Raw genomic sequence first — 72,089 nt, 5'->3', positions numbered from 1 at the left:
ACTGCATCCTCCATGATCACTGGAAGAGCTTGTTATACAGGGCAGAGTACATGGGGGCGATGGGGAGGATGGGGCTGATGAGGAGAGGAAGAGAGAGGAAGGGTGTCAGGGATGTGTGGGGGCCGAATATGATGTGTGTGAGTTTCAGAGGAGGTCCATATGAAAGGAGGGGGGGGGTGACTTTATGAGGACTGAGTCCCTGTTAGGAATCAGATGGGTGCACCCAGGAGATACTTTCGTATCTCCATGGCGAGGGTATGGGCATCAAGGCACTTGGGATCCATAGTTGACAGGACAAAGGTGGGGGATGGGTTATCGGTGAGAGGAGGAGGGGTAGTATCCACGGAGACGACTGTGGGAAAAGGAGGTTGCAGGGACTCTTTGTAGGAAGTTGTGGAAGGAGAGTCAGCATTGAAATGTTTCTGAATATTTTTGCAGAGTATGGGCTGGGAGGACGGGAGAGGGCTGGGAAGGAGAGGGAGGTTTTGGGTGGCAGATCCTGTAGGTGCAGTGGAGGTGCTGGGAGGTGCAGCCGGTTCAGTGGTGGTAATTGTGTCCTGGCATCATGTGATGCGGGTGGGGGAGGCACAGGATGAAGTGATGGGTGGTGTGAGAGAGGCTAAGGCGACCATGTGATGGGTGGCAGCAAAGGCGGCTGCGGAGACGTGCATGAGAGCGAGGCCACGAGTGGGTGCAGGAGTGGGAGCTGTTGTGAGTGTGGAGGATGTGGGAAGGGCATAGATGTTGGGTTAAGTAGCAGGGGAGAAGATGGGGGAATGGGTGAGAGGGAAAGGGGCGGCTACATATAAGGGGGAGGCCAGAGGCGGCACTCCTGGAAGTGACGGTGGAGGTGAGCGGGTAGACATGTAGATGACAGTGGAGGTGGGAAAGCTCATGACAAACGGATGGTGATGGACAGATGGGCGGACGGTTGGCGGCAGACGGACGGACGAATGGTAGCGATGGTAGGCAGCGGACGGCGGTAGATTGACTGGCGGATGGCTACGGACGTTCGGCCGGCGTCGGCGGCGGTAGCGGCGGCTGAGGCAAGCACCGGACGGCGGCGGCGATCTCGTGGCGGAGGCCAACAGACAGATTGTTTGGCAGGCAGGCGGACTGACAGACAGACAGCGAACAGCAGCGGCATGCAGCAGCGAGCACCGGGCGGCAGGCGACAGTGGACGGACGAAGATGGCCGACTGGCAGGCAGGCGGCAGAGAGACAGCGACAGCAAGGGGCTCTTCCAAGGCGTAGATTGCACCCTGAGGGTAGACCAGGCAGTGAAATCCTACATCTTATAATTGAGGGAATCCTACCCTCAAGATGTGTAGCTGTTATAACCATGTCTAATCTACACTCTTGGAAATTGAAATAAGAACACCGTGAATTCATTGTCCCAGGAAGGGGAAACTTTATTGACACATTCCTGGGGTCAGATACATCACATGATCACACTGACAGAACCACAGGCACATAGACACAGGCAACAGAGCATGCACAATGTCGGCACTAGTACAGTGTATATCCACCTTTCGCAGCAATGCAGGCTGCTATTCTCCCATGGAGACGATCGTAGAGATGCTGGATGTAGTCCTGTGGAACGGCTTGCCATGCCATTTCCACCTGGCACCTCAGTTGGACCAGCGTTCGTGCTGGACGTGCAGACCGCGTGAGACGACGCTTCATCCAGTCCCAAACATGCTCAATGGGGGACAGATCCGGAGATCTTGCTGGCCAGGGTAGTTGACTTACACCTTCTAGAGCACGTTGGGTGGCACGGGATACATGCGGACGTGCATTGTCCTGTTGGAACAGCAAGTTCCCTTGCCGGTCTAGGAATGGTAGAACGATGGGTTCGATGACGGTTTGGATGTACCGTGCACCATTCAGTGTCCCCTCGACGATCACCAGTGGTGTACGGCCAGTGTAGGAGATCGCTCCCCACACCATAATGCCGGGTGTTGGCCCTATGTGCCTCGGTCGAATGCAGTCCTGATTGTGGCGCTCACCTGCACGGCGCCAAACACGCATACGACCATCATTGGCACCAAGGCAGAAGCGACTCTCATCACTGAAGACGACACGTCTCCATTCGTCCCTCCATTCACGCCTGTCGCGACACCACTGGAGGCGGGCTGCACGATGTTGGGGCGTGAGCGGAAGACGGCCTAACGGTGTGCGGGACCGTAGCCCAGCTTCATGGAGACGGTTGCGAATGGTCCTCGCCGATACCCCAGGAGCAACAGTGTCCCTAATTTGCTGGGAAGTGGCGGTGCGGTCCCCTACGGCACTGCGTACGATCCTACGGTCTTGGCGTGCATCCGTTCGTCGCTGCGGTCCGGTCCCAGGTCGACGGGCACGTGCACCTTCCGCCGACCACTGGCGACAACATCGATGTACTGTGGAGACCTCACGCCCCACGTGTTGAGCAATTCGGCGGTACGTCCACCCGGCCTCCCGCATGCCCACTATACGCCCTCGCTCAAAGTCCGTCAACTGCACATACGGTTCACGTCCACGCTGTCGCGGCATGCTACCAGTGTTAAAGACTGCGATGGAGCTCCGTATGCCACGGCAAAATGGCTGACACTGACGGCGGCGGTGCACAAATGCTGCGCAGCTAGCGCCATTCGACGGCCAACACCGCGGTTCCTGGTGTGTCCGCTGTGCCGTGCGTGTGATCATTGCTTGTACAGCCCTCTCGCAGTGTCCGGAGCAAGTATGGTGGGTCTGACACACCGGTGTCAATGTGTTCTTTTTTCCATTTCCAGGAGTGTATATTTCTGTAAAAAGCTATAGTCAGAAAAGAATGCAAGAGATAGCAATGACAGAATGGCTCGAATTTTTTATCTGAAGCTTTCGACAAGATCAAGAATGATAACTTAAGTGCTTTGCAATACTGCTAGTAAATATGGGACGTTGAAACGCGGTCTACTTCATATTAATGCACAGATCTGTCTGTGTGGCAACATCTGTCATCTGTAGGCTGACCGTGTTATTAGTGATGAATTTGTTAGTCAAGGCAATCTTCCATCATTATGTGATTTCCTGAGAAAAATGTGGCGCATGTATCTACGACTTCGTGGCAAGAAAGGGTAAATGAGCAAAAAAACTGTCTGATGTCATTGACTGAGGTAAGGTTAACAAAGGAGGACTGGTATCCTACATAGCGAATATGCAGTAGGGTAGATGGAAAGTGAAGACCCAAAGCGGAATGGTCGCTGATGGCATTCATTCTGTGTTTTTTATAACTTTTTTTTAATTTATCAGTTGGTTTGATGAGGTCCAGCATTAAATCCTCTCCTCTGTAAGACTATTCATCTCACTGTAACACTTTCTAGCTAACTCCTCAATTATTTGCAAGGAGTATTGCAATGTCTGTCACCCTCAACAATTTTTGTCCTCTGCAGCCCCCTCTAATAACATGGAAGTTGTTTCCTAATGTGTTAAACAGATGTCGTAACATCCTGTTTCTTCTCGTTGTTAGTGTTTTCTACATGTCTCTTTCCTTGAAGCTCTACAGAGAACCTTCACTTTCCTTACCTTACCACTCTAAATAATATTCAACACTCTTCCGTTGCACCACATCTCAAAAGCTTCGATTCCCTTCTATTCCATTTTTCCCAAAGCCCTTGTTTCACTCCCATAATATTCTGTACTCCAAATGAACATCACCATCATCATCATCATCATCATCATCTTCATCATCCCAGCCTTTTCCCACATAATGTGGGGTCGGCGTTGCTTTGCTGTATCCTTCTCTTCCATAAATGCCTATCAACTGCCTCTTCTCTGAGCCATCCTTTCTCCCGTAGGTCCCCTACTACCTTGTCTTTCCACTTCAGTTTCGGTCTTCCTCTTCTCCTTGATCCTTCGATTTCTTGGTCTTCAACTCTTCCCCCACGGAGTAGTCCCCTTTTTTCAGTACATGTCCATACCATCTTACTTTCTATGGGCCCCACTTTCACTTTCCCCCTGATGTACTTATTCCTTAGTCTATCCTTTCGTGTCACCACACTCATCCACTTTAACATCCTCATTTCTGCCGCTTCCATCTTTTTCTCTTGGTGCTTTGTAATTGGCCAAGTGTCTGCATTGTACAGGATTGCAGGTCTCACCATAGACTTGTAAACCTTTCCTTTCATCCTGCTGCTAACCTTCTTATCACACAGTACTCCGCTCAGTTGCCTCCATTTCATCCATCCACTATTTATCCTGTGCTGTATTTCGGCCTCCAGTCCTCCATCACTTTGTGTGTGAGAGCCTAAGCATTTAAATTTCTTGACCAGCGTCAGATGCTCTCCTTGAAGGTTAATATATAGATCGTTGGCATCCTTTGTACACATATACTCTGTTTACACCCTGATAATTCTCATTCCCCTTTCCTCTATGCTCCAGGCAAACAATCTCGAAAATTTCTTCCTCCTGTTAAGGCCTATGTTTGATACTAGCGAACGTCTCTTTTCCAAGAACGCCCTTTTGTGAAAGTGCTAGTCTACTTTTCATGTCGTCCTTCGTCCATAGATCACTGGTTATTTTGCTGCCAAGGAAGCAGAACTCCTTACATTTGTCCATTTTGTGCTTCCAAACTTTGGTAATAAGTGTCTTGCTGTTTTAATTTCTGCTACCTATCATTACGTTTGTCTACCTTCGATTTAGTTACAACCCATATTCAGTACTTATTGGACTGTTCATTTCATCCAACAGATCTTGTAATTATTCTGCGCCTACCTGAGGATAGCAATGTCATCAACGAAACTTATCACTGATGACCCTTAAACTTGAATTTTAATCCAACTTGAAATTTCTTTTTATTTCTTATTCCTTCTCCGACGAATAGATTGACCGGTAAGGGCGAAAACTATATCCTAGTCTGACACCATATTTAATCTGGTCACTTTGTTTTTGGTCTTTAAGTCTCATTGTTCGCCGGCCGATGTGGCCGCGCGGTTCTGGCGCTGCAATCTGCAACCGCGAGACCGCTACGGTCGCAGGTTCGAATCCTGCCTCGGGCATGGATGTTTGTGATGTCCTTAGGTTAGTTAGGTTTAACTAGTTCTAAGTTCTAGGGGACTAATGACCTCAGCAGTTGAGTCCCATAGTGCTCAGAGCCATTTGAACCATTAGCCATCTCATTGTTCCCTCCTGGTCCTTGTACACTCTCGTTGTCGCTGTACACCGAAGGTAATGGAATAGTGTGACTTGAGAAGACGTGCAGGATGCCTCGAAGACGTATGCGCGAACCATACCTGCCAATCGGTGAGTTTGAAAGAGGGCGCATTATTGGCATGGGAGGATGTGATCCAAAAATGTTCAAATGCGTGTGAAATCTTGTGGGAATTAACTGCTAAGGTCATGAGTCCCAAAGCTTACACACTAGTTAGCCTAAATTATCCTAAGGACAAACACACACACCGATGCCCGAGGGAGGACTCGAACTTCCGCCGGGATCAGCCGCACAGTCCATGACTGCAGCGCCAAAGACCGCTCGGCTAATCCCGCGCGGCGATGTGATCCATCCAACGGGGAAATTGCTGCTCGTGCCAGAAGAAGAGTTTCTTCAGTGCAAAGGGTGTGTACAGAGTGGTTAACGAAGGTCGTTGAACACCACGAGCTATGTCTGGTCGCACTACACAAACCATTCCCGAGATCTAGCGCAACAGTGGAACAGTGTAACGTTCATGCACTATCAGGAGTGTCGGTCGATCGTCCTTTATTACGTAATGGGTTACGAGCACGTCGTCGACTTTTCCGCCTACCTTTGACTAATGCACAGACGGAAACGGTGTGAAAGACTCACTGGGGACAAGAATGGCATCGGATAGTGTTTCCGGACGAATGCAGGGCATTTTAGTTAACTGCAGAGAGAGGGAGGGGCATCACAGTGACTTCATTCGCGCAAGACATACAGAGCCAACTGAAGGACTTATGTTGTTGTGTGCTATAGGGTACCACTAAACATCACAGTTGCTGCGTGTCCAGGGCAATGTGACTAGTGTGACCTACGTGAATGACTTCCTGCGACCCGTAGACATAACCTCTCTACACAACACCCAAGACGAAATTGTTCCCAAGACAATGCACGACCACATTTTGCTGCACGAACATCTGCCATGTTGGTGTCGCAGGAACTGAACCATTTGCCCTGGCCGGCCGGATCACAAGACTTGTGCCCAGTCGAAAATGTATGGGATATTGTGAAGTGCCGTGTACAGCACAGTGACCCATTGTCAACTACTACAGATGACCTTTGGAACCAAGTGAACGCATCATGGATGGTTATACCACAGGACGGCATTCGCACCTTACACGCGTCGATGCCATTACGCATGGAAAACTCATCAGGGCTCTTGACGGACCATGTGCCTACTAGGCAACAGGGCACATGCTGATCCGATGTGATAATTACCTGTTCTGAAGAACATATTAATGAACATATCCTCTGAATATCAGCGTCCCATCTCTAGCCGTTCAAGGTGTTTTGCTTTTTCTGAACATGAGTATACATATTGCATGTCCGTGCCTCTTCAACTGAACTACCTGTTGAGATATTCAGTACCGCAATATGTACAGCCACAGAGCACTTAATACGGATGTCTTCTTGTGTACCGCTTTTTTTACGAGTTGATTATTGATGACTAGTCTCCTGAACTGCATTCTACTCGTCATCATTACTAAATTGTGATATAAGTCGATATTTCCTGCTGGGTACGCCTTGCAGTCGAATATCTGATTCCGGAGTCTCTGTCTAACCATGATCTAATCCAACTGGGACCTTCAAGTTTTACCCGGCCTTTTCAAACCATACCTCCACCTCTAATGATTCTAGGATAGAGTATTCGCTATTTCGGGCTAAAATTTATCGTAGAACTCAATTATTCTTTCTTCTCTCTCAGTCCTACTACGAAGCCCATATTCTCCTATACCCCTTCCTCTGCTTCTTTCCCTACGACACTATTCCAGTCCCGACGACTATCTGCTCGCGACGTCGGCATGAACGCATGAACTATTGTTGTCGGTGTTGGTTTGTGTAGATTCTGATAAGAACAACTCTATCACTGAACAGTTCACAGTAACTCACTCTCGGCTCTACGTCACTTTTCATAACGAGTCCGACTCCCGTTCTATCATTTGCTGCTGCTGCACATATTACCATTTGCCCAGAAAACCTTGTCTTTCACTCTACTGTCCTATTTTATTGAGATTCAGCCTTAGCATTCCACCTTTCAGACTATCTCGTTCCCCTATTACGTTCAAACATCTGACATTCCACACACCAACTAGTAGAACATTATCCTTTTGTTGCTTATTGAATCTTCTACATTGTTGTAGTTTTTACTATTAAATGCATCTGGTAGTAACCAGTGGAACTCGTTTTCGCTGGCGCAGTAACAAGAACCTTCACACTCTCTGGAGGAGCTGCCGGTCGCTCAGAAGGCAGGTCCCACGCAAATGGTCTGCACGGACAGTAGGGAGAGCCTTCCAGGGATAATCCTCCTGGCTCAGCCTCCGCGGACGATGAGCGGTGGAAAACAAGACTGATATCCTCTGTAGCAGACAGGAAACCACTGGCGGAAACGGCGAGAACTCTGCTTGTTACTGAACTTTGCGTCGAATGCTCAACTGTCCACTTGGCGTTATTCTGCTGTGTGTGGTCTCTAAAACACGTTTACTCAAGTGAAATATGTAGACACTCACCCTCCCCATGGGAATGCTATGCGAAACACAACAAAATTTCCAGAATTACCGACAAACAAGTCTAAACGTGGAAAAGAGGGAACACTCGTTTCCCATTTCAATATCCTGTATCTCATAGGGGGACACATCCATAACTTTATGGGGGGAGCCAGTGAACGGATTTCCAGCTCCCTTATCATTAGAGCACTTAGGTCCTTCCGCGACTGGCTAAGTAGACTGTGACGCGTGCCTTTCTGAGTTCTACAGGAGAGCTATAAAAACTGGGAGAGCATTTTGGTCCGAACTTCTGATTGGTGATTCTACTCCGGACTCCCCTCTCTTACGTGTCTGCCTTGATTTCTGACTTCTGACAATTTGCTCAAATTTCACTCTGGGATTTTCTTGCATCCGCGACCAGTAATCAGGAGGAACGAGATCCGCGAATAGCAGTCACTGCACATCGGCTTACCCAACAACCGTTACAACAGCTACAGTTCGGCACACCGAGACATGTCTGCAGTGACCTCGGCAGCAGTGATCATAAGACCACATTTGCAATGTGCAGTCATGACTTCAGATATTGCGCTATACTGAGGGGAGAGGAGTTCATACCTGCTTTCTGTTTTCAGTCTTCATAATTTAATCTACGCACCTCACTCACTAGCAGGCATATTTTTCTGCAATCTAATCCTTGCTACAAAGAGGATATTTTTTCGTAATCACTGTTTTTTTTCGTTATCGAGCTAAATTCGTTTGGGCTCACTCGTCTGCTGCTGATTCTTTCTGATATTTCCTTTGTTCGTTGCTCTGTGGTGTTCTCTATCCGAATTCATAAGCTATTCGTGTAATTTTATAGTACTGCAATCGTAGCTGAAAATGTAATTCGTGTCGTTCATACGTCTGTGCCCCATAGCAGCCGTAATTGTCGAGGATCATCGTGGTGGTGACCCTACCAGCTATTCATTTTTTCATCATTGTTCTATGTTAATCATGTAAATTCGTCCTCCACTTGTTGTTTACCTCGAAGGTAATGTGTTCTGAAAAGATGTGCACATTGTTTCGAGAAACGTTATATTGCCAGGTCGAAATCTATGATTCAGCATCCATAAAAGCAAATTATGTTACTGGAAGGGCCAGGTCTCCAGCTATAAACAACAGGAGAGAGCCCCTGACGAGTTCAGGAACTTATCAAAAACCTTTTCCCGATGCCTGTGCGGGTTGATTTTTCAAGTGGGCTTTTAGCTTCGTGGCGGTAATCTACCGTTCTATATGATTCGGGCGACAGATTCTACATCAGTCTCATCTGCATACCCACAGAACACCCAATGTGCAAGAGGTCTTGTTCACAGCACACACGGCTTCTGGTAGAGTGAGTGGTTAGACACCTATTTGAAGTTTTCATTGTTTAATAACCTCACTGATAGAGTGAATTAATAGTTGTTAGTAAATAAACCTATCTGAAGATTGCACTTGTTATATTCACTGATATTTATTTTGCTATTAATTTCTGTGAATATTTTTACACTCAGCAGCCAAAGAAATTGGTATAAGCGTGCGTATCCAAATACAGAGATATGTAAGCAGGCAGAATACGGCTCTGCGATCAGCATCGCCTACATAAGACAACCTCTACGCAGTTTTGAATCGGTTACTGCTGCTACAACGGCAGATTATCAAGATATAAGTGAGTTTGAACGTGGTGTTATAGTCTTTGCACGAGCAATCGGACTCAGCATCTCTGAGGCAGCGATGAAGTGGATATTGTCCAGCAGGATTATATCACGAGTGTAGCTTGAATATCAGGTATCCCGTAAAACATCAAATCTCCGACATCGCTTCTTACGGAAAAAGTTCCTGCAAGAAGAGGACCAGCGACGAATGAAGAGAATCCTTCAAAGCGACGGAAGTCCAACCCTTTCCACAAATTGCTGCAGATTTCAGTGCTGGGCCGTCAACAAGTGTCAGCGTGCGAATCATTCAAAGAACCATCATCGATATGGGCTTTCGGAGCCGAAGGCCCACTCGCGTATCCTTGATGACTGCACGACACAAAGCTTTACACCTCATCCGGGTCCGTCAGCACCGACATTGGACTGTTTATGACTGGAAACATGTTGCCTGGTAGAACAAGTCGCGTTTCGAATTGTATCGAGCTGATGGACGTGTACGGATATGAAGACAACCTCGGCAGGCCATGGACCCTGCATGTCAGCAGTTTACTGTTCAAGCTGTTGGAGGCTCTGTAATGGTGAAGGCCGTGGGCAGCTGATGTGACATGTGATCTCTGATACTTCTAGATGCGACTGTGACAGGTGACACGTACGTAAGCGTCCTGTCTGGTCATCCCCATTCTTTCGTGTCCATAGCGCATTCAAACAGATCGGTCAATTCCAGCAGGATAATCCGATACCTCACAGGTCGAGAATTGCTACAGAGTGGCTCCAGGAACACAATTCCGCTGGCCACCAACCGACCCCCGCCCCACTCCCAGACTTGAACATTATTGAGCATATCTGGGATGCCTTGAAACGTGCTGTTCAGAAGAGATTTCCATCTCCTTGTTCTCTTACGGAATTAAGGACAGTCCTGCAGGAATCATGGTGTCAGTTCCCTCCAGTGTCCCTACTTCAGACATTAGTGGAGTCCATGCCACGTCGTGTTGTGGCACTTCTGCGTGCTCGCAGGGGCCCTACACGTTATTAGGCAGGTATACAAGTTTCTTTTTCTCTTCAGTGTACGATGAAATGAGTAAATATGTTTTATAGTAAAATATATACTTATATTTATACTATAATAATGCCTTCAATTATATCTTGCAAATACTTTTTAATCTGTATTAATCTTTTAAAAACACAGAACGATTTTTATTCTTAAGAATAATAAGAAACTATGTTCAGACCCCTCTCTGTCCTGTTAAATATTAAGTAGTAGAATAAATTTTTCGTCTGTAGAGTTGCCCGGTATGTAACTAGAACTGCACGAAATTTTGTGGTGTAGGATGTAAACTTCGACTGCAGGAAATATCACTGTTAATGAAATGTTCCTGGCTATTATACAGCAGTCGAATCGATTTCACGTTTGAACACGACGTTTCGTTTCCATCTGTGGAAGACATTTTCAAGGGCGATCACAGCTTCTTTGAGTGTCCGATTCACATTCTGGCTCGCTAGCGAGCCATGGTTCGAGTGGAATCTAAAACATGCTACGATCCCCCTTGAAAATGTTCTCCGCGGATGGAGCGAAACATTGGGTTTAAATATGAAATTCTTTAGACCACTGTATAATGGAGAGGAACATTTTATTAATAGTGATGGAAGAGATTGCCTGAAAGCCCCAATATGACAGATGTATTAGGTTTTTGTGATGTATCCATTGCGAGAGCATTGGGCTAGGTGTTTGGCAATTCATCACCGGCCCGGTGCTTGCCTCGTGGCTAAGTTTTCGCAGACCTGAGGCTGGCGAGGCAGGCACAGAGAGAGAGAGAGAGAGAAAGGGGAGGCAGGACAGATGGTCGGGACAGCGCGGGATAAGCCTCGTCACTGCGCACTGCGTCCCTCCCTACCAACGGCTCCTGCCGCCAGCGCCGCCTTTTGAGTCGAGATGAGGCCGAGAAGACGCCTTTGGAGCGCCACCAGATCAAAGAAAGATGCAGCCGCCGCCCTTATGGACCGTACGAGTTAAAGGCTAGCTCGCAATGCTACGCGCGCCATCCCTACTTTCTTAGCCTTTTCACGCGATTGCTTTGACAATTACTGCCACGTTCCCCTCTCTGTCTAAATGTAATTCCTGAAGCTGCCGCACTTAGCTTGAGACTTTTTCCTTCAATTTCTTCCCGAAAGTGCCGTATCAGTCGCGGTGGGTAGCTGTTCTTGGGTTCGGCATTAAAAGCAGATTTTACGCAGACGCAAAGCATGTGGCAACCAATTTGGAAGGAATAACCTAGGGACGAGATAGAGGTGGTAAATATCAGCGTATTCACTCAGCCTACAAACCGTGATCAAAAAATAACAGGAATTTTAGGTGTTCTTAAAGAATCCATATTTATTCATCAACATCAACGCTATCACCTTCAAAGTAATCCTGCTAAGATATAAAACACATGTGACAGTTCTTTTTCCAAACTTGGAAGGAGATCCGGAACTCACTTTTCTTTGTGATCAGCTCCTTCAGCGATACTGTTTTTATCTCATTAACTGTAGCAAAACAACGTCCTTTGTTATTCTCTTCAGGCTCGGGAATAGAAGGAAGACACATGGAGACCATGTCCAGTGCATTCGGTAACTGAGGCAACATAAAAGTTTGTATTTTTCCAAAACATAACGAACAAGAGTTGACATGTGAACCTGGACATAATCCTGATGATATTTACACAAGTGCTTTCGTCGCAATTCTGGTCGTTTTCTTCGAATTGCTTCACGAAGAAAACAATGAAAAGAATCTTGAAGTGTGCTCGAACTTGCACATTTTTTTTTTCGGTCTTCGTTCTTCAGGTAGGCACGATTGGGCTTTGGTTTCGAAGCTGTACCCGTATATACATATTTCCTCACCAATTATAATTACTTTGGAATATTTACAGTGATATTTCCTGCAGTCGAAGATTACATCAGTTTTTGGTCTAAATTTAACAGTTTCCGAACATGCTTCACAGCAACATGTTTCATGCCGAAACATACGAAAAAATTGCTTGGCATGAGGCAGAGGGTATTCCGACATTATCAAATACCACTCTGATGGTGCTTTAGCGAATTTCCAGAGCCACGCTCTTTACGTCCTCCTCATTGTGGTCAGTAATTGTTGTGCTAGGGCGCCCAGGGCGGTCCCCATATTCACTATCTTCTCGACCCACTTTCAAACGTTTATACCACTGATAAACTTCTCTCTTACTCATAGTAGCTTCGCCAAAGACCACAGTCAACATTTCGAATTCGGTGTTGCACTTTATTCCATTTTTGAAGCACAGTTTAATGTAATGCTATGCTCCATCTCTGACCACAATATATAGGTTATGAACTGTGGATTAAAACTGAAGAAACTGCTAAAAGGTGGGAATTTAAGTAGATGGGACCTGTATAAACTGAAAGAACCAGAGGTTGTACAGAGTTTCAGGGAGAGCATAAGGGAACAACTGACAGGAATGGGGGAAAGCAGTGCAATAGAAGAAGAATGGGTAGCTCTGAGAGATGAAGTAGTGAAGGCAGCAGAGGATCAAGTAGGTAAAAAGATGAGCGCTAGTAGAAATCCTTGGGTAACAGAATAAATATAGAACTTAATTGACGAAAGAAGAAAATATAAAAATGAAGTAAATGAAGCAGGCAAAAAGGAATACAGACGACTCAAAAATGAGATCGACAGGAAGTGCAAAATGGCTAAGTAGTGATGGCTAGAGGACAAATGTAAGGATGTAGAGGCTTATCTCACTAGGGGTAAGATAGATACTGCCTACAGGAAAATTAAAGAGACCTTTGGAGAAAAGAGAACCACTTATATGAATATCAAGAGCTCAGATGGAAACCCAGTTCTAAGCGAAGAAGGGAAAGCAGAAAGGTGGCAGAAGTATATAGAGGGTCTATACAAGGGCGATGTACTTAAGGACAATATAATGGAAATGGAAGAGGATGTAGATGAAGATGAAACGGGAGATACGATACTGCGTGAAGAGTTTGACAGAGCACTGAAAGATCTGAATAGAAACAAGGCCCCGGGAGTAGACAACATTCCATTAGAACTACTGACGGCCTTGGGAGAGCCAGTCCTGACAAAAGTCTACCATCTGGTGAGAAAGATGTATCAGACAGGCGAAATACCCTCAGACTTCAAGAAGAATATAATAATTCCAATCCCAAAGAAAGCAGGTGTTGACAGATGTGAAAATTACCGAACTATCAGTTTAATAACTCACACCTGCAAAATACTAACGCAAATTCTTTACAGACGAATGGAAAAATTAGTAGAAGCCGACCTCGGGGAAGATCAATTTGGATTCCGTAGAAATATTGGAACACGTGAGACAATACTGACCTTACGACTTATCTTAGAAGAAAGATTAAGGAAAGGCAAACCTACGTTTCTAGCATTTGTAGACTTAGAGAAAGCTTTTGACAATGTTGACTGGAATTCTCTCTTTCAAATTCTAAAGGTGGCAGGGGTAAAATACAGGGAGCGAAAGGCTATTTACAATTTGTACAGAAACCAAATGGCAGTTATAAATGTCGAAGGGCATGAAAGAGAAGCAGTGGTTGGGAAGGGAGTGAGACAGGGTTGTAGCCTCTCCCAGATGTTATTCTGTCTGTATATTGAGCAAGCAGTAAAGGAAACAAAAGAAAAATTCAGAGTAGGTGTTAAAATCCATGGAGAAGAAATAAAAACTTTGAGGTTCGCCGATGACATTGTAATTCTGTCAGAGACAGCAAAGGACTTGGAAGAGCAGCTGAACGGAATGGACAGTGTCTTGAAAGGAGGATATAACATGAACATCAACAAAAGCAAAACGAGGATAATGGAATGTAGTCGAATTAAGTCGGGTGAGGCTGAGGGAATTAGATTAGGAAATGAGACACTTAAAGTAGTAAAGGAGTTTTGCTATTTGGGGAGAAAAATAACTGATGATGGTCGAATTAAAGAAGATATAAAATGTAGACTGGCAATGCCAAGGAAAGCGTTTCTGAAGAAGAGAAATTTTTTAACATCGAGTATAGATTTGAGTGTCAGGAAGTCGTTTCTGAAAGTATTTGTATGGAGTGTGGCCTTGTATGGAAGTGAAACAAGGACGATAAATAGTTTGGACAACAAGAGAATAGAAGCTTTCGAAATGTGCTACATAAGAAGGCTGAAGATCAGATGGGTAGATCACATAACTAATGATGAAGTATTGAATAGAATTGTTGAGAAGAGGAGTATCTGCCACAACTAGACAAAAAGAAGGGACCGGTTAGTAGGACGTGTTCTGAGGCATGAAGAGATCACAAATTTAGCATTGGAGGGCAGCGTGGAGGGTAAAAATCGCAGAGGGAGACCAAGAACTGAATACACTAAGCAGATTCAGAAGGATGTGGGTTGCAGTAAGTACTCGGAGATGATGAAGCTTGCACAGGATAGGGTAGCATGCAGAGCTGCATCAAACCAGTCTCAGGACTGAAGACCACATCAACAACAACATGCTCCATCTTTCCCGAAAGTAAAAGTGCGCCGAACACTCAAATGTACTTATAATTTTTCCGACTGTCAACAATGAACTACAATAAACTGAATAATCAATACAGCAGAAAATGGAAACATACATCAGGCACATTTTTAAAATCAAATGTGTAAAGCCAGTGAAATTAAAAAATTGTCATTACTTTTTGATTACAGCTCATATATTGTCTTACTGCTTACAAAATATTGCTGATGGATTCAGTGTCAAGTATCGTGATACTCCCAGTTACGCCGTCCCATCTGCAGTAAGTGCACATAATGCCCGCCAAAGATTCGGCGATTGAGAACAAATAGGAATTACTTTCTAACTTGATCTCTAGAGATTACATATCGCTTTTCTGCTATTTAAAACATCATATGCCATAACTGATCATTAGATCATCAGTCAAAATACTTGAATTACCTTAATGAAACTATTGTTATTAGGAGAAATTAAAATACGGCTTACTTATTAGTGCCAGACATGGATTCTGAGAGATTACTCAATATATTTTCTGCAAGTAATTCCTTCGAAAATAATGTGGCACAATTTGTCAGCATCGTCATTTACAAGGAGTTTGTGGCATTCAAAACTTGTTAGATATAGTATTTTATTGCTCCGGCACTTAATGTCATTCGACTTCTTGCTTCCCACTACAATGTTGTTAAGTCAGAGCTACAATCACTTTATTTTGTACACTCTTTAAATGTTGTTTGCTCATGATAGAACCAATCTTGGGACACAGAATACATTCTGAAGACGACAGGATGGATATATTATGAACGGCCAAACAATCACATGCTGTAGTCAAGTGGAATATGGTGCCTGCTTCTCTTCTTGGTCAATCTGGCACTACCGAGTCTTCCATGCCGTCTATGATGTTTTCTTCAGATCTTTCCCTCACATGAAATTTTACTGGATTGTTTTAAGTTTTCTTGCAATGTTTTCCTGACCATGCCTTTCACGGCAAAATAGATATTATTTTTTGTACTTCGATTAAGTTTTGCACTTTTCCCGATTAGAATATTTGCTTTTTGATTGCCATAGGGATAGCAACAGATATCCTTCCGTATTGAGAGATACGAACAACATCCTTGCAAGAAAATTCAATAAAATCCTTTTACTAAGAAACGCCTGCGATAAATCTCCCCTATTATTATGTATTGCTACGTGCCCCTAGAGAGGTGTCTATAGCAGTTGTTATATTAAAATTTCAAACGTTTTGGTGTGAATGAAGAAGAACTTAAGTGTTGTTGTAATCTTCAGTCCAGAGACTGGTTTGATGCAGCTCTCCATGCCACTCTATCCTGTGCTAGATTCTTCATCTCCCAGTACCTACTGCAACCTACATCCTTCTCAATCTGTTTAGTTATTCATCTCTTGGTCTCCCTCTACGATTTTTACACTCCACGCGGCCCTCCAATATTAAATTGGTGATCCCTTGATGCCTCAGAATATGCTCTACCAACGGATCCCTTCTTCTAGTCAAGTTGTGCCAAAAATTTCTCTTCTCTCCAATTCTATTGAATACCTCCTCATTAGATATGTGGTCTACCTATCTAATCTTCAGCATTCTTCTGTACCACCTCATTTCCAAAACTTCTATTCTCTTCTTGTCTAAAATATTTATCGTCCACGTTTCACTTCCATACATGGCTACACTCCACAAAAATACTTTCTGAAACGACTTACTGACATTTAAATCCATACTCGATGTTAACAAATTTCTCTTCTTCAGAAATGCTTTCTTTACCATTGCCAGTCTACATTTTATATCATCTCTACTTCGACCATCATCAGTTATTTTTCTCCCCAAATAGCAAAACTCGTTTACTTCCTTAAGCGTCTCATTTCCTAATCAATTACCCGCAGTGCCACCCGATTTAATTCGACTACATTCCAAAATTCTCGTTTTGCTTTTGTTGATGTTCATACTATACCCTCCTTTCAAGACCCAACTTAAGTGTATCTGTGGTAAATGATATCCCAAAGTTAAGATTGCTCTCTTTCCTGTTTCCAGGACGAATGTTGGCATTCTTTTAATCAAAATCATTACCTGGACACCATATTTGAAAGACCACCAGATTATCCGTAAATTACGTGTAAGTTGTCCCGGAGATTTATCCCATACGATTTGATGGAATAACAAAACTTCCATTTTATCATACGAACAAAACTGTTATTCAGTCGGCTATAGTAAAATATTTTGCAGATCGGAATGAGAAATGGCTCTATTGTCGAATCTTGAGTAACACATTAAAGTAAAACTCCAGTTCCTGCTTGATTAATGCTCAGAAAGAAAACAAAGTTCATATAGGTTCACAAATGAGAACACCACGCTTCCCTGTCTGAACGCCATACATAACTCGCGTTTATTGACTTCGCGGTATCTCTTGTTAGGCCACCTGGTCACTGCGGAACAGTTTCAGTTTGAATACGCAGTATCATATCATTCGGCATACAGGACATTTGGTCAATACATCACTGTTGTCGGGTACTTGCCCGTTTGTTTATGGAAGACAGTGGAACGAGCTTGCGGTCCAGACTGCAGTAAACTACGATGGGATGTCATTCCGAGCACAGAATTCTGCACTAGAAAGGGCAGTGCAACGCATTAGAGCGAGAACTCATTCCGGCAAGTGAACATTTCCACTAACTGCATTTGTTATTCGCTACTGTAACATGTTGCTGATAATTAACAAACTCTGTTAGCGCAATAGTGTCTATGTTCCTAAACCAACGTCTCTCCAAACCAGTGGACATTTTCAGTCATACGTTTACTGGATTACTACTACCTGAACTTCACATGTTATTTACGAAAGTGAAGACATAAATATCGAACAAACTCTCTCGGGGTGAAATCTTCACATAGAGCACCTACTTTTCCTTACTGTTTCGCGATTTCAGCGTCCGGACACGGTTGTCAAATCTTCCTACAACATCAAGGTTTTCTATTGTGAAGATTAGCGCTATTAGCGGTATTAAAAAGAAACGACAACACTAATGGGACGAACGTAGGACAGTAGAATGTTAATACCTGCTTTTAGAAGGTATTATTAAATTATTTCACCGTCGTTGACGAAGCCGATCATTGCGTACTAGCGACAAAAATCTCTGAGAATATTTCCAGAAATAAATGGATCCACAACTTCTCAAAAGTAACTTAATCGTCCTTGTTACGAGAACTACGATAGTTTCGAGATTATACCACATTGCGTTGTTCCAGCAACGTTCACAGACTGTATAAACTACGTGATCAAAAGGATCCGGTCACCCTCAAAAACCTACTTCCAGGTACTCCATATCAGTGACCTCTGCAGTCATTATAGATCGTGAGAGAGCACAATGGGGCGCTCCGCGGCACTCACGGACTTTGAACGTAGTCAGGTGATTGGGTGTCACTTTCGTCACACGTCTGTACGTGAGATTACCACACTCCTAAACATCCGATGTGATAGTTAAGTGGAAACGTGAAGGGACACGTGCAGCACAAAAGCGTTCAGGCCGACGTCGTCTCGTGACTGACAGAGACCGCCGACAGTTGAAGAAGTTCGTAATGTGTAATAGGCAGACATCTATCCAGACCATCTCTCAGGAATTCCAAACTGCATCAGGATCTACTCCAATTACTATGACAGTTAGGCAGGAGGTGAGAAAAATGGATTTCGTGGTCGAGAAGCTGTTCATAAGCCACAAATCACGCCAGTAAATGCCAAATGACGCCTCGCTCGGTGTAAGCCGCGTAAACATTGGACGATTGAACAGTGGAAAAATGTTGTGAGGAGTGACAAATCACGGAACACAAAGTCGCGACCCGATGGCAGGGTGTGGGTATGGCGAATGCCCGGTGAACGTCATCTGCCAGTTTGGGTAGTGCCAACAGTAAAATTCAGAGGCGGTGGTGTTATGGTGTGGTCGTGATTTTCATGGAGGGGGCTTGCACACCTTGTTGTTTTACGTGGCCCTATCACAGCACACGTCTACACTGATGTTTTGAGCACCATCTTTCTTCCCATTACTGAAGAAAAATTCATGGATGGCGATGCCAACTTTCAACACGACCGAGCACCTGTTTATAATGCACCGCTTGTGGCGGAGTGGCTACACGACAATAACGTTCCTGTGCCTGCACCGAGTCCTGACCTGTATCCTATACAACACCTTTAGGATGTGAGTTCTGAAATTTTCCCTGCGGATTTCCTCTTCCAGTAATTTTAGGGTTTGCAGCTGGATCCCATCAACGTTCTGCCCCGATATTTGGGCCCAGAAACGTCCGGCCAGCCATAGGTGAGTAGACGAAGTACTGGGCCGAAATATCGTGGCAAAATGCAGAATGTTAAAGGGATCATGCAGCAAACCGAAAAATTACTGCAAAAAACTTTGGGATGTTTTGGAACGCCGACTTCTTGCCAGGCCTCACCGACCGTCATCGCTACCTCTCCTCTCTGCAGCACTCCTTGAAGAATGGGCTGCAATTCCACAATAAACCTTCCAGCACCTGATTGAACGTATGCCTGCGAGAGTGGAAGCTGTCATCATGGCTAAGGGTGAGCCAACACCATACTGAATTCCAGCATTACCGCATTACCGCAACGAAATTTTAAGTAATTTTCTACCAAGTATTTCTGATACTTTTGATCACAAAGCGTATCTAAGCTTCTAGCTTCCTCCATTGGCTGTGCGGCACAGTAATCAAGATGCCACAGGAAACGTTACTCTTAATCAACCATTAATAACCCAGATTCGCATCAGTTTCGGTTTACCGAACACGACTTTTCTGGCAATGTAACCTCGTAAATGTGTGCGCTGAAACTGAGTAGGACAGGATTTGTTGAAATGTTTGACACCAGTCTAATAAAAGTTTTTATTACTTGTCCAGTGAACAACTTTCCTATGGCACGCCCAAGTAACTGACATTCATCTCACCACAAATGATAAGTTTCTCGTACGAATCTATGTAACAGTTCCACAGGCCAACTAGCTATGCATTTTGAGTAACTAAATCCTTTTGTTTTCCCCTGTGCGGCTGTGAATTAAATAGATACACACGTTCTTGCAGTCACCATGAACACTACTGGAACATGTTAAAGGAACGGTCATAAAGATGTGACGCAGTAACATTTGTATGAGGTGCAAGCAAAGATCACTGTCAGAGCACACTGCAGTGATTCAAACTGCCAATGTGTAGACGACGCAAATATGAAGATCTGAGGAAAACAATATTGATCCAATAGACACTCTATTCTAACTGCTGAAGAAAATCATCTGTTTCCTCGTTCATCACATGAGACGAGGCATGTTGACAGTGGTGGGAATAAGCTCCACAGGTAACGTACTTGTAGGAAAGTAAACGTGTGCGCCTATCTGTACCTGAAAAATGCCCACACACAAAAGGCACAGACTGTCGGAGGAGTTTGCGCTGATGGTACATGAAGGGGGTACATGTTCACCGTCACTATTACTCACAGCAACGGCATACAAACTGCCTTGTGTAGTACTCCATCTTACAAAATCTGTTGTAGACTCCACGGTAACTGTGACAGGAATTTAAACCATTGTCAAATTTTCACAGTATCTGTGGGATATCCAGTTCCGAAATATATATTTTATCAGTTACAGATACAGAATTCACCTTCGAAAATAATGGAGATCATCATGAACAATGTTACATTTCAAATGGCAGCTAGTAGCCTCAGAAACTGCATATCTTTCGGCTGGGTTACGGGCATATTTGCAACTTACGTGACTACCTTTTTTACATCTCCGACGTTTTGGACGATCTTAATGAAGTCGAAAACGAAGAATATGGAGTAAATACTAGTTTCAAGTCGTGTTAATTGAAAGCAAGCGTGCAACGATGACGTTGTTGATGGCGTCTTGCGAGTGCGAAACCGGGAGAGACCAGCCTATGGGATATTCATAGCAGTGATGTAAGCATGTGGATATAATCCGCTTGGAAAGTCCAGCGAGACGGTTCTGTCTGCTCCCGCCCCTATCGTAGTGCTGCGAGAGCTTGTTAGTTCTTTTTCGTGTAGGTCGTTGTGTGCCTCACAGCGTTGTTTGCCTCCGAGTGTCTCGGTTTTATGAATCAGTTTCGACGCGCCGTGATGTTGTCTGTGGCTTCTAGGAACATTCGACCTAAAGGTGCTGTCAATTTCAGTTCTGACAATTGCACGCCGCATATGCAGCCAAGTTCGTTAAAACTTCTCGACTGGCTTGTAAATGCGATCAAGCTAACTTCAGATCAGGTTCACAGGGCTTACTTCGATTCTGAATCCAACGTGTGTTACGTCAAGTTTCTGACCCCGTTTCAGGCTGACAGGCTGTTTTTGTGGCACGGTCTAGTAGTGTGGTTACTTTAGCGAACACAGATTAGGAATATACGAATCTGAAGGTGTTTAACCTTCTCCCTGTAGTTAATGACAGCTTCCTCAAGGCCCTCCTGCTTCGCGTGGGGGACACGCGGAACGTTGGTCCGCTCAACATCGATTACAAGTATATAGCGGAGTTTGAACGGTGGAAATGGTAGTCACACGGAATATTCTCTCTCATTTCCAGGTCTATGGATACCGAGTACATACATTTTAAACAGCACAAGAAGGCACCTGTTTTATACACTCCTGGAAATTGAAATAAGAACACCGTGAATTCATTGTCCCAAGAAGGGGAAACTTTATTGACACATTCCTGGGGTCAGATACATCACATGATCACACTGACAGAACCACAGGCACATAGACACAGGCAACAGAGCATGTACAATGTCGGCACTAGTACAGTGTATATACACCTTTCGCAGCAATGCAGGCTGCTATTCTCCCATGGAGACGATCGTAGAGGTGCTGGATGTAGTCCTGTGGAACGGCTTGCCATGCCATTTCCACCTGACGCCTCAGTTGGACCAGCGTTCGTGCTGGACGTGCAGACCGCGTGAGACGACGCTTCATCCAGTCCCAAACATGCTCAATGGGGGACAGATCCGCAGATCTTGCTGGCCAGGGTAGTTGACTTACACCTTCTAGAGCACGTTGGGTGGCACGGGATACATGCGGACGTGCATTGTCCTGTTGGATCAGCAAGTTCCCTTGCCGGTCTAGGAATGGTAGAACGATGGGTTCGATGACGGTTTGGATGTACCGTGCACTATTCAGTGCCCCTCGACGATCACCAGTGGTGTACGGCCAGTGTAGGAGATCGCTCCCCACACCATGATGCCGGGTGTTGGCCCTGTGTGCCTCGGTCGTATGCAGTCCTGATTGTGGCGCTCACCTGCACGGCGCCAAACACGCATACGACCATCATTGGCACCAAGGCAGAAGCGACTCTCATCGCTGAAGACGACACGTCTCCATTCGTCCCTCCATTCACGCCTGTCGTGACACCACTGGAGGCGGGCTGCACGATGTTGGGGCGTGAGCGGAAGACGGCCTAACGGTGTGCGGGACCGTAGCCCAGCTTCATGGAGACGGTTGCGAATGGTCCTCGCCGATACCCCAGGAGCAACAGTGTCCCTAATTTGCTGGGAAGTGGCGGTGCGGTCCCCTACGGCACTGCGTAGGATCCTACGGTCTTGGCGTGCATCCGTGCGTCGCTGCGGTCCGGTCCCAGGTCGACGGGCACGTGCACCTTCCGCCGACCACTGGCGACAACATCGATGTACTGTGGAGAGCTCACGCCCCACGTGTTGAGCAATTCGGCGGTACGTCCACACGGCCTCCCGCATGCCCACTATACGCCCTCGCTCAAAGTCCGTCAACTGCACTTACGGTTCACGTCCACGCTGTCGCAGCATGCTACCAGTGTTAAATACTGCGATGGAGCTCCGTATGCCACGGCAAACTGGCTGACACTGACGGCGGCGGTGTACAAATGCTGCGCAGCTAGCGCCATTCGACGGCCAACACCGCGGTTCCTGGTGTGTCCGCTGTGCCGTGCGTGTGATCATTGCTTGTACAGCCCTCTCGCAGTGTCCGGAGCAAGTATGGTGGGTCTGACACACCGGTGTCAATGTGTTCTTTTTTCCATTTCCAGGAGTGTATTTAATGAGAGCAGACACCTTAGCACTAATTGCCCGCGTCGTGTCACGGTCTTAAAATCCATTTGCGAACATCGCAAAAGGCTGACTTTAGCTATACTTATTCCCCACATGACAGCCATTGTGCGTAAGCAGTTTTCTGATGACGAACACGAGTCACTGCGTGATGGTCCTAGAGCATTTCCACCGTTAACCTCGCGTAGGAACATTCCCACTGCAGTTTCCACACCGCCGCTACCTCCATCTCAAAAGAAGCCTAGACGGTCGCTAGATGGTGAGGATTCAGACGATTCCTCTTCCATTCTCCGCTCTACTGGAAAAATTCCATTGGAGGGGGCCTCTCCCCTCCTCGAGTTCAGACCGAATAATAACATGTCAGCAGCTGTGCAAGATTCGAAAGCGTCTTCCGAGACTGCCTCTTCGAAATCGCATGAGGATAGACTTGTTCCGGATCTCCGAATATATCGACGGACTTTCCGGGAGTACCTCAGTCTCTAACGTATTCCCACCCTTCTTCGGCGCTCCCAGATGGGGAGAGAATATCACAGGCATGATCAGAATCAGATCGGCATCAGTGTGCCAGTGGAAGACATGGAGACGGTAAAAGACTGACCATCGGTTTTCTTTCCAGTTGATTCCCAGGAGCCGTCCGCGTCCCCACCCACAACGTTGCCACATGCATCACTTTCCTCAAACCCATAACGAACAGCGTTTCCAACCTGAGCGTGCGGCATCACGAAAAAGAAAAACAGAAAGAGGGTAGAAGCGAGTGATCCAGCCGTTCACACTCGGATTCATCCGTTGACGCTCCCACGGACTGTGATACACGGCTGTAAAGATCACTTTCAGATAAACAACTGCATAGTTTTGATAATAAATAGATTCAGGCCTATACCTTTCTTCTACAATTGCATCTTCACAGATACTCTGCAAGACACCGTACGATGCGTGGTGGAGGGTATCCTCTACCCTAATAGTCATTTCCTTTCCTGTTCCGCACGAAGATGGAGTGAGGGAGAAACGACTGCCTTTATTAATTCTTCTTTATACCGCTTCAGAATCTGGCCACTCCACAGATCGAGCACGTTTTTAGTAATGGGTACAGTTTATTTATTTCGTAAAACTCCGCAGAAACTTCTGCTAGGCAGAGATATTGAAGAACTGGACGATTCTGTGCGCCATCGCAAATACCCGATGCGTGGATCTGTCACTGTCCAACTCTCGTCAGGTATACACGACTACTTTCAGCAGCAGATTCGATCGTTTTATCTTTCTGATTCTTTATGTATACAATTGTTAACGATAGACGTGACACTGTTGCGTAGCTGGAACCTTAAATTATGTGTGGCAGCCATTGAAACTTTATCTACTCCTCTGGATGTTGTACAGCGTTATGGCGCTGAGAGGGCCAGGGATCTAAGTCGGACCCAGCAATTTTATTATTCCGTCTTGCATCAACTTTATGATGCGAGGCAAGCTCCATCACGGATTGTGGATGTCAGCCATGTTAAGACTTTTTAAGTTAAAGAGACAGCAAATAGTAGGACTGAGGGTGCGATGAAAATCCCGCTAACTCTTACAGTACTGCGTAGACGAGCAAGTGTCGAGTCCCTCCTCACTCACACCGGTGGCCGTGTACTGACGTCCGAACGCAACATTTCCAGAGGAATCTATGGTTATTTTATCGACCTTCATTATGTCCCTGCTACGGATACGACAGTTCCTGACTGTTTTTTCCTCTCCAGGGTTGTGCGGTTATCCTCGCATAAGAAGATGAATTTCTAAGTACCTCTACTCGCAGTGATACATATCGCCTTACTGTCAGTTCACCATCACAAAAATCGCCGGGACCCAACCGTATTTCTAAGGAATGTTTTGTAGGTTTTTGGTCTCTTGTAAGTGACACCATTACGTCACTGGTAAGTGAGGTGATCAGAGGGGATATGAGTCCCGACCCCTTCAAGGATGGTAAAATTATTCTAATTCCGACGACAACCGGTCCTCCAGACACCGTTAAATTAATCCCGATCACACTACATAATTTCGATTACAAAACTGTCACTAGGGTGGGTAAACACCCTTTGTCAAAATTGTTAGAGAAAATTCTTGGTCTTCACCAAAGCTGTGTGCCTAGTCGTACGATTCAGACTTCTGTAGTCGAGTGCTGACGCGTCGCCCCGGTGGCTGCAGCAACCTCTGTCTCTGGAGCCTTGCTTTTTATTGATTTTTATATGGAATTTTACCAAGGCAGTCATGGTTTCTTGATGCAGGCGCTCGAGGCAACAGGTCTTACTCATACTGCGTGTATTATCCAATATTTTTACTATTACTCAAGCATCTGCCGTAGTGAATGGACAACTTACTCCCCAGATCACCATCCGACGGCGCTTACGGCAAGGGATCTCCCTCTCCATGCTTCGCCGTATTGCTGATCAATTAAGCGTCAGCAGGGTATTAGGAGAAACCTTCTCGGTATGGGCTTACGCAGACGATGTTATGGTATAGATAAGTCACATCGATGAAATATCCTTCCTGAAGGACATACTGGATTCCTTTTGATCTCTCTCTGGGGCTCTCAATACCGTGCGGAAATGTACCCTGTTACCACTGCGGTGTTTTCAACACATTTTGACTTCATGGGCAACGGTGGTTGCTCACCACAAACGGTTGGAGATGAAAATGGCTGAACTCAATTGGCGGAAGGATACGAACAGAATTCAAGTGGCAACTCATGAACACGAAAGCCTTTCTCTTAGTCTTCCTCACAGAGTGATGATCTGAGATTCCTACATTTTCAGCAAAGTGTACTACACTCCTGGAAATGGAAAAAAGAACACATTGACACCGGTGTGTCAGACCCACCATACTTGCTCCGGACACTGCGAGAGGGCTATACAAGCAATGATCACACGCACGGCACAGCGGACACACCAGGAACCGCGGTGTTGGCCGTCGAATGGCGCTAGCTGCGCAGCATTTGTGCACCGCCGCCGTCAGTGTCAGCCAGTTTGCCGTGGCATACGGAGCTCCATCGCAGTCTTTAACACTGGTAGCATGCCGCGACAGCGTGGACGTGAACCGTATGTGCAGTTGACGGACTTCGAGCGAGAGCGTATAGTGGGCATGCGGGAGGCCGGGTGGACGTACCGCCGAATTGCTCAACACGTGGGGCGTGAGGCCTCCACAGTACATCGATGTTGTCGCCAGTGGTCGGCGGAAGGTGCACGTGCCCGTCGACCTGGGACCGGACCGCAGCGACGCACGGATGCACGCCAAGACCGTAGGTTCCTACGCAGTGCCGTAGGGGACCGCACCGCCACTTCCCAGCAAATTAGGGACACTGTTGCTCCTGGGGTATCGGCGAGGACCATTCGCAACCGTCCCCATGAAGCTGGGCTACGGTCCCGCACACCGTTAGGCCGTCTTCCGCTCACGTCCCAACATCGTGCAGCCCGCCTCCAGTGGTGTCGCGACAGGCGTGAATGGAGGGACGAATGGAGACGTGTCGTCTTCAGCGATGAGAGTCGCTTCTGCCTTGGTGCCAATGATGGTCGTATGCGTGTTTGGCGCCGTGCAGGTGAGCGCCACAATCAGGACTGCATACGACCGAGGCACACAGGGCCAACACCCGGCATCATGGTGTGGGGAGCGATCTCCTACACTGGCCGTACACCACTGGTGATCGTCGAGGGGACACTGAATAGTGCACGGTACATCCAAACCGTCATCGAACCCATCGTTCTACCATTCCAAGACCGGCAAGGGAACTTGCTGTTCCAACAGGACAATGCACGTCCGCATGTATCCCGTGCCATCAACGTGCTCTAGAAGGTGTAAGTAAACTACCCTGGCCAGCAAGATCTCCGGATCTGTCCCCCATTGAGCATGTTTGGGACTGGATGAAGCGTCGTCTCACGCGGTCTGCACGTCCAGCACGAATGCTGGTCCAACTGAGGCGCCAGGTGGAAATGGCATGGCAAGCCGTTCCACAGGACTACATCCAGCATCTCTACGATCGTCTCCATGGGAGAATAGCAGCCTGCATTGCTGCGAAAGGTGTATATACACTGTACTAGTGCCGACATTGTGCATGCTCTGTTGCCTGTGTCTATGTGTCTGTGGTTCTGTCAGTGTGATCATGTGATGTATCTGACCTCAGGAATGTGTCAATAAAGTTTCCCCTTCCTGGGACAATGAATTCACGGTGTTCTTATTTCAATTTCCAGGAGTGTATGTTGCACAAATATTCCAGCTCCTCGCGGTGTTGGCGTGCAAATTGATACAATTATCTCACCTTTTTTTGTTGGAAATATCATTTTTTTAGACTTCAGTATGAAGTGGTAGCGAGGCTCCGTTCCCTTGGAAGGTTGGGACCTCCCAGCATCAAATTGAAGGCTTCAGTATTTTTTTACACGGCGTAATGTTTTAACATGTACTCAAGCTGCTCATTCTATTACCTCTCGATTATTTCCATGTCTTCGATTGGCTAGCTGATTTCCCCTGGCGACGGGGACCGGATCAATTCTAAATCTGGAGCTGACATTTTATCATTGGCACGCCTTTCCTCCAGGTCTTTGCTTTCTTATTGGAGCATACAGTCATCCCTGTCCCCAGCCGAAATGGTCGTGACACTGATATACAGGAAACAGTGTCGCTCCCATTAGTCTTCCTGTCCTCCTGATGGAGGTCGCCTCGTAGTGGTACAGGGTCAATCATAATCTGATCCCGCCCAACGAACGCCTCCATCCCATTGGTCTTAGTCCGACCGGCATTTGTCATCAACCATATACATTACCACACAGGCTGCTCTGTGGCTGACGACAACACTGGCACTAGATTAACCGACAACTGGCTTTTCATACACTATTTGCTGAAGTTGTTTTCTCCGTTGAACCCCGGTCACATGAAGACTAACTCGATCATATGGCTCTGTAGTGGCGTGTGACACTGATACCGAACGCTGTGTTTTTCGCCAATACATACTGAACTCTCATTGGAAGCGTCAGAGGCTGCCACGTTATCGTGCTTTATTTGCAAATATGTTGCACCATTGTCTTTGATCGTCAAGGAACTTAATAGCTTTTTTGTTTTTTTCTTTGTTCTGGACCCTCCTCACAGTGTTCTCTTCCTAGAAAAAATTTGTTTTCATCTGAGTACTGGAATTGTGGGATATATGTCTATCACGCTTTATCTTGGCAACGGCCTTGCCGCAGTGGATACACCGGTTCCCGTGAGATCACCGAAGTTAGGCACTGTCGGCCGTGGCCGGCGCTTGGATGGGTGACCATCCGGGCTACCATGCGCTGTTGCCATTTTTTGGGATGCACTCAACCTCGTGATGCTAATTGAGGAGCTATTCGACCGAATAGTAGCGGCTCCGGTCAACGAAAATTATCATAAAGACCGGGAGAGCGGTGTGCTGACCACACGCCCCTACTATCCGCATCCTGAGTGAGGATGACACGGCGGTCGGCCCTGTGGGCCACTTGTGGCCTGACGACGGAGTGCATAATACAATTTTTAAAAAATGTTAAAAAATTATACGAAATAAAAATCAAATAAGAAAAACGAAGGTAGTACCATGTCCATGTGAGGGACCAGCAGAGTGAGGGGCGAGGAGGATGCATCGTGGTCAGACCTCGGGTTTCGACCACTGCCCCACGCGTCACCAAGGCTGAAGCTGGCTGGGTCCTTCCCTTCCTGTAAAGGAAAAATATGGCTGAAGTATTAGTAGCATGTAGCGTATTTGATTAGTAATCGAAATGTCCTTGGTCCCGGGTTCGAACAGAGCCACCGCTTACGTTTGAATACAAATCATCAGGAATGGCTGCCGAAGGCTTCCGGCACAAGAATTCACCATAATTCTGCTAACGGCCATGACAAAGAGCACACAGAAGTGCCGAGATGTTGACGGCTCTCTATAGTTCTTGCGGTGGGAAACTGCCACTAAAGGTGGAAGAATCGTCAATGATGAAGGGCATGAGGACGGAGATGGCAATGGAAACACCTGCGCTTTGTATCGACAGACATGTAATAGAAAAGTGTCTTGACGATCTCTCCATTTGCAAAAGTTTCCGAACTAATCCCGCTTTCAGATCTCCGAGAGGACACTGATAAGGGGGAGATGACCATGAGAGAAAGATTGAATAACCAGCGAAAGGACAACGTTGTGCGAGTCAGAATATGGTATAATGCGAGTAGGATTAGTTATGAATAGGAAGGTAGGGCACAGAGTGAGTCACTATGAACAGATCAATCGTAGGGCTCTTCTTATCTCAATCGACAGCAAACGAACAACTACAACGATAATTATAAATATGCCTACGTGGCAAGCTGAAGATGAAGAGACAGAGAAAGTATATGAGGATACTGAAACGAAAATTCAGTACGTAAAGAGGAAGGAATATCTAATAATTATTGGGGACTGGAATGCTGTTGTAGGGGAAGGAGTACATGAAAAAGGTTATTAGAGAATATGGGCTTGGGACAAGGAATTTCAACTAGTAATATCGAATAGTCTGTTCAAGAATCACAAGAGGAGAAGGTACACTTGGAAAAGGCCGGATGATACGGGGAGATTTCTGATAGAGTACATCATAGTCAGCCACAGATTCCGAAATCAGACACTGGATTATAAAGCGTTTCGAGGAGCAGATATAGATTCAGATATGAACTTTTGAGGTCAAGAGAGGTCAAAAACATTCCATGGAATTTTTGTATGAGTTCTTCAAGGTTTTCGTGACGAATCCTTAGTGGTTTAATTATTTTATTAATAACTCTCGCATCTAAAACTAAACGTATTTCTCCATTTGGTTTAGTTACAGCTAAAAGAGGGCTGCAGTACTCGGAGTCTGAAGTTTCTATAATACCCCAGTCTAACATCTTCTTGATTTCCTTCGTCACTGCCTCTCTTTTTGACCAAGGGACCGAGTGTGTCGTCTTACAAAACGTATTATGAGGATAGGTCTCAATGTGATATTCGAAGTTCTTAATTATGCCTGGCTTCTTATTAAATACAGGCAAATATGATGTTAACATTTCACTTAACTCTATCTGCTGTAGAATTGACAACTATTCCGATTCTCTAATCTTTTCATCGATGCTTAACATCTCAGTGTAAACATCGGTTAATTTGTCACGGTCGTCACCTACGTAACGCACAATATTCCTTGGAACATAATTTACAACCAAATATTGATAATATTTTCCTGAAAATTATTCTCTTCTTTCTTAACATTAGTCTTAATGGCTTGTCGTTAACAGTTAAGGTACAAACACCTTCTTTAATGTCTAGGATTGCGCCATATTCACATAAAAAATCCATTCCCCAGATGCACGGTGTAGTCACTTTAGACACTATCAAGAAATTACATTCCAAATTTGCTTCTTGTAGTTCTACTGCTACCCGCACTTGTTTAATTATCTTTTGCGCTTTAGCGCTAAAAGCCCCCGAAACGGTACGTCCCGACACTGGTAAAGTGAGTAGCTTCTGTTGCCTAATAACCATACTTAAACAATTACTCGCCATTACGCTGACCGTTGCAACTGTGTCAATCAGAATACTTATAGGAAACTATTAATCATAACATCTACTATCGCCTGCAACGTAAAATCCTCTTTGGTGACTTAAGCCCTTGGTTCCTTCATTAATTCGCCTCTGATGTCAGAGCCGTTAATATAATTAAGGACATTGATTAACCCGTGAAGTTTGCCTCCCTCCTCATAACCAGCCATCCGAGGAAGACCTAAAATGACTGGCTTTCGTTTCACCGCCCGTCATATAGGTTCCTCGGTGGTTCGTGTATCTCAACTAAATGCACTTCATTCGCGTTTTGTTGGTACGCGTCATCTCCTCTTACATTCCTATTATCAGGTAAAGGTATAGGTCAATTAGCATTACATGGATTACTGGCAGTATTGGGATTATTCCAATCTAGATTAGTTATTTGAAACGTTCCCCATCTAGATTTATTCGAAGGCTCCATCGGAGCACAGTTGTTTTGTCGGTCATCGCCACAACATTGGTGGTTTGGCGATTGCCGCCCTCCATACTTTCTTTTCCTATTCATGGTTACTATATTTACTCGTTGAAAACTATTTTGTCCTTGCCCTTGGTTATTGTTTGGTGTAAAAGCACCTTTAGGACTATTATAATTTCCATTCCAATTTTGATTTTCTTTTTGCCTACGGTCGTTTGTGCAATACCGTTTTTGAAGTTGTGGTCACAGTTATTAAAACTCTTATTATTATTAAACCTATTTTGGTTCCAGTGGTTGTTATTGCCATTATTCCCACTATTATAATTACTATGGTTGTTGTGCCATTGTCTAGCGTCTTCTATTAACATATCTATCTAGTCAATTACTGCTAAGAACTGCTCTACGTCATAATCCGGTTCATGGATCAGTTTTTCCCTTATATTGAAAGGCAGCCTGCCCCTCAATATACGGATTACCTCTCTACTTGAAATAGGTTCTGTCCAGTATCTAGTTTTATTTATGTAGCGTCCAAAATATTGCCTTAATGTTTCTTTTCTAGGGTTATAAAATTCGGGTTGGTAAACTTCTTTCCGTAAACGTTCTTGACGACTCAAGGACCAATATTTCGCCTAGAAAATCCTCTCAATTTCTGAACACGTATTACACGATTCGCTGATTTCCGAGGCCGATAATTCAGCTTCTCCTGTTATTTTGTTGTTGTTGTTGTGGTCTTCAGTCTTGAGACTGGTTTGATGCAGCTCTCCATGCTACTCTATCCTGTGCAAGCTTCTTCATCTCCCAGTATCTACTGCAACCTACATCCTTCTGAATCTGCTTAGTGTATTCATCTCTTGGTCTCCCTCTACGATTTTTACCCTCCACACTGCCCTCCAATGCTAAATTTGTGATCCCTTGATGCCTCAAAACATGTCCTACCAATCGATCCCTTCTTCTAGTCAAGTTGTGCCACAGACTTCTCTTCTCCCCAATCCTATTCAGTACCTCCTCATTAGTTACGTGATCTACCCACGTTATCTTCAGCATTCTTCTGTAGCACCACATTTCAAAAGCTTCTATTCTCTTCTTGTCCAAACTAGTTATCTTCCATGTTTCACTTCCATACATGGCTACACTCCATACAAATACTTTCAGAAACGACTTCCTGACACTTAAATCTATACCCGATGTTAACAAATTCCTCTTCTTGAGAAACGCTTTCCTTGCCATTGCCAGTCTACATTTTATATCCTCTCTACTTCGACCATCATCGGTTATTTTACTCCCTAAATAGCAAAACTCCTTTACTACTTTAAGTGTCTCATTTCCTAATCTAACTCCCTCAGCATCACCCGACTTAATTTGACTGCATTCCATTATCCTCGTTTTGCTTTTGTTGATGTTCATCTTATATCCTCCTTTCAAGACACTGTCCATTCCGTTCAACTGCTCTTCCAAGTCCTTTGCTGTCTCTGACAGAATTACAATGTCATCGGCGAACCTCAAAGTTTTTACTTCTTCTCCATGAATTTTAATACCTATTCCGAATTTTTCTTTTGTTTCCTTTACTGCTTGCTCAATATACAGATTGAATAACATCGGGGAGAGGCTACAACCCTGTCTTACACCTTTCCCAACCACTGCTTCCATTTCATGCCCCTCGACTCTTTTAACTGCCATCTGGTTTCTGTACAAACTGTAAATAGCCTTTCGCTCCCTGTATTTTACCCCTGCCACCTTCAGAATTTGAAAGAGAGTATTCCAGTCAACATTGTCAAAAGCTTTCTCTAAGTCTACAAATGCTAGAAACGTAGGTTTGCCTTTTCTTAATCTTTCTTCTAAGATAAGTCGTAAGGTCAGTATTGCTCCATGTGTTCCAACATTTCTACGGAATCCAAACTGATCTTCCCCGAGGTCGGCTTCTACCAGTTTTTCCATTCGTCTGTAAAGAATTCGCGTTAGTATTTTGCAGCTGTGACTTATTAAACTGATAGTTCGGTAATTTTCACATCTGTCAACACCTGCTTTCTTTGGGATTGGAATTATTATATTCTTCTTGAAGTCTGAGGGTATTTCGCCTGTCTCATACATCTTTCTCACCAGATGGTAGAGTTTTGTCAGGACTGGCTCTCCCGAGGCCATCAGTAGTTCAAATGGAATGTTGTCTACTCCCGGGGCCTTGTTTCGACTCAGGTCTTTCAGTGCTCTGTCAAACTCTTCACGCAGTATCTTATCTCCCATTTCGTCTTCATCTACATCCTCTTCCATTTCCATAATATTGTCCTCAAGTACATCGCCCTTGTATAAACCCTCTATATACTCCTTCCACCTTTCTGCCTTCCCTTCCTTGCTTAGAACTGGGTTGCCATCTGAGCTCTTGATATTCATACAAGTGGTTCTCTTCTCTCCAAAGGTCTCTTTAATTTTCCTGTAGGCAGTATCTATCTTACCCCTAGTGAGACAAGCCTCTACATCCTTACATTTGTCTTCTAGCCATCCCTGCTTAGCCATTTTGCACTTCCTGTCGATATCATTTTTGAGACGTTTGTATTCCTTTTTGCCTGCTTCATTTACTGCATTTTTATATTTTCTCCTTTCATCAATTAAATTCAATATTTCTTCTGTTACCCAAGGATTTCTATTAGCCCTCGTCTTTTTACCTACTTGATCCTCTGCTGCCTTCACTACTTCATCCCTCAGAGCTACCCATTTTTCTCCTACTGTATTTCTTTCCCCATATCCTGTCAATTGTTCCATTATGCTCTCCCTGAAACTCTCTACAACCTCTGGTTCTTTCAGTTTATCCAGGTCCCATCTCCTTAAATTCCCACCTTTTTGCAGTTTCTTCAGTTTCAATCTGCAGTTCATAACCAATAGATTGTGGTCAGAATCCACATCTGCCCCAGGAAATGTCTTACAATTTAAAACCTGGTTCCTAAATCTCTGTCTTACCATTATATAATCTATCTGATACCTTTTAGTATCTCCAGGAGTCTTCCAGGTATACAACCTTCTTTTATGATTCTTGAACCAAGTGTTGGCTATGATTAAGTTTTGCTCTGTGCAGAACTCTACAAGGCGGCTTCCTCTTTCATTCCTTTCCCCCAATCCATATTCACCTACTATGTTTCCTTCTCTCCCTTTTCCTACTGACGAATTCCAGTCACCCATGACTATTAAATTTTCGTCTCCCTTCACTACCTGAATAATTTCTTTTATCTCGTCATACATTTCATCTATTTCTTCATCATCTGCAGAGGTAGTTGGCATATAAACTTGTACTACTGTAGTAGGCTTGGGCTTTGTGTCTATCTTGGCCACAATAATGCGTTCACTATGCTGTTTGTAGTAGCTAACCCGCACTCCTATTTTTTTATTCATTATTAAACCTACTCCTGCATTACCCCTATTTGATTTTGTATTTATAACCCTGTAATCACCTGACCAAAAGTCTTGTTCCTCCTGCCAACGAACTTCACTAATTCCCACTATATCTAACTTTAACCTATCCATTTCCCTTTTTAAATTTTCTAACCTACCTGCCCGATTAAGGGATCTGACATTCCACGCTCCGATCCGTAGAACGCCAGTTTTCTTTCTCCTGATAACGACGTCCTCCTGAGTAGTCCCCGCCCGGAAATCCGAATGGGGGACTATTTTACCTCCGGAATATTTTACCCAAGAGGACGCCATCATCATTTAATCATACAGTAGAGCTGCATGTCCTCGGGAAAACTTACGGCTGTAGTGTCCCCTTGCTTTCAGCCGTTCGCAGTACCAGCACAACAAGGCCGTTTTGGTTAATGTTACAAGGCCAGATCAGTCAATCATCCAGACTGTTGCCCCTGCAACTACTGAAAAGGCTGCTGCCCCTCTTCAGGAACCACATGTTTGTCTGGCCTCTCAACCGATACCCCTCCGTTGTGGTTGCACCTACGGTACGGCCATCTGTATCGCTGAGGCACGCAAGCCTCCCCACCAACGGCAAGGTCCATGGTTCATCTTAGACACGATAAATTGGATATTATCAAATTCTGACCAGCTGTGCGGAAATATTCTCTTAAATGAATTTATGAACGCTTTGGGATTAATGTTGTTTTTCTCACTAGAGAATGTAGGAAACTGCCTACTCTTAAATATGCTGTGTTCCACCTTTAAAGAAGGAACACAAATTCTTCCCAATGTGAGTTTAACTCCCACGGATCATTAGTAAAGGTGTTAGACTGGATATACGGACGCTTTGTCCCGTAGTTGGATTGCCTTTGACGATCTATTTGTTCATTTTCTGGTTTTGCGTCATTAGTAAATTGTCGGTCTGTTACTCGAGCGAGGTCTACATGACAATCACGAATAACTTGGTCTTAATTTGATTAAATTCATCAATAAACTTAAATGTTAATTCCTCAAATTGTTCACCTTCACTGATTAAATAATTATCGATCCTCTTAACCGTCTTTTGTTCAATTTCATTCAGGTGGTCCGTGATATTACTATAATTATCTGTTAATGATATCACATCGCATTGTTCCGATAAATTACTCAGATTTTCTTGCAATTATGGATACGATCGATAATTTTAACATCCTGTTTATCTTGTTTGGTTAACCTGGATTCAACATCTTCAAATTTGATATCTACTCTAACTTTATGATCCTCAAATCTAGCTTCAACATCCTCTACCCGGCTCTCTACTTCTGAAATTTTACTATTTATGGTTGCCTGTAATATTGCCTGTTGTTCAGCTAATTCGGAAAATTTTGCTATTAAACGATGCTTGCTGTTCTGAGAATTTAATAACTTGCTGTTGGAGTAGTTCAGAAAATTTATTACTGAAAAATGCCTGTTGTATTGCCTGCTGTTCTGAAAATTGCCCACACATCATATTTAATTATCATATTTAATTTTGATAAGATAGTACTAAGTATATCTACACCTCCAAAGATGCTCGGTGCGACATTCATTCTACATTCTCGATCGGTACCTTCTCTAACATCAGAATTATTGTCTGGTAATTCTAGGATTTTATCCCTTGTTCTAATCCCTGATACAGTTGGTATCGCTTCCTTCTCTTGTTCAGCAAACGTGTCACCTCCTACATTGACATTATTCCTATTACTTTCTTCTTGTTCTGGAAAATCACTAATCTCCTCTTCTGAATCAGGAATTCTCTTATCTACATCACTACGCAGTTTTAAATTTCTTTTAGGCATCATGATAACTACTGAACACAACCACAATGAAATCTCAATGAGCACTACAGTACAAAATCTATTCTAACGTACTCAAATGATCACTTATTTTGTGGATTTTCTCTTTCGTGATGGATTGTAGTGGCGTGGGTGTGGTCACTGTTGACTGTTGTCCAACGCGCTGCGTCGTTCTGCTTGTAGCTCACTCGCTGTCGTGGAGCGTTGTCTGCGTTGTGGAGGAGTCAGTCCCCCACATCGTCTCTGCAGTTGTCGTAGAGGAAACGTCGGACGGTGTGATGTCTGTCGTCGTTAAGTCCAGTTAAGTCCTGTAAACAAACAATGTGTAGCTGTTGCTCACAACTAGCACTTCGTCCTTGCAACAATCCGTCTAGCTTCGTCTTCTCGTCGAGGCGTCGTTGCCGCTGCGTTATCTCCCAGATGAGACGACAGCTGGCGTCTTCGAGCCCTGCGTTGTAGGCGCCAAAATGGTGTGTGTGGCGCGTGCCCCTGGACTCCAACCACGTGCTGATGTAGTCGACGCCGTAGAGCTGCTACTGCCACAACTCTCGCGGCAGAGTAGAGACACGATGCGATATAACGTCAGTCACCGTAGATTAACGGGAGAAAAAAAAAACTTGAAAAACATCCGGAAAGGCGTTCCTCGCGTAGTCGTTGTATCTCAATTACAGCGTTTCCACTTATGCGAACTCGTATAATTGATGCTTTTTATTATTAATAATGTATTATTAATTGCCCGGATTTGCAGTAGTTATTAATTCTTCTCTCGTTCGCACAGCACGCACCACTGATGGCGAGGAAATATTTTAGTTAACGGTTTTTTCTTACGCTGTTGTCTCGTTGCTGTGGAATTGTTGTGGTGATATGTAGCGAGATCCAGAGGTACTCTTTGATTCAGTCTTTGTAAGATTGCGTCGCAATACGAAAATATTTTAAAGTACACATCTCAACTAATGACGTGAATATTTGAACTTCAATGAAATAGTCTTTCATGAGTAGTCGTTGATTTAGTCATTTATCAAACTATTTAATGATTTAGTCCACACCGGGTATTTATCTGGTAAGGAACAGTTTATTGCTATTTTGTCACTAAATAGTTATAACTCCCACACTACACGCACACGGAATAGTTTAGTTAAGTCAGTCCGATTGAGTTATAGTTTCTTGGCAATTATCAAAACTCACCACTTTAGCGTAATTGTTTTATGTTCATGATGTCGTGTACTTGGGTCCTACTTAAGACTAATTGCGTGTATTTTCCTTCATAGAATGTTCACTTCTCCTTAAGGTCCAACTAATTTAAAGTCAAGTCCAATGTTCACTAATTCCGTTATTAGATTTCAATTAACCCGTAGTGCACGGTTAAATGAGTGTATCTGTTCCTGTCTCAGTTCATAAAATCAGTTACTTAAGCCGTGAATCCCATCACGCAACAAACAATTCTAAAGTCGAAAACAATCTCGTCAATATTCGCAATCTCAATAATTCAGATCGGAACTGCTCTCGTATGTCTGCACTGGATGAGTTCTAGCAAGCGACTTCTTCTGTGGATGAGCATTGTAGGCGCATTGAATTTCTTCGTTGCGCTTACAACTCTCTTCCACATAAAAGTTATCTCTGATGACATTACTTTGGACTTAACTTTTGAGATATTAATTTCACATTTGTCACATGGGTATTTGTCCATTGCTGAAATACGATGTTTCTTCATTCTCTTTCGCTAACAAATATGCTCAGTGGTGTACAATGTAGTTGTTGACAAAACTCTTTCGTGTTAGCTCATCGGCAAAGATGTCGTAACTGCCAATATAACTTTCCCTACTTCATGTTCTTTCTTAATTGACTTTAAGGTGGTCGCTGGGGCGTTACAACGTGCAAAGGACATTCCTTTGTTAAACAGAGGAGAGAGCGGATAGATGGAAATAGCACGTGGGAGGCACTGATGTGGGCGAACAATTGTCTGATTTCGTGACTGAAGAAGCAGTAGTCGATATACAAGAGATTGGGGATCCAGTGTTAGAATCAGAATTTAGAAAAGCTTTGGAAGACTTAAGATCGAATTAGACAGCAGGGATAGATAATACGAGGGCTGTCCAGAAAGTAAGTTACGATCGGTCGCGAAATGGAAACGACTACGAAAATCCGATAAACCTTTTCAAAGATGTGATGGGCAGTGTCTCTAGTATGACTCTAGCTAGAATTATGTCGCTCTTTTCATTCCTGAGCTCTTAGTGAGCGCTTAAGGATGTTATAGAAAATAGTGTCTCCCGCCAAGTACGAGGGCCTGGTGAGAATTTTCCCCTGAAGCTATGCAACCAACATTACAAAACTGTCGTGCGGTTTCTTCTTCAAGACAATTCTCAGCCTCATTCTGCAGGGGCAATGAAGATGTTCCTGCATCGTTTCAATTGGAAATGGTTGGTTACCCACAATACAGCCCGTAATTGTCTCCCACTGAGTTTCATCTCTGCTCAAACGAACCGCTGGCTATGAAGACAACATTCTGGCACAGACAACGAGCTTTAGGCCAGCGTAGATAATTGGCGGAAAGCACTGGACGCTGCCTTCTATGATGAGAGTATTGGAAAGTTGGTAAAACGCTACGACGAATGTCTGAGTCAGGACGGCGACTACGTAGAGAAGTAGCTGAAAGGTGTAGCTAACTGTTACAAATGAAACATTTCTGATTTTCACTGTGATTTTCATTTCGCGAGCAATCGTAACTTATTTTCAGGACAGCCCTCGTATTCCTTGAGAGTTACTAAAATCATTAGGGGAGGTGTCAACGAAACGACTAAGTTGATATATAGAATGTGTGAATCTGACGATATTCCGTATGACTTTCGGAAAAACGTCATCCACACAATTCCGAAGACAGCAAGAAATATCACTCAATGAGATTATCAGCTCATGAGTCCAAGTTGCTGGCGAGGATAATACACAGAAGAATGGGAAAGAAAACAGGGTGTGTTAGATGACAATCAGTACACCTTTAGTGAAGTTTCGTTGCGGTTGATAATGGGAGCATCACTAAAGAAAAATCAAGACACGTTCAGAGATTTTATCGATACGGAAAGAAGCGTTCGACACTATAAAGCAGTGCCAGATCGAAATTCTGAGAAAAATAGTGGTACTCTATAGGGAAATGTAAACGTAGAAGACCAACACGGATGTTCTCTTAGTAAAAAGAGAGTAAGATAGGGATTAGTCTCTCACCCCTACTGTTCAGTCCATACGTCGAAGAAGAAACGGCTTAAACAAAATAAACGTTTAAGAGTTGAATTAAAATTCAAGGTGAAAGGATGTCAATAATAAGATTCGCTGAAGACATTGCTATCCTCAGTGAAAGTGAAAAGGAATTATAGGATTTGATGAATAGAATGAAGGGTCTGAGGAGTTCAGAAGATGGATTGAGCCTAAATCGAAGAAAGACGAAAGTAATGAGAAGTAGCAGAAATGAGAAGAGTGAGATACTTAACGTCAAGTCTAACGAGCACGAAGTGGATGACGTTAAGGATCTTTGCTATTTCAGCAGCAAAATGACCCATGACGTTCGGAGCAAGGACACCAAAAGCAGACTAACACTGCCAAAAGGGCTTTCCAGGCTGAGAGAAGTCTAGTAGTATGAAGTAAAGGTCTTAATCTGGGGAAGAAATTTGTGAGAATATATGTTTGGAGCACAGCACTGTGTATTAGTGAAACATGGACTGTGGGAAAACCAGAAAAGAAGGGAACCGAAGCATTTCAGATGGGACGTTACAGAAGAATGTTGAAAATTAGGTAGATTGATAAGATAAGGAATCGGCGAGGAAAGGAATATGTGGACAACATTGACGAGAAGAAGAGAGAGTATGTTAGGACAGCTGTTAAGACACCGCAGAAGAACTTCCTTGGTACTTGGTGGACCTGTTCAGGATAAAGATCGGAACACGTCCATCAAGTGACTGAGGACGTAGTTTGCAAGTGCTAGTCTGAGGTGAAGAGTTTGGCACAGGAGGGGAATTCGTGGCGGGCCGCATCAAAAAACACCCCACTCCCACCCCCCAAAAAAGAGGCAGTGACGTACAGGGTCAGCTGTGGTCATCAAGATGTCTGAAAAACGTATCGTAGAACCACGGTAAGCATCTGGTATTTGCTGAGGGTGAACATATTTTTAAGAAAGACGAAAATGGAATTGTTTAAGGGGGGGGGGGGAAACATTTATTTAAAAAGTCATCACAGCCATATTTATTAATGAAAAAATCTATAATTTTGCTTTGCGTAAAGAAAGACAGCTGTTTCGTAACGGAAATATATAGTAAAATATGCAGCATTAAAATTTTGCCAGAAAGTTGGATTTTTAATTTTTTATTGTCCTGCTTATAAAAAGCCACAACTCAAATTCTGATCACGCAATTTATCTGAAAATTTTATTGTAGTATCCTGAGAAATTTCTAAGACCACTGAACCACAGTTACTAATTTATGGTACAAATTGTATCATTAACAGAGTTTTTAATTTTGCACATACAAAATTAACTTTTTTTCTACGTAAAATCTACTAAAATTCAGAATGTAGTAGCAGGATCTCGTATTTTTTAGTCCCAGGGAGACAGCAACACGTCGCGAACAGTTCTTGAAAATTTCATAGAATTAGCGCATATACTTTTTGAGAAAAGGCTTCTAATACCGTAAAAACTGTAAAACAGAGAAAATGAGGTTGAAAGATCTGTTTCTCATACTTCTACACGCAATAAGATTATCTCAATTTTCAGATCCTCCATACTACTCATCCTCCAGCATTCTGGTCTCTCCTCTTCGCATCTGCCTGGCCTGTATTTGCAGGTAAGACACTGATCTGTTAGCTTTCTTGACCCTGTTTTCGTCGATGGTGGAAAATATTTTCTTTGTAAACACACCACGATCTATACCAGCTCTTTTCAGTACTTCAATTGGGCAATTATTCCCGTTATTGCAACGTCAAACTGAGTCATAGACACCTATTTTGAGTACTTAAAGTCCACAGAATGTTCATTTTGATCATTAAACCAAATTAAATTATTGCGGCTTTCATTTGCATTTTGTGTCATTCCTTGAAGACACTTCCTCAATAAATACGGATTTGCAAGAAACCTGGATGTGGGGTCAGTTGTATTCATAAAAGTTTCTTTTAATAATTGGTTATGTGAATAGGTCTCATTTCTGTTGCTGAACATACACCAATCGTCTTTTGGACACAGATTGTGCATTGGTGTTTCGTCAGTGGATAGTTTGTGGAAAAAAATTGCCCACACATCAGGCCTCATTGCCTCTAAATTATGTGTGGTTTTCCTGATTGCTCTCCCATAAAGTAATTGAAGGGAATCAGTTTCTTTCAGAGTAAGTCTGCCTTTTCCTCCTAGTGGTTTTCCATCCTCAAGTACTTCACCTTTCTTCTCTATCAGCAAGGGACGAAGCCTCCCACGAAGCCTCTTTTGGATGTGGGCGATCATGCATTCTGTTTTTTTAGAGCTAACACATGAACACGAAAACTTAATAGCCTAGCAGAGAGGCTCTAAATCAGTAAATCTGAATCAAGTGGAATCCATATCAACATCATTCACGCACCTGTATAATTGTCCTATCCCAAGTTTCGGTGCTGAAGCTGAGAGCTTATGTTCTTCATTTCGAGCTCCTTCCCCCTTTTTGTTGGTAAACCGATTTACATGAAACCTCCGTTTCCTAAACACAGTTTTTCCACCATCCATTATGCATAAATCATGACTACCACGAAAAGGTTTGTGAATTCAATCTTACACCTACTAATATGTGTTAGCATTGTCAAAACGTAAATAAACCACATGCAGGAAAGTTTTCAGGCAACGATATAGATGTCAGCCAGAGATATAGATGTCAGCCAAAGATATCGAAAGAAAATGCTCTTCGCACTGACTAAAATTTCGCTGGAGCAAGTAGTTTCCTAAATATCGGAAAAATTGGGAGTGGACGCCACTGCAAAGCTAATCAGTTTAACAATTTAAAGTCATTTCTAAAGCTGCTATCACGATAAAATTCACACACACATAGATTAAACTTTGTATATCAAGAAAATAATATTTTTGAAATACAAATAGCTGGACCAAAATCCATTACATCCCCCCTTAAGTTTATTATTGTCATGACTAAACCTGTGGGTATCAACCGAAGCATGTACGTAAAGGGAAGCATACCCAGATACAACAACACGTATCTACATGAAGCTGACTTCTACTGGAGACTGGAGAGAGAATGACCTCATTTTTCGTCTACACACATCTATTCTATTCTCATGTCAGTCTCTGTGTCACTGAATTTTCTAAGATAAATTTTCATACTGCCAGAATAGGACATACAAGTTTTTGTTCTTATATTCTATGGGGTTTCTTGTATACACAACTGAAAAGGTTCTGTGGCTAGTAAAAAATATAGCAGACAACATCTCGTTTTATATCTGATTCAGTTACAAAACTGCGTATCCTCGAAGATAATGGAGTACGACGTATACGGTTCGGCCCCATTTTATGGCCTATGTTCGACGTCAATGCGCAACAGCCGCTCACAGACGGCAGGTGTCAGCACGAGTAGTGGAGGGTGTATAAAACATGTCCGGGACACGCGGAAAACGATGATGTTGTCATAATGCAGAAACGGAACGATGTATCTGACGTCCGGAAGGTCATGATCGTTGGCGTTCACGCCAGGGGTGTAAGTTTGTTAACCGTTCGCTTGCCGCCTTGGTTGAAATATACCATGCCCACAAAATGGCGGAATCCAAAATCAGTGCGAATGGAAATGTGTTGCACCACTGGTCATAGAGCCAGAGGCGGAAGACGGTTACGGAGATGTGTACCGTCGAAAAGACGTGCAACCACTGAGCAAGTGACCGCCCTGATGGACCAAGGGCAACTAACAGTGTCTCCGCAACGACCGATCACCGAACGTTGCTGCATATTGGCCTCTGCCGGAGACGCCTGGTTCTTGCATCCATCTTACTACTGTTCATCGGCGACGAAGGCTGGAATTTGCACACCAGTACCGGAACAGGACGTCCACTAATTGGCAGCAGGTAGCCTTTTCATACGAATCGTGTTTTATGATCCAACGAAATTCAGACGTCTGAAAGCAAGAACTCTGCAACAATCGTCGAAAGGGGTCCAGTCCAGAGAAGCTAGCGTAATGGTCTGGGGAATGTTTTTGTGGCTTTCCCTGGGTGAACTCGACATTCTCGAATTTACACTTGATCAACACAGGTCCTTGCGAACACAGGTCCTTTCGAACCATGTCCAAACTTACATGCAGTTTGTTTTTCTGATATCTACCAGCAGGACAATGCAAATTCTCACACAGCTTGCATTGTACGTGCTTTATTTGAAGAGTGTCTCGTTGAGTTTACTGACCACCAACTCTCCAGATTTAAATCCAATCGAAACTATCCTCTCGATCAGGCTGTTACCCCAATGGATCCTCAAGCGAGAATCGTAGTGCATCTCTCCTGAGCATAGGGGTCGGAATGGCTGCAGTCCCTGTCAGTGTCTCCAAAAGCGTCATTACCTCTTTTGCTTCAGGTCCGCCCTCCATGGCAAGTCAACCTGTGATTACAGTTCAGCAAGATAATGCCCACCCGCACACAGCTAGAGTTTCTACTGCTTTTCTTCATGCTTACCAAACCCTACATCGGGAAGCAAGGTTGCCAGAACTCTCCCCAGTTGGGGCATTATGTGCAGGACCTTCCAACCAGCTAGGGATTTGGATGATCTAACGTGCATATTGGGCGGAATTTGCCACGATATCCATCAGGAAGACATTCAAAAACTCTGTAAATCAGTGCCAAGCTGAATAACTGTTTGTATAGGAGCCAGCGATGGACCACCACTTTATTGACTTGCTCAAGTTCTGAAGCGCTTTCTCTTAAATAAATCACAAATGTTTTCCGAAATTGTGATCATTTGTTTTCCTGTGAATGTTCATCCCGTCTACCGGTTTCCTTCCCATTCGAATAATTCCTTCGCGGCGCGTTATTCTTTTTATCTCTTTTTTGTCTTTGAGTTTACAAATGCGTTGCACAAATTTTGATGAAGTATTGGAAAAATTAACAGTAAGTTTCTTTTGAGCCACATTCGTGTATCATTCATATATTACGCGTGCAAGGAGGAACGTCACTAGTATTATTTCGGCTACCAGACATCCGAAATTAATAAAAAAAAGTATTATGTCCAATTGAGTTGTTACATTGTCACAATGCCTTCATAATAGTCACGTACGTTGTGCTCTCGTCTCAGAGGAACAAAAGTAGTCATGATGCACCAGTTTGATATAAGATTTCAATCTTCTCCAGCAGTTCTTCTTTTTCCATCCATTGTAGTGCCTTTCTTGTCGCCCATAGGGATTGCCTGTGATGTTATTTTACAGTGGAAACAGAAGATGCATTAGTGCTAGTACAACTTAATCTAACGAAGTTCCAGGATTCATGAAAGTCGCACGGCTGATTTTAAGCTTAATGATTCTCACCCTCGTTTGTGGACCTTAATGCTTCCGGAGTATAAAAAACTGTACCGTACTTAAAAAGTAACCCAAATAAACGGAAGGTCAAAATTAATGCGTGTCAGATATTAGTGATCAGAAATGAGGGTCGTATACTCGCATTAAACTCGCCAGCGGGTCCGATGACGCCCCGAACTCGTCGCATCGGTGTGTTCGAAGATCGTTCGTGAGTCTTCATCGCTGCCCACTCGTCACCAGAGTCTGTTATCGGGTACACTCGACTCACTCAGAAAGGAGAGCACGTACAGGAATCCGCAAGTGCAAGTATAAAGGCGGACTAGCAGCGTTCCCTCTACATACGTAATCATTTTGAAAGAAATTTCCGTCGTTATAGTATAAATTACTGTTCATATGGTGATCGGAAAAATTCCAACACCAACAAATAATTAATGTATACCAATGAAATTTCGGCAATATAGTGATTATTGTTTGCAAATTCGTAAATTAATGTGAGTACGAGAAAGAAATTGCATACGGGAAATGCTGAATAATTAATAACACAAGAATCGGTCTGAATGTTGAATGCAACCATCAAAATGAACATTTATTATGTTGTACTGGTGCTGTATCACACTTTGTTGGTTGCAGTTCCCTACATATTGCAGTTGGTCGGTGAATACATGGACAGTTATTGTTGGTTAAGGATGACACTGGAGTAGTCGTCCAATGATATCCCATATTTGCTCAATTGTAGACAGATTTAGTGGTCGAGCAGTCCAACGCAACATGCCAACATTCTGTATAGCATGTCGGCTTACAAAAGTGGTAAGTGGGCGAGCATTAGCCTGTTGTAAAAAAAAAAACCTGCAATTCTGTTACTGAATGACAACACAAGTTGTCGGCCAAGCGGTTCTAGGCGCTCCAGTCTGGAACCGCACGACCGCTATGGTCGCAGGTTCGAATCCTGCCATGGGCATGGATGTGTGTGATGCCCTTAGGTTACTGATGACCTCAGAAGTTAAGTCCCATAGTGCTCAGAGCCATTTGATTTGAACCGCTAGTGGTCAAATCACTAGGTATTTGTATAGATTTTCTGTCAGGGTGCATGGGATAACCACGACAGTGCTCTTGCTGCCATAGGAAATTTACACCCCATACCATTGTAACATGGCAAGAACTATGCCCCTTACATGAAGTCATTAAAGATCACCTAACTCACGTTGAGCAAACAGTAGTTATGAACAAAAAATGACTGACAAGGCAAAGTGCATCTTGTCGAGGGTATAGTATAGACGTATTGGAATAATTAATGGTGGGTGATGGTTTTAAAGTAATTCACACGACATGAAAACTTTATGAAAATGAGTCGATTTACTGGACGCTAGTTTACCCCAGGGAAGCATTTAGCGTTCACCGTGGCCAGCTGGGGAACGGCGAAGGGAAGCGACAATAGGCAGCTTAGGTCGGCTCAAGCTCTGAGAAAGCAGTAATGCGGCACGACATCCAGCCGCCTTAAGATGAGTGACAGTGAGTGGGTGGTTGACCCTGACTCCATGCTGGTGTACCGGTAAAACAGACAGAGAACTTGTACACCTGTTGATAAATGTCCGTCATCCCGTTTTCTGTGAAACATGCGACAAAGCCGTGCAAAGCTACGGTGGAGCAGTCAACAGAGGTCAAAATATGCGTGTTCGTGACTATAGCAACTTCACGCTGAATTCACGGTCCGCAGAGCCTGAAGTAAATCAGGTGAAGAGCGACAGCATGAAATACCCCAGCCTCCAATGGGAACGTAGGACCAAGGAATTTGAAGTACTCTCCTGGGAGTTAGAATTCCAGAAAACTTGGTGTTTGTGCAGATGCTAACCTTGATGGGTGGCCTGGGGGAGCTAATTAGAAGAGGTTGAGAGGGAGGGAAATTTTGTGGGAATTTGTTCATTTCCCAGAGCCGGCATTGGTCTGCACTGGTAAGCGGCGCATAATTAACGTGACTTGCGCTGCAATTGGCGTAAGTGATTTTGCTGGAGGGGAAACCGAGGTGAAGAGCGGACTGGCAGAAGTCTCAGTAGAGGTCTTCCGTTCCCAGCTTGCCTAGAGTGCGGACGTGGCGTTCTTTACTCAGCTTGCCTGAGAAACAGTGAGCATCTCTGCAGTTTAAGAGTTAGCAAATGGAACGGTTGAGCTTGGAGATAGAAAGTTTTGGTTCAGCTACATACTGAGCAAGATATCTAGGAGTGAATAGAGGAGCGCAGCCTTGTAGCACCACTAGGTCGGCCGACGTTCACACAAGGACGCCGCTCCGCCACGCTGTATTTGGTGATATTTCGCCTGCTCTGGCCACTGATTAATTTGTTGGATCATGTTTCCACGAAGGATTCATGGGCTGTGTACTGTAAAATTCTTCTCACCCTTTGCATTACGCCTGTGTCAATCGATAGGATTTACTTTCGAGTTATCGAGCTTTACTCCACACAAACGCAATTTATTACCACTGCCTGGTAGGAGAATCCTGTAATGTGATGATTGAAGGTCGTGAGTTAAAATAAATTTGTGATAATCGACTGCATCTATTTTCAATCAAGTAGTTGTAATCCCAAGTCACTTTCTTAATTAATTTTATCTTCAACATTTGCATCTGGTGTTCAATAGCTGCATATAACATCAATGTGCACCCCTTTTTAATTAAAAATGATCAATTCTGAATCAATTAATGTCAACACTGCCACCGCAGTTCAATCAGGAGTCACAGGGCCTTATTACTTTCTTTGCGTTATCCGATATTGCGGCAATTTTGCCCTCTCTGTTGATCTTTTAGTCAGTTAGCTGGGGTGAACACACGCCAAAACCAGATAAGTGACAGGTGGGGTGTTACACCATAACTCTGGGATTAGGTCGAGTGTGTCTACGTCGTATTCAGGTAGGTTGCAGGCTCTCACCTACGTTCCTTCTAACCAAAATACGGCCAAGGGGGAAAAGCGGATTTCATCAGTAAACACAATAGACATACCTCTGCCCTCCGATGAATTCTCCTTGACACGCACCACACAAGTCGTAAATGGTCTAGGGTCAGTGGAATTCAGGCTGTAAGGCGTCTGGCATGGAGCTGTCCTTGCACTCGGTAGTGCAATATGGTCTTCCTCCGACCATAACTTATTGTTATAATCGCTGCCAGCAGTCATTTACAGCGGTTACATTCCTGCCAAGTCTTTCTGAAATATCACGGAAGGAACAAGATTCTCCACGTAGGTTTATTACACACCTCGCTCAAACTCAGTTAGCTGTTGAAAATGGCGTCTTCATCGTCTTAAAGGCATTGAAGACTAACATCAACTCACTACGACTAGTCTCAAACTAACGCTCATGACCTTTACAGCGCTTATTTAGAACAGATATGATTTGCATCCTCAAGGTGGCACTACAAGCGTTGCTCTTACGCGACTAGCATTAAATTTTCATCCGATATTGGCATACTGTGTCCATGTGTTCCTGCATGTCATGAATTCCCAAGCGCTTCCTTCGAAGTCTTGAGAATTCACGACATCGAGAATCATATGGCCCCAGTATGCTAATATTAATTATTTTTCAGAGATGCATATGGGGCCTGAATATGGCATAATAAATTGCCGACACTATTAGCAAATATAAAATAAAAGAACTCCTCGATTTCGCTGCTGTTTGGCGAATTTCACTGTCTAATATCTGCCCACCCGCTGTTCCAAGTCCACAGTGGATCAACAAGAGACCTCGTCGGATTGTTCTGGGTGTTCGTAATGTCTCTCTTGCGGTTTAGTTCGACAGGGCCACATGGGGGTTGCGAGGCTTGTTTCCTGCCGGTTGCCTTTTGAGAACCTGGTGGCTTGGTGCTTCCACACTGACTGTGGTTTCGCAAAGCAGTTGTACTTTTTTGGACCGGACTCGTATTCGCTTCCCGCTTGCACTTATTAAAACTACTTCTGAACAGATGGTAAGGAACCAACAGTTAACACACGCATTAGTGTGTTCTAGTTTTGCTGCGTGAGGGCCACGCCTTGCGGAAGAACACGCCAGTCTGACAGGGTGTAAAGACGCCCGGACCTGTGACAACCAAGACACAATGGTTCTTCAAACGGCTCGCCGAATCAAGAAATGTATACACATTTGCAAAGTTATTTGGATAACACCTTTTGGGGGTATCTCTTAAATGAATGTTTTCTTAAATGGTTACTACCATTTAAAACAAAACAAAATTGTTGCTTGTTTAACTGAAAAAATTGTAAGGTTTTGTTAATTATGGTAGACCCACAGAGACTTTAATATCTTACAGGAAAATTATACACATTTGGAAACGTAGTTTGAATGCTTTTTGGGGGTCTCCTACAAATAATCTTTGTCTCAAATGGTTGATACCTTTTTTTAAAAAAATATCCTGTTGATTCTTTAACAGAGAGAAAAATGTATGACGTTGCTAAACATTGTGCAATCATTGGGTGTTTAATATATTTAAGGGATTTCATACATACACTGCTGTCAAAAATTAAAGCAACAAACAACTCTTTCGCCGTCCTGTGTCTAACACACGATATCATCATACAAACTATCAACCATGTCCATACGGGCGTGTTCTGTACGGACTGTAGCATTCTGTTAAACGAAGAACCACTCAATGATGACTTCGGGGCACCTACCAAACGGGGTAGTTTTTGTCGTGTAATCCAAATCCACAGTCGCTGTGTTCCCTGTCATAGACAGTGCCGTATGGCACATTGAAGCCGCCTACCAGACTCTCTGCGGTGGAGGGACATAGGAATAATGGAACGGGACAGTCGCAACCTCATGTGGCCCGATGCCTTGACGTGAATGGTTCTGTTGTCTTAAGGATGTGGCAACAGTTTGTAGAGACCGGAACTATATCCCAAAGACCAGAGCAGGGCCGACCACGTGTGGCATCACGTTATTTGGCTGTAAGGGAATAACGGTACCACCTTAGACAGTGCGACAACTGTTATCTGACCTCACTGCACCCACCGAACGTGTTGTATAGAGGCTTTTTCAGAGTGGCCTGTATTGCCCGAGACCTGCAGTATGTGTACCTCTGACGCACCTCTACACAAGGGAACACCTGTAGTGGAATCGTCAACATGCCACCTGGACGGTCCAACAGTGCGTCAATGTTCTTTTTACAGATGACGCCCGATTTTTTCTGGAGGGTGATTCTCTGGAGGGAATGTGGAACACAAATTAGGGAGCCAAAAATCCTGGAGAGAGACCAATATCGAGGAGGGTCCCTAATCATTTGAGCAGGTGATTATGTTGACAACACCAACATCTCCTCATGAAATTATATGGTTGAATCAGTAAGGTTTATCTGCGGCCAGGTATCGTGACGAGATCTTGGCACCTCAAGAGGTTTCAAATATGTGTGAATTCCTAAGAGACCAAAGTGCTGAGGTCATCGGACCCTAGACTTACACACTACTTAAATTAGCTTAAACTAACTTATGCTAAGAACAACAGAAATACCCATGCCCGAGGGAGGACTCGAACCTCCGGCGGGAGGGGCTGCACAATCCGTGACATGGCTCCTCATGTGGGTTCGATGCGAAGTGCTGTGGGCTCGGTCTTCGTACTCATGGACAGTAATGCTCGACCTCATAGAGAGTGGGCCGTAGATATTTTCTTGGGAATGGAAGAATTTGCACGTGTGGCGTGGACTGGTCAGTCTCCCAATACGAATCCCATAAAGCAAGTCAGGGATGCACTAGGGACACGGGTTGTATCACGTTGGCATCCTCCAGCCTGCTCTGCAGGAAGAATGGGCGATATTGCCTCAACATGAGACTGATGATATCATTTACAGGATATCCCATCTTTGTCATGCTAGTACTGATGCCCCTTGCAGGTTCGGGGGTAAGATTAGGCCTGTGGTATTCCTGCCTGCCGTAAGAGGCGGCTAAAAGGAGTCTCAAACTTTTCGGCCTTATGTGATTGTCCCCTGTTGGGTTTGACCTCAATCTCTCAAAATTTGTCTGAAGAGCGAGCCGATTGGGGAAGGGCGCCTTACATGGTGCATTGTGACCATCTTGCGTTGAAATCTTTCACCAGCTTAATCATTGTTGCATTGCAGTCCTGCCTGCTCTCCATCTATTGGGCATGGATACATTCCTGCGTGCACTTCCCGCCATGCAATGTGCAGTGCCACTTTCTGCACTAACAGCGACCATTGACTATATGCCACCTAAAATCCAGCATGATAGCCAGTCCGTTGTGGTGGGGCCGCCATGTACCCTGTTGGTTGTAGCCCCCTGACAACACAGGGATCACTCAGCTGATGCCTGCGCCGTTTACTCCCCATGTATGCCAAGGAGTAGATGCCCATCTCCCTGGGGCATCAGGACTCACGGCAATGGCCATCCTGCCAGGTGGCCCTTGCTGTGGCTGGGTGGCGCCCATGGGGAGGGCCCTTGGTCAGAATTGGTGGCATCAGGGTGGATGACACGCAATGAAGCGTGGCACATCATCTCTTGCTGGTGGCCAGCCACCAACAGTCTCTAAGCTTTCGAGGGCTCATTTTAAAGGTAACGTTTATGACCCCAAATCGTTCCCCTCCCTGGTCACACCATGGGCGGAACGAAAGGCAATTAATGACAGTGAATCGTATTCACCGAGGTGTCTCGTCTGTACCAGAGCTGATCTGGAATCCTTGAAGCCTCAGGTCTTTGTAGAGCATTTAGAGGACAAGTTCGGGGAGGTGGAGGGCTTGTCCAAAATGCGGTCCAGTTCTGTATTGATAAAAACCGCATCCTCCGCCCAGTCATGGGCCTTGCTCGCTTGTAATAAGATGGGGGATGTTTCCGTTACTGTCACGCCCCATAAAAGTTTAAATATGGTCCAGGGCATCTTTTTCCACAGGGATCTCCTTTTACAGTCCGATGACAATCTGCGCCCAACTTAGAGCGAAGAGGTGTCCATTTCATCAGGCGCATCCACCAGGTCCAAGGGATCATCAAGTTGCCACCGGTGCCTTCATCTTGGCCTTCGTGGGGGACACATTACCTGAGAAGGTCAAGGTGATGGTCTACCATTGTGATGTCAAACCCCATATCCCTCCCCCGATTCAGTGCTTCAAGTGTTGGAAGTTCGCCCATATGTCTTCTCGCTGTGCTTCCACCATCTGTCGCGATTGTGGTCGACCGTCCCATCCCTATACTCCATGTGCCCCGCCTCCCATCTGTATCAACTGCGGGGAGTACCATCCCCCTTGCTCGCTGGACTGTAACATTCTCCAGAAGGAGCGGAAATTAATGGAATAGAAGACCCTGGATAGGCTGACCTACACTGAGGCTAAGCATAAGCTTGAACGAATGCATCCAGTACGCATGACATCCGTCCACTTATGCTGCCACTGTCGTCCTGTTACAGTTCCCATAGCTGCACCACACACCGTTAGTTCTCAGAGCCAGAGATCGGTGGTTAAGAAGTTGTTTACCTGGTGCCAGTCTAGAAAGAGACCAAACATTATAAGACACGTACTGGCCTGAGCTGATTGGACATGATGCGAAAGCACTAGGAAAATGATATTGAAGAATCGCATCCAGGGATTGGTTGTGTTGGTGAGGATACTCAGAAAAGCAAATTGTGGCATCTCGGAGGTTTAACGGAGTGCAGGAACAAAAGAGAAAGATTTCTGTCACGTCGAGATGGCAGAAATGAACACAGATGCAAATAAGATGGGGAATAACGGAGCTGGGAGGGTATATGTTGTCGCAGCAGCGCATGGGATAGGATAAGTGTATGCTCAGAGGGCAAAAATGGGTTTGGGAGACTTTTCAAGAAAAAATATTGCCCCCGAAGGGCATAGTTAGTAGCAGGAGCAGCAGCATAGACGATATAGACATGACAGGTAGAAATCACGTGCTGTTAATAATCCCAGAAATAAAATGTAGAAGTTGGGTGCTGAGATTAGGGATGTGCAAAAGAATCAGGGACAGCTTACATGAAAGAAGCACCATAAAAACATAGTCCAAGATTGCATGCTGGAAGTAAGGATAAGCTGGGTGAGGAAATAGATAGATGGGAGTAAGTCTGTATAGTGGTAGGAGGAACTGAGAGGTTCATTGATGATGAGATGATTACATACAACTTCCAGTGCTGAGACCAAAGAAGACTACTACAGAGGTACTGTCCAGCAGTGATTGACCCAAGGTGAATGCCTGGCACCACGACCAGACTCGTCTGGCGACATGGTAATGGGAGCCTTCCAGAATAAGCAATCTCTAAATTCGGAAAACATAACTGGCGGACCTCTAAAGACGCCCCTGGTAGCTGAAGCAACATACCAGAGGGAAGTCAGATGACTGAAGGTGACAAAATTATCGTCCACTGAAGAATTCAAGGTACAGAAAGTAAACTGATTAGGGCTCCAAGCCGATGGACTATTGTGCACTGTGCTATCAGTCTCAAAGAAGTGGAAGTACCACAGATCTCTTAAACACAGGAGAAAGAGGGCTACCAAGCTACCAAGAGAGGAAAACTGCACCCTAAGAGAAAGTGGCAGAAGAAAATGGAAATACAATGAATATGACAGTGGCCAGCACTATCATTTATAACAGTTCTCAGTGGAGAGGTATAGTAACAGGGAGGTCTGGAGATTGTGTCAGCAGCCTCCCAAAATGGCAGCCATTAGATAGCACATGGTGGCGACGATCCAGAGTGCGCTCCTGGAAATACAGGAAGAATCAAATGGTTCAAATGTATCTGAGCACTATGGGACTTAACTTCTGAGGTCATCAGTCCCTTAGAACGTAGAACTACTTAAACCTAACTAACCTAAGGACATCACACAGATCCATGCCCGAGGCAGGATTCGAACCTGCGATCGTAGCGGCCGCGTGCTTGCAGACTGTAGCCCCTAGAAACGATTGGCAACACCAGCCGGCTATAGGAAGGTGCAGCAGCAGTCCACACCTAGCATAGACAGCCCATCTGACAGATAGCCAAACCTGGAGCTGACGGAGTGAATCCAGGTAAAGATGAGCCACACACAGTGTGAAGCTGGACATCCTACATCCTTAGTGCTCCTGGGTAACAGCTCATGCCAGAACAAATGGAGGCACATGGTCCTGTGCGACTCTTAAGGTTGGGGAAACTGGCTTCTCCATATGAAAGATATGCTACCACTAGGCCAGGCCGACAGGGTGCTGGATCTCAAAGAAATGGAGCCGCGCAATGAGTAGGAGTAGCTATGACATCATAGAAGAGAAGGAAATTAATGTTACTTAAAATCCGTCTTGATTGCAAATTTTTTATTCATATGACCGGTTTCGGTTCATTCAGAACCATCTTCAGATCTGATATTTCAGTTACAGGAGTAAACCGTCCAAATCCAGCAACTTTCACATGCTACGTCACATGTGCTTGCGCCTACGTGCTATGTCTCTACATTGTAATGGATTAACATTAATGTCATGTAGTTGAGGCTTGGTCTGCTCCGATCGATTTCAGCTATTACAGTCTGCACCAGACTTAGTACGTAGATCATTGCCCAACTCACGTAGAAACAATTTCGGATTTTTACCCTTATCTTCCTCAAAGCTTGGTAATGAAATGCCCAAACATATTACATTGGCAAAATCTTCGTAGCCGTGTGCTGTGGTTGGGATTTCTGCTGTATCTTGGCCCTGCTAATACTCTGCCAGAAACTCACGTTACATCGTGGCTACATGGGCAACCATCTTCCTAACAGGTGAAACAAGATATCGGACACCTTCTGTATGGCCACCATACAGCAACCAAAGTGGTGTTGAAGGTCGCTAGCCTAACAGGCCTCTTCCTTACAATGGCCACATAACCAAAAATGGAACCAGCTGTATCCTTGCGCAGGGGCTGTAATTTGGCCAGAACACAGGCCCCGTAGAGCCAGTTCGCTCCGAGTGGGCTTCCTGGACCAGATACTGAATGTAGTAGCATTTCATCAGCCAGGAACGCACATCACAGCCATCGCTATGCCATCATCAGAATCCACTACCGTCTTCATGTCTCTGATCTTCCATCGTGGCCTCACCATGAGGTAGTCGTAGTGACTAATCTTTCCACATGTAATTTATTTCTATTTCGTTTTGTCAATGGCTCAGCCAAACTTGGGTTCTGGATCACACTTCTATAATTCTCTCAAGGACACAGATTTCAGCATGCTGATAAAGGCCGATATTTGATATTAGTAGACTTCTCTTGGACAGGAATGCCCTTTTTGCCACTGCTAGTCTAGTTGTGATGTCCTCCTTGCTCCGTTCGTCATTGGTTATTTTAATGCCTAGGTAAAAGAGTTCCTTTTCTCATTACTACTACATTTCATTACCTTCGTCTTTCTTCGATTTACTCTCAACCCATACTGTGTACTCATTAGACTGTTCATTCCGTTCAGCACTTTCACTCAGGGTAGCAATGTCTTCTGCAAATCATAACATTGATATTCTTTCAACTTGAATTTTAATTCCACTCCTCAACCTTTCTTTTATTTCCATCATTGCATCCTCGATGTACAGATTGAAAAGTAGGGGCGAAAGGCTCCGTCCTTGTGTTTCATCGTTTTTAATACGAGCGCTTCGTTCTTGGTCATCCACTCCTATTAATCCCTCTTTTCTCTTGTACATATTGTATATGACGTGTCCCTCCCTATAGCTTACCCCAACTTTTTTCAGAATTTCCAACATCTTGCACCATTTTTACATTGTCGAACGCCTTTTCCAGGTCTACAAAACCTATGAGTCTCTTTAATTTTCTTTAGTCTTGCTTCCATTATTAATCGCTACGTCAGAATTGTCTCTCTCGTGCCTTTACTTTTCCTAAAGCCAAACTGCTCGTCATCTAGCGCATTCCTCAATTTTATTTTCCGTTCTTCTGTATGTTATTCTTGTAAGCAACTTGTATGCATGAGCTGTTAAATTGATTGTGCGATAATTCTCACCCTTCTCAGCTCTTGCTGTCTTCGGAATTGTGTGGATGATGCTTTTCCCAAAGTCAGATGGTATATTGCCAGACTCATACATTCTACACTTGCCACTTCCCCAAATGATTTTAGAAATTCCGGTGGCATGTTACGCATTGTTTCTGCTTAATTTGATCTTCAGTCCTCCAAAGTTCTTTTAAATTCTGATTCTAATACTGGATCCCCTATCTCTTAGAAATCGACTCCTGTTTCATCTTCTATCTCATCAGAAAATCGTCCCCCTCATAGAGGCTTTCATTTAATTTTTTCCACCTATCTGCTCTCTTCTCTGCATTTAACGGTGTATTTCACGTTGCAGTCTTAATGTTACCACCCTTGCTTTTAATATCACCGAAGGTTGTTTTGACTTTCCTGTATGCTGAGTGTGTCCTTCCGAAAATCATCTCTTTTTCGATGTCTTCATATTTTCCTGTAGCCATTTCGACTTATCTTCCCTGCACTTCCTATTCATTTCATTCCTCAGCGACTTTTATTTCTGTTTTCCTGAGTTTCCCGGAACATTTTTGTACTTCCTCGTTTCCTCGATCACTTCAAGTATTTCCTCTGTTACCCATGGCTTCTCCGCAGTTACCTTCTTTGTACCTATGTCTTCCTTCCGTTCTTCTGTGGTGGCCCTTTTTAGAGATGTCCATTTCTCTTCAACTGTGCTACCTATTGAGCTATTCCTCATTGCTGTATCTATAGCCCTAGAGAACCTCAACCGTATCTCGTCATTCATTAGTCCTTCCGTATCCCGTTTCTTTGCATATTTTGCCTGAGTAACGTTTTAAACTTCAGCCTACTCTTCGTCACTACTATATTGTGATCTGCGTTTATATCTGTTCCTGGGAACGTCTTACAATTCAAAATCTGTTTTCGGAATCTCTGTCTGACCTTATTCGCTGTTACTAGCTGAAACTTGTTACAGCAAATTAGTTTTTCTCCTCTCTAATTCCTGTCCAAAGCCCCTATTCTTCTGTAACCTTTCCTTTCACTCCTTCCCCTAGAACAGCATTCCAGTCCCCCAAGACTATAAGATTTTCATCGCCCTTTACACACTGAGTTAACCTTTCAATGTCCTCATACACTTTCTCTATTTCTTCATCTTCAGCTTGCGACGTCGGCATCTACACCTGAACTATATCCGTCGGTGTTGGTTTGCTGTCAATTCTGATAAGAACCACCCCATTACAGAACTGTTCACAATAACACACTCTGTGCCCTACCTTTCTATTCATAACGATTCCTACCGCCGTTACACCATTTTTTGCTGCTGTTGATTTTACCCTATAGTCATCTGACTAGAAATCCTTGTCTTCTTTCCACTTCACTTTACTGACCCCTACTACATCTAGATTAAGCCTTTGCATTTCTCTTTTCAGATTTCCTAGTTTCCCGACGGTGTTAAAGCTTCTGACATTCCACGCCCCGACTCGTAGAACGTTATTCTATATTTTTCTCTTGGTAACCTCCCCCTTTCCATTCCCCTCCCGGAGCTCCAAATGGGGAAATCTTTTGCCAATGGAGAGACCATCATGAAACTTCTTTAATTACAGGCCACATGTCTCGTGGATACACGTTACGTGTCTTTAATGCAGTGGTTTCCATTGCCTTCTGCATCCTCACGCCGTTGATCATTGCTGAATATTCCGCCTTCAGGGGCGGTTTCCCACCGCTAGGCCAAGAGAGTGCCCTGAACCTCTGTCCACTCCTCCGCCCTCTTTGACAAAGCTGTTGGCAGAATGAGGGTGACTTCTTACGCCGAAAGTCTTCGGCCGCCAATGCTGATTACTGATCAAAATTTAATCAGACGCGGGATTCGAAGCTGGGTTTGATTATTAATCAAAGAGGGTAGCCCTAGACCTACAAGCTAATGAATGGCAGGACGTCCTCGACTCTTCACAGAACGTGGGGTTACGATGCTTATCAGCTCTGTAAAGCAGGATAGATGGTATATATATGAGAGAGGTTTCTACGGCTGCTGCCGCATCTTGCATCACAATCTCCATCACTCACGGTCATTCCAGTCTCCTTCATTAATATCTGTCGCCGCCTTTGCTCGCTGACGTCGTCTTTTCAGCGTCTCTCAGGTCTACTGGGCTTTCTTCTTTGTTGTGGAGTCCAGTGCCATACAGGTTTTGGCCATCTTGTGTCTGGAATACGCCGTAAGTGATTATACCAGAGTAGGCGCTTCCTTTCTATCTAGTCTAGGATTGTGCTTTCGACATTCATAACCTCTCTGATCCTTTCATTTCTAATATGATCAAGCCTGGAATATCCACAACTCTGTCTCCAGAAATCCATCTCGACAGCCAACATGCGATCTTTCTGCCTCTGAGTTAGTTCCCACAACTCCGCACCATATGTTGTGATACTTTCAATAATTGTGTGGTAGATGGTATGTTTTGTTCTGCGCGCTATGTTTTTGCTCCAGAGAATACCATTTAGCTGTTTTATGGCTCGCTTGCCCTGGCCAGTTTTATTAAAATTATATTATACATACTTCTGACATTGGACGACAGTGTCACTCGCAGGTACTTAAAATTATCGCACCGTTTAGCAGTATCACCACCGAGTTGTACATCGTTAACAGTATATTCTCCCACTTTGAGGTATTCTGTTTTAGATACGTTTATGACAAGATCCCATTTTTGGTATTCTTCGTTTAAATTGTGGAGCGTGTAATTGGCATCTTCCTCTTCTCTGGGTGCTAACACTTGGTCTTCAGTAAAATATAAAATGAACAAGAAACTCATAGACTAGGGGGATACGTTTTCCTCCGCATTTCCTTTTCCCGGATTTTAGTTCCTCCTCTAGGTAGATCTTAATGAGTGTAGGGGCGAGTGTGCATCCCTCGCGTAGTTACTTCGTCACCTCAAACTCTTGAGTTAGTTGATTTCCCACTTTTCCCTTTGCTGTACAACCTTTTTAGAGGAGTGTGGCTTTCACATATCTCGGTGACACGACATTTACAATTACATTTGTCCATAGCTTGTTCTGTGGAACTATGTCATAAGCTTTCTGGAGGTATACAAAGATAAGGTGGGGCGTAAGGCCCCTTGCTGTCCTTTTCTCCACTGGGTTTTTGAGGGTAAATACTCCATTAGTAGAGGTTCGACCAGGTCTGAATCCATTCTGTTCATCAGATTGAGTTATTCTTCTTCTGTCTTCTTATTTAGGAAGCGGCCATAGAGTCTCGCCATGGATGGCATCACACTAATACCACGATATTTTGCACAATTTCTCTGGTTGCCCTTCTTAAATATTGATGTTATTGTTGCCTTTTCCCACTTCTTTGGGGCTTTGTCATCTCTAAGGCATTTGTCAAAAATCACTGCCAATACCTCAAAGAGATTTGATGGTGCTGCTTTAATCAGTTCTATATAAATTCATCCTGGATATGTGGACTTTCTGTTTTTCATCGCAATTGCATTTTGGACTTCCTTCGGGGTTACCGGTGGTATATTATCATTACTGTATTCCCCATGATTTTTTCTATGTCTTCACCGGTTACCTGGCAGGTTTCGTTTTTTGCCTTAATTATTGTTTTCTGTGCATCTTTTCTCAACTCTCTGTATTCCCGCCAATCACTGATCTTGATGTTCAACTATTTATTATAAGCTTTCTTATTACTTTCTACCTTCTCTTGTACCGAGTCGTTCCACCACTCATCACATATTTTATTACTCTTTGGGGCATTTATTTTCTTCCCAGTGCTTCATAAGCTGCGTTTTGGATTGCTTCTTTAACCATGTCATACATCTTATCTGCAGAGTTTCTTCAACGGCATCAAGTTTTTATACTAGCCTTTGCTGGTAGAGATGGTGATCAGTGACATCTCTTCCGAAAGAGGACAGTAAAGGTACACGCGCACTTGTTTCGGAGCACACCGTTCATCATACATTGTTGAACACAGAGCTCCGCAGGAGACCGCCTTTGTGTGTTCATATGTGGACCCAAAGACTTCGACAATTGCGATTTCAGTGGACACAGGATCATCGCGATTCTACTGTCGATCAATGGGAACGTGTCGGCTCTTCCGGTGGCTCACATTTTAGCTTCACTTGGTCGACGGTCGCCTCAATAAAAACCGTCACTGAGCTGAGCGCCGGCTGAAAGTGAGCTGCTCGCCACGGACTGGCTGCTGGCAGCAGTGTTACGCTGTGGGGGACTTTCTGCTGTGCTTGCATGGGACCTGTGGTAGTAATTGAAGACACACTGACAGCTGCGACCCACCTACATCCCTTCATGCTCAAAGTCTTCTCCGACGGCGAAGTCATCTTTTAGCAGTGTAACAGTCCGTGTCTCGGAGCCAGAACCGTGCTACAGAGGTTTGAGCAGCTCGTTGATGTCTCGCCGACCAAATTCGACTGATGTAAATCCTGTGGAGCCCATCTGGGTCGCTGTCGGACGTCATCATAGCGTACGCAAATCAGTTCATTTAGGCGAATTGAATGAGCTAACCGTAGACGTCTAATGCCACATACTGCCAAAAATCAACCACCAAACTTTCGGATCCCTGATAACCCGAATCAGTGACTCATTTCCTTCCAAAGACGGACAAACAATCTATTAAGCAGGTGGTCATAATGTTTTCGCTCATCAGTGTATGCTGCCCATTGCCTGTCGTATCAATTTGTTAACAGAACAATGCATGCCAAATAATTTGAGGATTATCTCATCAAAGTAGTAAAATTAAATTGTTATTGAAGTATTTGAAACGAATACTAGCAAATCCTGATGCCTCGAAATATATTAGTATCTCTAATAGTGGCTGATACCCCTCTTTAGGCGACTAACGAAATGCAACACAAAGTAACCGCCAAACTGAATATAGTTGTATTAGCTCTTGCGTTGCTGACGTTTAAGGCTACCGAAGTTCTAGTAAATAACGTGAGACCAAATGAACTCTCATTCAGTCTACTTCCTCAGCTTCCATGTTAGCTCCCCTATTTTAATCTTGCATAATGAAAAAGAGAATATTTCAGATCAGTGACAGATTCATTACGAAAAAACTAGGTTCAAAACTAATGAATATGCTGATTGACAGCCTTAACATTCAAGTTTTGGTACTCGCAGATCTTATCAGTGACTGAGTGATTGTCACAATTTAGTATAAAATAACGTGGAAAGACAGACGACAAAGGCAGAAGGCTTCTAATCTGAAACCCTGTCTGCAACAAGCAAATTTCTGACCAATTCTTTCATCCCCACGAAAAAAACCTGTTGTCCCATAATTGTGAAATTAGGCTTCCACGTATTATCCCCAAGACATTAATTAGCCGGCAAACGAAAATAATGTCTTGTTACCTTTCAAAAAATCTGTATCCAGAGATCTACGTACTCCAACCATACCAACTCAAGTTTATGAATCCATTTGTTTTGTCTTGAGATTTAGGGAATCTAAATAAGACTTCCGTATGTAGATATGTAATTAATTAATTTGCAAACACATTTTATTTTCTGTTAAATTCTGTTGATTACTTGTATCACGTAAATGAAATTACTATTCTTTATTTTAAATTTAACATAAACACTGCTGTACTCAATATCCTGCAATGCACGCAGATATAGTTTTACAAGCATTTTTCGTTCGTTTCTATTATGTTTCGTCTTATTTACTGGAAAGAAGCTAGCACCAAACAAAAAATTTTCGAACTCTCTGACTCATGTAGATTTACTGTATTATTGTTTTTCATTTTGTAGTTGCTAATATTTGATAATAGCAGACTGTAATTGCGCCACACGATAGCTCAGATACCTTTGTATTTGTTTCACTGCTACGGAAGTCTCGACTAAAGCAAAACCTATGCTGCCTTGCAGAAAAGCAGAAAACAGAAGCTGAGGTCGTGCCAAATAAACACAAAAATTATGTGTTCTCTGTAATGTCAACGAGTCAGAATTTAAGAGCCCCCAAATGGTGCTACGTGGACGCTACGCTGCTCTGTAACGGTAAAAAACGGAAAAGAAGTAATCTCGCGCTCGTGGAATACGGAACTACTCAGAAAAAAACTGTTCCATTCTGGTGTTAGCGCTACGTCGTGCCCTTGTCCTAATGACCTCCGTACCCGCAGTAATGTTAGGCAGGCAAACCACGATAAAAGACGACACAGGAAACGGTAGCTGCAGAGAATGCAAGAGCATGAGCTATCTCCCATTTGTCGATTACTTTAACGTGCACATAATTACTCGTAGTCCTTATCTTCGTAAGAAAACATTACGTTTTCGTTTATATTCACTTGGAACGCATGAGAGCAGAGTAAGAGAACCCCGACTAGTTCCGTGGAGAAACAAAGTTCCTCACGTTTGTTAAAATCTAATGGTCCTGCAATAAACAGGACTTTTTACAAGCCTATTTTTCTGATGTTACATGCTTCCTATTCGGAAAGTAAGAAATACACGCAGGAACGGTGATCGACAAACCGTAGGAGGATTGCTTGCGTTTCTGACAGTGAGAGAATGAGGCAAACTATTAGGTAAGGTAAATACCCACCAGCTTCAGTGGTGTGTGTATCCGGGTAACTAAACCAAGTACTTGGCTACTGAGATAAATATTAATCACATATGATATCCGTTCATGTTTCATTGCCTAAGGAAATTCTGATATACCTGTGGAATGTTCTAACATCCTCATTTTACGGGGAAAAATTACGCTGAAGTATCTGAGGAGTTCGGTTTTGACTATGTTATAGTTTGGTGCCTCCTCCATCTCTGTGATTCCCAACTGATAATGTTGCTCTGGTCATGTTGTACCGAAGCGCAAAATCCTCACTTTGTGTTGACACTTTGTTTTCTGGCATGCTCTGAATTCGACATATTACACGAAGAAACCTTTCGAAGCACAGCGCATATCGCTTTCATATGCCGTTCGTCACGGGTTGGGTAACTTTCTATTGGACACAGCATGTAAAGAGCTTAACCTAACGATGTGAAGAGGAAGATCAAAAGCCACAGAGTTTAAAGGAAATGATTTTTTAACATCAAAGTACTTGGCTGATAATGAAACATAAGAATACCTTAAATATTTTTTTCTATGATGTACGAGATCCGGGAAAGAAACTAGCAAAATTCTGTAAAATTTACGGAACAAAAAATTGATGCCATGAGAAACAAAACGCGGAAAGAAGTACTACTGATATTGTGTAAGATCGTAGCTTTTATATCTGTATTGAATGATGTCAAATGATCTTTCGCAGAACCTACAGAAATTCTGGCAGTAAGTAAAGGCTATTAGTAGCACCAAAGTTAGTATACAGTCCCTAGCGAATGATACTGGAATTGAGGATAGCAAAGCAGAATCTAAACTGCTTTGATCTATTTCCAAATGATCCTTTATAAAGAAGAGCCAGGATAATCGCCCCAATTTAATACTCGTAGACTTGAAAATCTGAATGAAGGACATATTAGTGTCAGTGGTGTTGTGAAACAGCGGAAATCGTTAAGCTCCAGGGCCTGAAGGAATCCCTGTCCGATTCTATATTAAATTTGCGGATCAGTTAGCCCATCTTTTAACTTTTATCCATTGTAAATCTCTCGAACAAAAGCTGTGCCCACACCTTGGAAAAAAGCACAGCTCACACCGGTCTACAAGAAGGGTAATGGAAGTAATCCACAAAACTACTGTGCAATATCCTTGACATTGATTTGTTGCAGAATCTTAGAACATATTCTGAGCTCAAACATAATGAGGTCTCTTGAACAGAATAACCTCTACAATGCCAACCAGCTTCGATTCCGAATACATCTATTATGCGAAACCGAACTAGCACTTTTCTCTCACAGGTCATACTGAAACACTGGATCAAGGCAGTCAGGGAGATGAGTATTTCTTGATTTCCGAATAACATTTTACTCAGTACCAATGCTAGGCGTATCCGGCCTCGGTAGCTGAGTTCTGCCGGCACGGTAGCTCAGCGTGTTCGATCAGAGGGTTAGCAGCCCTCTGTAATAAAAAAAAAACTGAGCTAATCGATCAACAACGAACTTAAACGGATGTCTTACGACGTCCGCCCCGAGCACATGCAACGAACGAAAGCGGACAAATTGAGAATTAAAAAAAAAAAAAAGTTGTCGGCGTGACGGAATGTCAACCCTAAGGTCCCGGGTTCGATTCCCGGCTGGGTCGGAGATTTTCTCCGCTCAGGGACTGGGTGTTGTGTTGTCCTAATCATCATCATTTCATCCCCATCGACGCGCAGGTCGCCGAAGTGGCGTCAACTCGAAAGACCAGCACCACGCGAACGGTCTACCCGACGGGAGGCCCTAGCCACACGACATTTCATTTTCACTGCTGGGCGTAATGTCAAAAGTACAGTCATACGGGCATCAAGTGAATTGTTTTCCGGATAGAGAACGTTTTGGTAGGAAGACGTAGCATGTTATCTTGGATGGAGGTTCATCGTTAGAAGTAGAGATAAGTTCAGGTGTGCCCCATGGAAATTGTGTTCGAATCCTCGCAGTTCATGCTGTGTATTAATGACCTTGCAGACAATATTAATAGTAACCTCAGAATTTTTATAGGCGAGGCAGTTATTTTTAAAGAAGTGCTGTCTGAATATAAGTGCATAATTTTTGTGTCAGATACTGATAATATTTCAAAGTGACGTATAGATTGGCAACTTGCTTTATATCAGAAATCGATAACTGCTCATTTCACAAATTTAAAAAAAAAGAGGTATCCTATGATTATAACATCAGTGGGTCACTGATGGAGGAATGTGTGAAATCTCATGGGACTTAACTTCTAAGGTCATCAGTCCCTAAGCTTACACACTACTTAACCTAAATTATCCTAAGGACAAACACACACACCCATGCCGGAGGTAGGACTCGAACCTCCGCCGGGACCAGCCGCACAGTCCTTGACTGCAGCGCCCTAGACTGCTCGGCTAATCCCGAGCGGCGGGTCACTGATGGAACCGGCCTACTCATGCAAATACTTGGGAGTAACGCTTTGAAGGGATACGAAATGGAATGATGGCTTAGGCTCAGTATGGGTAAAGCAGGTGGTATACTTCGGTATATTGATAGAATACTAGGAAAGTGCAATCAGTCTATAAAGGATATTGCTTGCAAATCACTTGTGCGATCGGTTTTAGAATGCTGCTCAAGTGTGTGGGTCCCATACCAAATAGGACTAACAGGGGTTACGGAACGTATACAGAGAGGGGCAGCACGAGTGGTCACAGGTTCGTTTCATCCAGGGCGGAGTGTCACAGAGAGACTGAAGGAACTGAACTGGACAACCCTTGAAGATAGACATAAATTATCACCAGGAATTTTATTAAAAAGTTTCAAGAACAGGCTTTAAATGATGACTTTAGGAATTTACTACAAGTTCAGTGAATCGCTCACTTAGGGATAGTGAAGATAATATTATAATAATTACTGCACGCACAGACACTGTCAAACCATCATTCTTAACGCGCTCCAGTAGTGAATGGAAAAGGGAGAAAACCTAACAACCGGTTCCTTTGCATGTACACTTTTGTCCATACGCTTCATGGTGATCTGCATAGATGTAGATATAGATGTAGTTCTAGATGTGAGATGTGTATCATGTATGAGGAACAAGAGATTAGAATTTAGGTAGGACCATCCAGTACATTATACAGAAATGAGAATGATAACTTGAGAAGTGAAATGAACATCGATAAATTAGAAAATTAGAATAATGAAAACTGAAGTAAATGAATAAACACATTAGTATGAGCAACACCGAAATCTAACTTCTAATTACGATAAGAAGTAAACTAAAAAGAAGAAGAAGGAATACAGTGGAACAGTGAGTCAAAAGAAAAATGACTAACGTTTGTGTTGTATAAAAAGAAGGCGAAAATGAAGAAGGAAAATGTCAAAAGTATCAAGTTTGCTGCCATGATTGAAATAGCTCATTAAAAGCGCAAAACAAGGAAATAAGAAAAAATGAATATTTGGATGGTATCTATCCAATGAATAGACATTTATGGAAACAATACATAGCGTGCCCGTTCTCACCAAGTGAGCTTCAATGAACGGCCACACTTTTTCATCAAGTATTTCTCTGTCTCCATTTTTTCTGAGTTTAGTAGCATTTTTAATGTATTTATACATTCTTCCATTTCGAAGCGTTAAAATAGCATGTCATATCGTTGTAGCACAAAATAGTTCAGGCAGTTATGTCAATAGCTCTCAGTCTTTTAATTCTGTTGACTATCAGATTAGATCGCTTTATATATTTTTAACACGTACTCGAATTTAACTGAGTCTACCTTTCAGAAAAGGTCCTGATCTGTCTACAAAGAAACAGGAAGAGTTTTCTACAGCCTACTAATAGGTCGAATCTGCGTGAGCTGAGGCCATGCTCCTTCCTCGAGCTGTCGCAGAGATTGGGTTTTTGTGGCGACGGCTGTGGAACCTCCATTGGGGCTGTCGGAGCCACATGGGATCTTTGACATATTTGAGAAATCTGATGCACTTGGCGTGAATCTAATGCTTCTTTTGCTAGTTCCTTGGTCCTGCATCTCGCGCAGGTTTGGCATGCTTAAGTTTAGATTTACTTAATCACTGGTCATACCGGACTCGAGAGTCCATTACCGCAGCAACGTATTTTCGCCATCTGTCCCTGTCTTGGGCAATTTACTCCCATTCGCCTTCAATACCTAGGCTCCTCAAATCGGCCTTCACATTGTACTCACATCTACGCCTCGGTCTTCCCACGGGACGTTTTCCCTCTAGGTGCCCTACCAGTAGTCTGTGCGCTGCCCTGCCCTCATCCATTCGAGCTACGTGACCCGCCCATCGCAGCCTACGTGATTTAATAATACTGATTATGTCAGGGCTTGAATAGAGTTCGTGAACCTCTTCGTTATGCAGTTCTCGCCAATTTCCGCTAATGTCATCCCTTTTTGCTCCAAACATTTTCCTCAAAATTTTGTTTTCAAATACTCTAAATGGCTTTTCATTTTGCACAGTGAGAGACCAAGTCTCGCACCCATACAGCATAACTGGTAGAATAATAGTTTTGAATATTCTAATCTTTAAATATCTAGACAATATCCGTGATGAAAGTAATCTATTCAGTGAGAAATAGCGCGCATTTCCCGACCGTAATCTCTTCTTCAGTTCAGATTCAATCTCATTTCTCGAAGTGATGTCCACGCCCAGATACTTAAAAGTGTTCACTTTTTCAAACTGCATGTCTCCAGCTCTTACATTTCCTGACCTACTGCTGTTGGCATTATAATAGTAACCAGGTATTTAATTTTGTCTTCACTTATCCTTGGACCTACATCTTCACTAGCCTTGATTAAAGCATTCGCATTTGCTGTTACAGATTCTTTCCTATCGCTAATGATGTTTAGATCGTGTGCATACCCCAATATCTTAATATTTCCATTTAACTCCACACCCTCTGAATTATCTGCTGCCATTCGTACAATATTTTCTAGGACTAAATTAAAAAGTAGCGGAGACAGGGCATCTCCCTGCTTAAGTCCGTTTTTTATTACAGATTCTTCTGACTCCAATTTCCCCACGCGTACTCTACCTTTTGTGTTTTTCAAACTCACTTCTATAAGTCTAACATACTTCTATGGTATTCCAAGTTCCAAAAGAATTCTGTACAATTTTGATTGCAATACTGAATCATATTCTTTTGTAAAATCCATTGAAACATTATGAGCTGGTTTATTGTATTCCTATTTCTTTTCCAAAATTTCACGCAGGGTGAATATTTGGTCTATAGTTGATCTGTTCCTCCGAAAACCGGCTTGGTAATCCCCCACAATTTCATCTGCATATGGTGTAAGCCTGCTTAGCAGAATATTCGAGAAAATTTAAGTACCCCAGATGTCTGCGTCCAGTGTAAATCATGAAAGAGTGCGAACGTGTTTCAAATGTCTGTGAGGCGTGTAACTGAGGCGGGGCGTGTGGACTAGCCTGTTATTCACGTAGTGGGATGTGGAAAACCGCCTAAAAACCTTATCCAGGCTACCCAGCACACCGGACCCCGTCGTGAATCCGCTGGGTTGATTCGATAAGGGAACAGCGCGCCTATCAAAGTCCAGGAAGCAGCGTATTCGCGCTCTTGGCTAACCTGGTGGGTGGCATGGATCTGAGGAAAATTCACGGAAATAGAATGCTTTCCTCCCTTAAAATTCAAACTCTTCATGAAATCAACCATCACTTCTAGTTGAAATATTCTGTATAGAAATCGACCAAATTTACAACACGCATATATAAAATAATTCCTACATGGAAAACATTCTTCGCAGCATTCATTATTCTATGCAATATTACTTGATTTTATTTAACTTCAAAGAAGTAAATATAGGGAACCTGTAATCAAACATTTATCTTCTAATCATACTGTGACTCAGCAGCATCGTCTTAATAACTGGAAAAATTCATCCAGCAGACGAAAACAAGAAATTAAATTGTTTAAAGTTTGGTAGTTCTCACTGACCAGAAATTACAGGGACAATACGTTAGCACTTCTGTGAGAAAGTGATGGCCTTCGATGGATCGTTAATTGCTGGTCCCACACTCGGCACCACTCTGTCTTTAGAGGCCCCACGAATTCTGCCAGTGATACGCTGTTACACTAAAATGAAACCAGGAATTTTTACAGTAATTGCAAGAAACGCATACATATAATCCAAAAAGTAATAATTCGAGGATAATGTATCTCGAACATATGTTAATAAGGCAGTTTCGAAAAATAACTTTCACAAATGAGTTTGTGAATTATTTACCGTAAAGGAAGAATGTGCGTATGGTTACTGGGTCGTTCCCGATTAAAACACATGTGAGTTATTGTCTACTGCTGAAACTATAGATGAACAGTCACATACCCTCTATCGTGGGTAAAGGAGGCAGTGAACTTCGGTTTATTGATGGAATACTAGCCCGCATCTCGTGGTCCTGCGGTAGCGTTCTCGCTTCCCACGCCCGGGTTCCCGGGTTCGATTCCCGGCGGGGTCAGGGATTTTCTCTGCCTCGTGATGGCTGGGTGTTGTGTGCTGCCCTTAGGTTAGTTAGGTTTAAGTAGTTCTAAGTTCTAGGGGACTGATGACCACAGATGTTAAGTCCCATAGTGCTCAGAGCCATTTGAACCATTTTTGATGGAATACTAGGGAAATTCAATCAGTCTAAAAATGAGTTTACCTAAAAAATTATTCGTGCAATCCATCTCAGAATACAGATCAAGGGTGTCGGACATATACTATTACGACTAATAGAGGGTATTGAACATACACTGAGAAGAACAGCAGGAATGATCTCAGGTGTGATTCACTCATGGCAGAGTGTCGCAGAGATGTTGAAAGAACTGAATTGGCAGCCCTTTGAAGATAGACACAAACTATCCCGACAAAGCCTGCTTCCAAATTTTCAAGGAAGGCTTTAAATTACGATTTTAGGAGTATACTACGACCCCCTAAGAATCGTTCCCAAATCAAAAAATGGCTCTGAGCACTATGAGACTTAACTGCTGAGGTCATCAGTCTCATAGAACTTAGAACTACTTAAACCTAACTAACCTAAGGACATCACACACATCCATGCCCGAGACAGGATTCGAACCTGCGACCGTAGCGGTCGCACGGTTCCAGACTTTGGCGCCTAGAACCACTCGGCCACTCCAGCCTGCGTCCCCAAATCGATCATGAGGACAAGATTAGAATAATTACAGCATGCATTTAAACAGTTTTTCGCGTTCCATACTGAGCCCTCACGATCGAATGGCTGTGGGCACTATGCGACTTAACTTCTGAGGTCATCAGTCGCCTAGAACTTAGAACTAATTAAACCTAACTAACCTAAGGACATCACACACATCCATGCCCGAGGCAGGATTCGAACCTGCGACCGTAGCCGTCGCTCGGTTCCAGACTGTAGCGCCTAGAACCGCACGGCCACTCCGTTCGATATATCTTTAGTGGGCTGGTTCGCCATCCTTGCATGCCGCATTGTCTTGCTGATGGGGAGAGGGGGTGAGGGGATGGTAAGGTCCGAGAGAGAACGCAGGTGGTACATCGGCAACAAGTGTGGCTGCGAATACAGAGGGGCGCTGTACGCCGAAAAGGATAAGCAGTGAGGAACTTGGAGTGAATGCGGCGAGTGCCGTTTGCAGAGCCAAGGAGAGGGATCGGGCCGTGGTTGGTGAGGCTGCTGCCTTCGTGTTGGCCTGTAGGCTGCTTGGATGTCGGTATCACTGCTGGGAGGAGCGACAACATTTCAAGTACTGATTTCCAACCACGACTTTTCGACAACACATGCAGCAAATTCCAGTTTCTGAATGTGGTGAAACATTTCATCTGATAAGTGCAGGTTTACACGAAAAGGACAACGTCCTGTACTGCTCTGAACTTCTAATGGGGCTTATGGATAAGAATTCTACCAGTTGTTGAGGCCTAATAACCGCCTATTAAGACAGGTTATGTTCCGAAGCAGTAAATCACATAGTAGTCAAAATGTAATATAGTCGTGACAGAGTGATTACTGTGCCGTTGTAAGACTAATATTATACCATGTGTTTGGTGTCCGTTGGTGATGTTCCGGGAACAATATTAATTGCCTGACTTGTGGTTGAGTTCCCAGTTTCTGGTAGCATAAATGCCCACCGTTTTTAATGTGCATAGACACTGTGCAGACCATTGTAGGAACGTCACTCACACTTCACTTATGTAGAATTGGTTTGTTCCCTATTTCTAATGGTTCATCCATGTGTTCAACAATTTGTTCTTTTAGAATTTTAGTCTGTAGCAGTTCAGTCCATCCGTGGGCCTGTGTCATCTTCCCAGTGAACGAACGAGAGCTTAAGGAAGGTTTTCGCTGCACCCAGTCGGCCACGACCTAGCGCCGCTCTCTTATCGACCGACCGACCCACCGACTGACGTGCCGGTGTTAAAAAAGAATGAGCCATTTCATGTCAATCTCTTGACCAGAGCTGTAAAACAGTACTAATTCAGTTCAATGTGTCCTACTTTCTCGAACATCTCTGGCTTTATTCTGGTGACTGTTAACATTTAAGTTCAGAGCTTACTTCGCACTGACCTGTTGCTATTTGAATGACGATCTGTTGAACGCCGGCGCATGTTTGGATCTTAAATGTCTTATGACCAGATTTTCTATCAGTGAAAGACTTAGTGAGCGCGGTGGAGCGTGTTTCGTAAGTACAAATGTTACGCAGAAGGGCGTTAATACAATTTGGTAAGCGCCAGGTGAGCATTTTTCTCAAATTGGAAATTTAGTTTCAACTGTTTGAAAAGGTAAATTGTTATAGAGATATAGTGTAGTAAGCGCTAGCCGCATATTTTCTTAAACCTGAAGTTTACTTAAATTCTTACGCACATCTGCTTTACAGGGTGTTGTGACCTACCTTTCCTCCCTACACATTGTTAATGTGTAATCAGCATTTCATTTGAGTATTTCACACCGTGAGAAATTTGTTTATTTATGTCCATGCACTCACTGATGAAACTTGAACCGATAAATTATTATCATACAAACTGTGAATGATGTTGATATTTCTGGGTTAACCGTACCACTCCATACAGCTTCGTGTGCTGAATCTTGTGAGCTGTCCCTAAGGCTGTCTTTTCACATATGTGAATGGAATGGGAAGATTTCCTAGTACCTGGTGCAATGGGGTTTAACCTCTGTCATGCGCTTCACATTAGAACGTGGGTGTATATGTACGTGAGTCGTATAAGACGTAGGGACTGAAGGTACTCTTTTGGCAAAGTCCGTGCTCTATGTTTGCCGTACGACTGCGAGGTGATTACTTCGTGGCGTCCGCTATCAACGATTCCGTTGGCTATTGCTAAGTCGCACCAGTGTGCTCTCAGAAATGTGAAATAAGAAGAAATGTGAGATAAGACACTGCTCATGTGCCGCTGGAAGGCGCTTCGAATCGTGCAGCACTAAAGTCTCTACCTGGCGTACACTATACGTTCGTGACCTATTCACTGAATTTCAAATGGATTGCATTTTGGATAGCTTCACCGCTTGTTTTAGACCGAATTGCTTCGAAATGGATAATCTAGATAATTCTCTAATGTTATTCTGCAATTAATGACGACCTGGCACGGAATGAGACTGCGACCTATCGAAGCAACTATAGCGTATCCATATTTTGTTTGTCGAAAAAATTTGTTGTGCTGTACTGGGTGTTGTTTTCCGTTATTGCATAACACTGACTGATGGGTTTCTTGTTATAAGGAGAACGAATATTAGGTAAGTAATAGGCTGAGGACAGTTAACTGTCGAATTGCTTTGCTAAATGACGTTAAAAATGTGGAGCAGGATTTGTTGACAGGCTATCGAATCACAAGGTTGCAGCTGACTGATGTAGTGGTTCAAGGCATCACCAACGAAGCATGACGCCTGGGTTAAGAATTCTTCCTAGCTTAAACAGAATAGACTATTGACCTTTCACGCAGGATCGAAGCGTAGCTGGTGATTTTTACCTATTAGGAAGGGTCGATTTTTGTAGCAATGTGAACAGCTTAAACTTAAGACTCCAGCAATTCCCCGACAATCTCTGGATTAGACAAATCCCTCCGTACATCGGATGAGCTAATTAGCGTAGCAATCTA

The 72,089-nt window shown here is 43.8% G+C and overlaps 1 pseudogene; it reads left to right on the top strand.

Moving 5' to 3' along the window:
• Positions 1–28,080: 28,080 nt before the first annotated feature.
• LOC126177712 (5S ribosomal RNA) lies at positions 28,081–28,198 on the top strand (annotated as a pseudogene).
• Positions 28,199–72,089: the final 43,891 nt, after the last annotated feature.

The sequence above is a fragment of the Schistocerca cancellata genome, chromosome 3 (assembly GCF_023864275.1).
Source record: "Schistocerca cancellata isolate TAMUIC-IGC-003103 chromosome 3, iqSchCanc2.1, whole genome shotgun sequence".
Classification (NCBI taxonomy): Eukaryota; Metazoa; Arthropoda; class Insecta; order Orthoptera; family Acrididae; genus Schistocerca; species Schistocerca cancellata.
This window is presented reverse-complemented; position numbering and strand designations above follow the sequence as displayed.